At 34.4% G+C, this 72089-nt stretch overlaps 3 protein-coding genes across 3 annotated transcripts; 1 reads left to right on the top strand and 2 right to left on the bottom strand.

Moving 5' to 3' along the window:
* Positions 1-23614: 23614 nt before the first annotated feature.
* LOC139904346 (probable polyamine oxidase 5) lies at positions 23615-25623 on the bottom strand. Its single transcript, XM_071886285.1, has one exon. The coding sequence runs from the start codon at positions 25444-25446 to the stop codon at positions 23818-23820; it is 1629 nt and encodes a 542-aa protein (XP_071742386.1). The 5' UTR covers positions 25447-25623; the 3' UTR covers positions 23615-23817.
* A 15054-nt stretch (positions 25624-40677) lies between these two features.
* On the top strand, positions 40678-43716 carry LOC139843178 (uncharacterized). The gene is made up of 6 exons (XM_071833244.1): positions 40678-40869; positions 40960-41146; positions 41578-41767; positions 41846-42049; positions 42148-42432; positions 42834-43716. Exons 1-6 carry the CDS (start codon positions 40678-40680, stop codon positions 43714-43716), a joined length of 1941 nt encoding a protein of 646 aa, XP_071689345.1.
* A 226-nt stretch (positions 43717-43942) lies between these two features.
* LOC139839870 (beta-galactosidase-like) lies at positions 43943-62343 on the bottom strand. Its single transcript, XM_071830068.1, is given in 19 exon segments — positions 43943-44164; positions 44268-44443; positions 44445-44474; positions 44683-44793; positions 45200-45310; positions 45418-45527; positions 45813-45910; positions 46016-46194; positions 46315-46479; positions 46575-46693; positions 46791-46878; positions 46962-47067; positions 47162-47250; positions 60828-60971; positions 61065-61157; positions 61248-61314; positions 61582-61694; positions 61800-61895; positions 62176-62343. Coding segments are annotated over 19 exon segments (2172 nt in total). The 3' UTR covers positions 43943-44055.
* Between the last annotated feature and the right edge of the window lie 9746 nt (positions 62344-72089).

Raw genomic sequence — 72089 nt, 5'->3', positions numbered from 1 at the left:
TGCTAGGGAAAGACCATTCGGGTTCCATTTTCGAGAACTACATGAAAACAGACAATCTAACTCTAACAGAAATACATAAACCCCTTTGATTCTACCCACACTTAGTTGGCTGTGGTATCAAAATTGTGATTAACATTATTTTCAATTAAATCATCAACAACTTGTATATCTTTGACTTTTACTTCAATCCATTTGTTGATTTTCTCCGTAACTTTCACAAATTCAACTAACATTGCCTTTTCTTTTGACGATAAATTGGATATTAATCGGTTATATAACTTAAAGTTTCCTTTAATCTTAGCATCGTGAATCCGTTTATAAAGTTTCTTCGTTGAACTGTTAAAAATGGATTCATCTAATTTCGTATCATCAACGGCATTCTTTGTGATTGGATCATCATTAAGTGTTTCTTCATCTTCCCCACACTTATGCGTTTTTATTGGTCTAACAGTTTTGGTTTGTGGAGATCTAAACTTTCGGTTCACAAAGGTGATCGATGTATCACCATCCCTAAGTGTTATTCTACCTTCTCTTACATCAATGAATGCCTCGGTAGTTGCTAAAAATGGGCGACCTAGAATTAGAGGAATATCAAGGTTTTCCTCCATATTAATCACTATGAAGTTTGCAACAAAGGTCAAACTTCCCACGTTAACAAGTAAATTATTTTCTATTCCAACCGGGTGTTTAATGGTTTGGTCAAATGATTGAACACCTATTTTGGTTGGTTTTAATTTACCCATGCCTAATCTTTTGTATAAGGAAAGAGGCATAATATTTGCACTTGCTTCTAAATCTGCGAGTCCATTATATACAGCACCATCATTAAGTAAGCAAGAAATGATAAATTCACCCGGGTCTCCTGCTTTAGTAAGTCGAGTTGGTTTGTAAACCTTTTTCGGGTGTTCTTTCCTTGGTTCTTTCATTTCTATTTGAATTTCTTGTTCACATTTTTCTTCGTTTCTTGGAATGGGAGGTTTGTATAGGAATTCTTCTTCATCACTCAAATTTGAATCCTCCCTATATTCCAGTTTTGATTTTTCATATGTTGTTGATAACATATTTATGTTTTCATTTTGAAGGTTTTCTTGGGTGGTGAAATTATGATTAACTTCATTTTCAACTTCCATCGGACCATGTATGTAATGTTTAACTCTGTGACCATTAACTTTAAATTCAATCCCATTTGAATTTATCAATTCTATCGTTCCGTATGGGAAAACTCTTTTGACTATGAATGGTCCAGACCATCTTGATTTCAATTTTCCAGGAAATAGCTTGAATCGTGAATTGAAAAGAAGAACTCTGTCTCCTTCCTTAAATTCTTTTGAACTTCTGATTCTTTTATCATGCCATTTCTTCGTTCTTTCTTTATAGATTAACGAATTATCGTATGCTTCATGTCTTAATTCTTCTAATTCGTTTAGTTGACTTAATCGTAGACGTCCGGCTTAATGTAAATTAAGATTACATGTCTTTAAAGCCCAAAATGCTTTATGTTCAATTTCTACTGGAAGATGACATGCTTTTCCATAAACAAGTCTAAAAGGTGTGGTTCCAATTGGAGTTTTGTAGGCTGTTCTAAAAGCCCAGAGTGCATCCTCCAATTTAATGGACCATTCCTTCGGATTTGATCCTACGGTTTTCTCTAGAATACGTTTTAAAGCTCGGTTGGTATTTTCAACTTGTCCACTTGTTTGTGGATGATATGCGGTGGAGATTTTATGAGTTACTCCATATCTTTTAAGAACTTTCTCAAGTTGATTATTACAGAAATGAGTACCCCGATCACTTATTAAAGCTTTCGGTGTTCCAAACCTTGCAAAAAGACGTTTTAAAAAGTTGACTACAACTCGTGCATCGTTAGTTGGGAGAGCTTGTGCTTCCGCCCATTTAGATACATAATCAATGGCTACTAGTATATATAGATTATTATGAGATTTTGGAAATGGACCCATAAAGTCAATACCCCAAATGTCAAATACTTCACATACTTGTATGACATTTTGTGGCATTTCATCACGTTGACTTATTTTTCCGGCCCTTTGACAAGCATCACAGGATTTGCAAAGAAGGTCTGCGTCTTTGTAAATTGTAGGCCAATAGAATCCAGCATCATAAACTTTTCTTGCTGTTAGTTGAGGCCCATAATGCCCTCCTGTTGGTCCTGTGTGACAATGGTTTAATATTTTACTGGCTTCATCTCCAAATACACATCGACGTATTATTCCATCGGGACAACTTTTAAACAGATGTGGATCTTCCCAAAAATAGTGTTTTATATTACTGAAGAATTTCTTTCGTCTTTGGTACGATAATCCTTTTTCAAGGAATCCACAAACTAGGTAGTTTGCATAGTCTGCAAACCATGGGATTTCTTTATAATCAATCTTCAATAGATATTCATCAGGAAAGTTGTCTTGTATGGCCGATTCATTTAGAACTTCTAACTCAGGATTTTCAAGATGAGAAAGATGATCAGCGGCGAGATTTTCTGCTCCTCTTTTATCTCGGATTTCAATATCAAACTCTTGTAAGAGTAAGATCCAACGGATTAATCTTGGTTTAGCATCTTGTTTTGAAAATAGGTATCTAAGAGCAGAATGGTCGGTATAGACCACCGTTTTTGCTAGAACGAGATATGATCGAAATTTGTCAAAAGCAAAGACAATAGCAAGGAGTTCTTTTTCAGTAGTTGTATAGTTTGTTTGTGCTCCTTGTAACGTCTTACTAGCATAATATATAGGTTAAAATTGTTTTTCAATCCTTTGTCCTAAAACGGCTCTCATTGCAAAATCACTTGCATCGCACATTAGTTCAAATGGTAGATTCCAATTTGGTGTTATCATGATCGGCGCATTAGTTAGTTTTTCTTTAAGAATATTAAAAGATTTGATACACTCATCGGAAAAGATGAATGGAGCATCTTTTTCTAGGAGTTTATTCATAGGAGTGGCAATTTTAGAAAAATCTTTTATGAAACGTCGGTAAAAACCGGCATGCCCTAGAAAACTCCTAACTCCTCTAACATTAGTGGGATGTGGAAGTTTAGCAATTACATCTACTTTAGCTCTATCCACTTCAATTCCTTCTTTTGAAATTTTATGTCCAAGAACGATGCCTTCTTTAACCATGAAATGGCATTTCTCCCAATTAAGAACTAGATTTGATTGTTCGCATCTAATGAGCATTCGTTCAAGATTAACTAGACATGATTCAAATGTATTACCGAAGATGAAAAGTCATCCATGAAAACTTCCATGCATTCTTCTATCATGTCGTGAAAAATCGCCATCATACACCTTTGAAAGGTTGCAGGGGCGTTGCAAAGTCCAAATGGCATGCGTTTGTAAGCAAAAGTACCATAAGGGCACGTGAATGTGGTTTTCTCTTGATCTTCGGGTGCTATTGGAATTTGAAAATATCCGGAAAATCCATCTAGAAAACAATAGTAACTATTTCCGGCTAATCTTTCCAACATTTGATCAATGAAAGGTAAGGGAAAGTGATCTTTTCTGGTGGCGTCATTTAATTTTCTATAATCAATACACACACGCCATCCTGTTACAGTCCTAGTAGGAATAAGTTCATTTTTCTCATTTGTAATGACAGTCATGCCACCCTTCTTAGGAACGCATTGAACTGGGCTTACCCATAGACTATCAGAGATTGGATAAATTAAACCTGCATCTAGCAGTTTAATAATCTCTTTCTTAACTACATCTTGCATATTAGGATTTAGTCTTCGTTGGCGTTGCACATACGTTTTGTGACCTTCTTCCATAAGGATTTTATGTGTGCAATACGAAGGACTTATTCCTTTAATATCATGAATCTTCCATGCAATGGCTGGTTTATGAGCTTTCAACACAGAAATGAGTTGTGATTTCTCATTTTCAGTAAGAGAAGACGATATTATTACAGGTAATTCAGATTCACCATGTAAATAAGCGTATTCCAAATGGTTTGGAAGTGGCTTTAACTCTAATTTCGGAGGTTCTTCTATCGATGATTTGTATCGATATCTGTCTTCTTCTTTTAGCATTTGAATTTCTTCTGTTGTTGGTTCATATCCATTAGCTATTAGTGTAGCTAACATTTCAGCTTCATCAATTGGTTCATTACCTTCTCCTAAAGAACATTCTCCTGTTCCTTGTAATTCTGGAAATTCTTCTAATAATTCTGCATGTGCATCTATAGTTTGAATATAATAACATGTATCATCTGCAGATTGCGGTTGTTGCATTGCTCTATCAACTGAAAAGGTAACACTCTCCTCCTCTATACTTAGGGTCAATTTCTTACCGAACACGTCTATCATTGCTTTAGCCGTGTTTAAGAATGGTCTTCCTAATATGAAAGGAACTTGAGAATCTTCTTCCATGTCCAGAACAACAAAATCTACTGGAAATACTAAAGTACCAACTTTAACTAGCATGTTCTCCATTATCCCTCTAGGATATTTTATTGATCTATCGGCTAGTTGTATGCTTATTCTGGTTGGTTTCAATTCTCCAAGGTCTAGTTTAGCGTATAGTGAATACGGCATTAGATTTATACTAGCACCTAAGTCTGCCAATGCTTCTATTGAACTAAGACTACCCAGAAAACATGGAATTGTGAAACTTCCTGGATCAGATAGTTTTTCTGGTATCTTATTCAACAGCACTGCTGAACAATTAGCATTCATAGTAACAGCCGAGAGTTCTTCCATTTTCTTTCTATTTGAGATTAGATCTTTCAAGAATTTAGCATATCTAGGCATTCCTGAAATCACATCAATGAAAGAAAGATTTACATTTATCTGTTTAAACATATCCAAGAATTTGGATTGCTCGGCTTCAAGTTTCTCTTTCTTCATTTTACTCGGGTAAGGAAGTGGTGGTTGGTATGGTTTAACATAAGGTTTATCCTTAGCTGTGTTATCTTCATTAACCTTCTCAACTACCGATTCTTTTTCCTTATCTTGATTAGGTTGTGGTTCTTGTGGAGTAGGAATAGCTTCATCAGAAGTTACAGGTATTTCAGGTGGTTTAAGTGTTGTACCACTTCTTGTGGTAATGGCTTTAGCTGTTTCATTCTGGGGGTTAGCATTTGTATCACTAGGTAGACTTCCCGGTTTTCTTTTACCTATTAACCTTGCTAGGTTACTTACTTCTTGTTCCAGATTTTGAATAGAAGCTTGTTGATTTCTAAATGCTTGAGCATTTTGTTCATTGGTTTGTTTCTGAGATGTGAAAAACTGTGTTTGAGTTTCAACTAGCTTTGTCATCATATCTTCTAAATTCGGCTTTTTATCATCGGTTTGTTGTGGTGGTTTGTTTTGAAAATTAGGTCTTTGCTGATTGTAATTATTATTAGATACTTGTTAATTGGTAGGACCTTGTTGGTTGTTGTATGGAATATTTCTGTTATAATTCTGGTTTTGATTGTAAATCGGTCTTGGCGGTTGATAATTATTCTGATAATTATTTCCAGGCCTTTGGTTTATGTATGAAATATTCTCTCTTTGTTCCATTGTTAATTCAATACTGAGACAATCTTTTGTCAAATGTGGTCCTCCACACTGCTCACAACTAATTCGTATTGAGTGAATATCTTTAGTCATCTTTTCCATTCGTCTCTCCACAGCATCTATCTTTGCGGAAATGGAATCTAAGTCATGGCTAGAATCGGGTCTAGCTGCTTTAGATGATCTAACGATATCTTTTTCTTGGTGCCACTCATGTGAGTGGGAAGCAGTGTTATCAATAATTTTGTAAGCAACAGTTTCGGTTTTCTTCATAATAGAACCACCAGCTGCTATATCTATGTCTTTCCTTGTAGTGATGTCGCATCCTTGGTAGAATATTTGTACTATTTGACAGGTGTCTAAACCATGTTGCGGACATCCTCTTAATAACTTTCCATATCTTGTCCACGCCTCATATAGAGTTTCATTTGGCTTCTGTGTGAACGTAACAATTTCTGCTTGAAGTCTTACGGCTTTAGATGCAGGAAAGAATTGTTTAAGAAAATTTTCAACTAAAACATCCCATGTATCAATCGCCCCTTCAGGTAACGATTCCAACCAATCTTTGGCTTCTCCCTTTAAAGTCCAGGGAAATAACATGAGATATATCTGTTCATCCTCCACTTCTCGGATTTTAAATAGTGTGCAGATCCTATTAAAGGTACGTAGATGTTCATTTGGATCTTCCTTCGGCGCACCACTAAATTGGCATTGATTAGTCACCATGTGTAGAATTTGTCCTTTGATTTCATAATCTGGCGCATTAATGTCTGGATGAGTAATTGCGTAACCTTGGCCAGTGCGTTTAGCTCTCATTCGGTCTTCCATACTTAAAGGTTCCAGATTCTCCATAATTGAATTTATTGAATCGGAATCACTAGAGGATTCTGATTTAATGGTTCGTTCCTCAACAATCTCTGTTTGAATGATTGGTGGTTCCGGAGGAAAATTTAGTGGTTCAGGATCTACGAATCGTTCCTGAATATTCTCCGGATTCTCAATTGTGAGGTCGGGTTCAAAAAATGGATTATCGGAAATTTGAACTGAAGTACTTGGTCGACTGGATGACGATTCTAAAGAAAAATCAACGGCAGTAATATTTGCTAAATGTCTTGATCTAGTTACAGGTGGTGAACGTACAAAAGGTGGTGAACATCTTGCTCGGTGCATTCACTGAATATCCTATTAGTTTTTAAAAGGAAAGAAAAATTATAATAAGTTATCCAATCAATAGACTTTTCTGATTTTGCCCACGTTTCGAATAGCCAAAAGATGCAGCAGAGGGGCAGGATTCGTTTGGTCTCAATATAATTGAGGACTGTTTGGCTCCAATAACCCGGTCCACGTACAAATCCAACTATTACTACGAACCAGAAAATTTTTATGTCTATTAATTTAACCACTTAAAATAAATTTTCATAATTTTAAGAAATTTAGATAAGAAGTAGAATAAAAATCTATGTCCTAAAAACTAGAATAGCGAGAAATAAGAAAGAAAAAGAGTTCATCGGAAAAAGATCGAAAAAGAAAAATGGTTGAAAAATAAAAGGTGACGGAAAAATAAAAGAAACTTATAAAACTTAAAAATACTTGACTAACCTAACCTTATTACTACAACTAACTTAAAATTATAATCGCAAATTGAGATTACTAATTGGAATGATAATTGATACATAGGTAAAAGTCGTCTAAAAAATTTTAAAGCTTACAAGTAAAACTATATCCCAAATGGAAATAACTTAAAAAGAAACTAAAACTTAAAAAGGCGTCGCAAAATTCTAAAGTACCTAAATCTTAGTCTAAGAAAAAGCACTTAAGGAATTCTACGGCAAAGCCTAAAAATCTAGAAGTAAAAATAACTATGGCAAAATCTAAGTTTAAAACTAAATATGAGCTAAAAATACAAATATTACGCTAAAACAATTAAAAAGGGACAAAATATAAAAATATACAAAAAGTTGTAAAAATTACAATTTTTATAAAAATATTATTTTTATATTATTTATTTATTAAAACTATTAATTTTACAATTTAATAAAACTAATTAATACTAAATACATAAATTAAATAAAAAGTAAAAGTTAAAATAAAACTAATTATAATAATAATAATAATTAGGGTTAAATAATAATAATAATAATAATTAATTACCCCGTAATTAATTCAGTTTAGGGTTTCTGTCAGCGTGTCAGGATTACTCCGCGAGTTGCGGTATTTAATGCATCAAACCCCGCGAGTCGCGGAGTTCCAGTTTTCAACTGACAGGTTATTTAAATTCGACGCGTTTTTCTTTATTTTTTTTTTATTTTCTGTTTTTAATTTTTTCTGTTTATAAAAAAAATATGTGTATAATAAAAACTTATATTTAAAACTTAAATAAAAATAGAATTACTTTATAATTTTATAAATAAAAATCTTAAAACTAGATTTATATATATTTTTTTTATATGTTTTTAAATAAAAACAAAATACTTAAATAAAACTTATATAAAAATAAAGAAACTTATAAAACTTAAATATTTAACAAAATCTTAAAAATACTTATATTTTTGTTTTTCTTTTTATATTTTCGAATATTTAAAACGTATTTTTATAAAAACGAATTTTAATAAAAGTAAACTAAATTTTTTTTTTATATTAGCGTTGCGCTTCCGGCTTTTAAGAGTAGTTCCCCGGCAGCGGCGCCAAAAATACTTGATGTGCAGCGGGGTAGTATATAAAATAGCTTATATTCTTACAGAAAATACTATTAAATACGATACAATTTTACACAAGATATTTATTTATTTATAGAATGGATATACTTAAACCTTGCTACAACACTTATAGGCAGTGTACCTAATCGTACAGTAGTGTAGTTTTTAGTAAGTCCGGTTCGTTCCACAGGGAATCTTTTTAAACAAAGCTTAACGCTATATTAGTTTACTTTTATAAAAATACAAATATATATATATATATATATAAGTAATATTATTATTATAAAGGGGGGTTTTTACCGTTTAATGACCGATTTGTCGATTTTAAAACTTTAGTCGCAGTTAAAACCAAATGTAAAATATTAAAAATAAATACAAGACTTAAATTAAAGCATAAAGTAAATAACGATAATGAAATTGCGAATAATAAAAGTGCGATGAAATAAACTTGCGATAATTAAAAAGTACGATAATTGAAAGTGCAATTAAATACAATAACAATAAAAATGCGATAATTAGAAGTGCAATTAAAGATAAAATAAAGGAAATTAAATATGAAATAAAAGAATTATGCTTATTTAAACTTCCGTAATCATGATGCTTGACGTGTTGATTTTAGTTTTATGCCCATGGGTTAATTGTCCTTTGTCCTGGATTATTTAATATGTCCATACGGATTTGTCCATAATAGTCCATCAGTCATAAATATAAAGAGCGAAAGCCTTCGTCAAATTATTCTTATTCCCGAAGTCAAATATTCCAACTAATTGGGGATTCGAATTGTAACAAGGTTTTAATACTTTGTTTAACGAATACACCAGGTTATCGACTGCGTGTAAACCAAGGTTTTACTACTTTGTTAACAATTACACCAATTACCCTTGAATGTAATTCACCCCTGTTTCAACAAGTCTATTAACTATTAATCCAGTTCCGTATCCGGTAAAATGAATAATTATTGGTATTTATAGATATCCCGCCCACCGTACCCAGTCAAGCGTATGTGGTTATATATAAATATGTCGAATTATAAGTTTGTATATTAAATTAACAAGGTATTGTTTAGTTAATATAAAACCCATTAATAGCTCATAGTCTAATTTCCACAAGTGTCGTTCTTTTGTCCAAACCCCAATTATGGTACAAAGCCCAATTAACCAATTTTAGTAATTAGCCCAACATCATGATTACTTCGGATTAAATAAGCATAATAATAATTTAGCTACGAGACATTAATATAAAAAGGTTGAACATAACTTACAATGATTAAAAATAGCATAGCGTTACACGGACAGAATTTCGACTTACACCTTTACAACATTCGCTAACATACCCTTATTATTAGGATTAAAATTAAAATTAAAATTAAAATATAAATATAAATATATACGATATAGATAGAGAGATGGATGGATTTTTTGGTGATTTTTGCGATCAGAATTCGTTTGCTTTTATAGGGATTTTCGACTTTTGGGGCTCCGCGACTCGCGGCATTTTTGCCTTCAAACTCCGCGAGTCGCGGAGTTTGAAATTACAGCTCAGTCCCTTTTGGAGTCTTTCTTGCCGACGGTTTATAATATATATATAATATATATATAATTAATATAATTAATTATATATTATATTATATTTATATACATAGTTAACTTGTAATTTTTAGTCCGTTGCGTCGAGCGTTGAGAGTTGACTCTGGTCCCGGTTCCGGATTTTCGAACGTCCTTGCGTACAATTTTATATTTTGTACTTTGCGTTTTGAATCTTGTACTCTTGTAATTTCGAGACGTTTCTTATCAATAATTGGAACCTCTTTGATTGTCTTTTGTACTTTTGAGCTTTTTGGTCGTTTGCGTCTTCAATTCGTCGAATCTGTCTTTTGTCTTCACCTTTTATCATTTAAACGAATATCACTTTTAAATAGAACAATTGCAACTAAAAGCTTGTCTTTCTTGAGGAATAATGCTATGAAATATATGTTCGTTTTTAGCATTATCACGCTCCACTGATCATCAGATAGTCACGCTCTAACCTCCTAACCCGATCTACAAACGATTCGGAACATTCCGACTTACGGTGTCCCTTCTTTTGGCAAATAAAGCACTTGATCGTGCTTAAAGGTACACTCTTACAATCCGGTGCAAAATGACCTCGTCCTCTACACCGAAAGCACGTAGGCCCATAACATGTCTTACTCCTCTTCTTCACTTTTTCAACACCTCCGGGCGTACTTCTCGCCCTTTTACTAGGAGCACCTCTTGATTCTAACTTTCTCTTACCCAAAGAGTGATCAGCAAATTTTGAAGCATGAGATTCAATCCCCATAGTTGCTCCTTCGTCACCGTCACCTTGAGGTTTAGGAAACCTCTTTTCTAACTCTTCCTTCACGACCTTAGGCACTCGGTCTCGAACCATCTCGGTCACTATTCCCTCGAACGACTCTTGGAGAACTTGCTTAACCTTGCTGGCGAAAATCAAGATATAGCGTTCGAACTCCGCCTCAATCCTTAATGTTAACTCATCCTTCCCCTCATGAATAGGCGCGTCCGTTCCGGTTCCATCTTCCGTCTTCATTCTAAAGAATGCATATAGATTAAACAACGAAACGAAAAGGAACGACATACATATACCACACCGCCCCATCTTGGTTGATACTCGTCGTACATTGCTTGTTTGACACGTCTTGAACCCGTAACAATGGTAGCTAATCATTGTTACGCGAGCACGTCGCATTAACTTGCTAGTACAACGTCTATCTCGCTTGATGATTGCTAAAACAACACAAAACGATTAGTGCAAGGTTAGTTCACATAGACCTAAGCACTAACCAAATCCCCGGTCCGACCCGTCTCCTACAAGTCCCGCAAAAAGCGCATACACATTAAAGTCTAAGTCTAGGCACCTATCTCAAGTCGCCTAAATCCCTTAGACCATGCTCTGATACCACTTGTAACAACCCAAACCAAACCACGAAACAACCCGTGTAAAAATACAAAACAAAAAAAAAAATTTGCTCGTTCAGCAAATGGCGCGGCGCGCCATATGGCCGCGCGGCGCGCCATATGGCCGCGCGGCGCGCCAAACTGGTCTGTCCCAAAAAGTTTGGAATGCGAAAAAGATCGACTAGTTCCCGACATTTTTATACGAAACGCTTTTAACCACACATTCAAATATGTAAACCTACCACGATTCAAACATAAAAATGATGTTTTACAAGCGGGGCCCACACGACCCAAAATACAAGTTTAATACAATTTATGAGTTTCGACCACCAAAAAGTTTAAGTACCAAACTACACTATGAGCATGGCGTTTGGAATTAAACTACCCACGTCTCGGTCGAACTCCCAAAAGTCAACACATCCAAAAGCGTCCCCTACAATAAAGCGGGATCTCTAGTCCAAGGTAATGCCCTTACCCTTGTCCACAACCGAACCTATAAAAATAGTAAACAACGAGAGGGTAAGCAAAGCTTAGTGAATGCAATAATTATACGAATAAATATATAATTATACCTACTTGCAAACACTTACACAAACCGCAAACATGCTAGCAAACACAATTAGCTTATCGTCACAATAACAAGCTATAAATCTCCAATACCACAAGCTAGCATAACAACCGCATATAAATATAACTCGAATAATATAATATGCTTACAACACAAGTAACCATGGTTAACCAATAGTACAAGGGAACGGCGCTCGCGAAAACGCCATCGGTGTTCACAACATCCGTTAGGGCACTTAACACCTCGCACCACTAACCCTAACCCCTAGGGTGGCACCTTAACACCTCGGCACATCACCCCGAGTGGCATTTTAACACCTCGATGCATCACTCATAAAATTTACGGAGTGGCGTCTTAACACCTCGACACTACACTCCTAGGTGGCATCTTAACACCTCGATGCTACACCCGAGTGGCATCTTAACACCTCGATGCTACACTCTTCACGTGAAACATGGTGTCTTAGCACCTCGACACTACACATTTCACGCTACAACAAATAGATACATTATATACATACGCATATAATTATTCCACTCACCTCAAAGTCTTGTGAAAAGATACCCGAGCTTGCGAAACCTCAAAGTAATGTACCTATCACATTATACATATAATCAAACGCAAACTCAAGTCGGTCAACCAAACCCTTTCACCATTCTAAGCCATTTTGACTCAAGGTGCAATTTCAACCCATTTGCACCCTTAACCCTAAATTGGGTCAACACACACCAAAACCCTAATCATTCGTCAAGATGGGTTTAAAACACACTTAGGTCACGAGGCTAACTCGTTTTCATACTTGCTAGGCCGCTTAGGTCATTAAAGACTCATTTGACCCATTTCAAAGTCAACACACCCATTTGGGTCATCCATACCCAATAACACCCATTTACATATCATTAAAGTGTTCTAGTACTTTAACTAACCAATTAAGTTCATAATCATCAATCTAATACTTGAAAACCCTAGTTAGTCATCTTTGAGTCTTCATGACCCAAATTCATCCAAAACATCCCATTCACCCACAAATGGGTTTTAAGTTCATCATTAACCCTAACTCTAACCCTTTCACAAATTAAACAAGGAAATCAAGATTAGAGCATACCACTAAGATCAAAACGTAGCTAGAGGAAAGATGAACAACTTTAATACCCGCACTTTGATCCGAAATCGCCTCCTTCTTCCTTGATTCAAGCTTTCCCTCACTAAGAATCTCTCTCTCTCTAGAAACTAAATTGGAAGAAGTGAGGTAGATGAAAATGGAGTTATGAGGCTCCCCAAAACTGATCTAGGGCCTTAAGGTTGGCCCTCAAGTAAATTTACCCAATTGCCCTCAAAATATCTAATTAAAAACAAAGTGAGCTGTCAGCCCGTAATGGCGCGGCGCGCCATAAGGCCGTGCGGCGCGCCAAATGCCCAGTTCAGCTTCTTTTGCCTTTTAATTAAATACAACCTAAACCCCACAACTTGAATAACTTATACATACATAAGTACAATAAAATATTCGGGTCTTACACAAACCGTGTGTCGAGTCAAACATATCTTGCCGGTGGGTTAAGTGAGTGAAGTAGATATTAACAAGTTAGTTGGCGGAAACTAACAGGTTATCTACTAAGCTTTTGTGTGTGAGATATTGTGATAAGGCAGGTATGAAGATCGATTCCACCCTACTGGTGCCCCGTTGACCCTCGGTGCTGACAGAACTTCGGTGGATGCGCTTGATGCCGATTTGGATGAAGGATTCAACGAGTATCAGTTGATGTGGCTCCAATGATGAGGATTCAGTTGCAGAGTTGATGAGGGTTAAGGATGCGGGTGCGATCGAGGTGTTGATAGATACAGAAGATGTCTTCTTATTCATAAAGGTATATTTTTATTACATTACTGTAACTATTATTATTATTATTATTATTGAACCTGTAGATTGTGTTCATGCCTTTGTCAAAGTGTGTGGTCGTTATAATAATAATCTGTGATGATTAGAGATTCTAGTTGCGATTGAGTAATTATTCCTGTAAGATAGAACCAGATGATAGTTGATGGATCTAGTTATGACGATTGTGTCTGGAACTGCCCTTGCCACTATCGGGATTTTATTCCCTTTGGTTGACTGCTATGTTCTGTGAGACTTTATAGACAAGACCTTTGAAATTTTGTGTAATGCTGTTATGAATTGTTGTTATATGGTCTGTTATACTATACGTGAGACTACTGTTGGCCTAGACTGGAAGAATTGAGGTAAATAATTTGTAGTATTCCCCAAGACATATATGAAGTCTTATTTTTACCATTGACTGTTGAGACACGTGTAGTGACCCATAAAGATTGATTAGGGTAGTGACCCCATGATGATTGGTGAAGGTCCCGAAACCTATTGTGTATCTATGTGAAGTGTAGATTTCATGCTTGTCGATCGTGACTGAACTAGTAAATGACGGACCCTATGATATTGTTATGTGACGGGACTAGTTGTGTTGGACTAGGGTGAAATAAAAATTCCTTTCCATGGATCGACGGGACACATGTAGTGGCCCGTAAGTATTGGGATAGAGTAGTAGTTTTCTTGTCATCTAATAAGAGGACTCAGACCTTGTTTGCTACTGTCGTGTGTATGTGGTTTGCGTGTCATGTATGATGTAGACTTTTGGTTCAGATGTTTGTGATCGTAGTAAGACCTTGAGGAGTCGCTTTTCCTACCTTAGACTCATGTGAGTGGGTGGTGACTTTTAAGAAGTATGTTTGAAAGGAGTTTTTCCAAGTAGTCTTGACTGAAGATAGGAAATTTATGTTGTTATTATGTGAGTATTATTACTAGCTGGGTTGTACAGTTGCAGGATTTGACTAGCTATGTAGGACTCGTAGATTTGTCCTGAGAAGTTGACTTTTGTGAATTGAGGTGACTCATTAGATGTCAGTATAGGAGACGTTCGTTTAGTGACTTTCTTGGAAGTGGAGAAGACTTTAATCGGAATAGGAATTCAGTTCAAGCTGAATTGTGATGAATCTTGACTAGGTCAGGAGACGTGATTAGAACAGTGATCATATTACTATTAAGATTGAATCATTGATATGATAGTTCGATAGTGACTTTTGGGGATATTTTATCTTTTGAAGATTTGAATGTAAGGTTGAGGACGAACGATAATAGTATATGCAAATAAGAAGAAGTAAGTAGACATAGTTTATTGAATGTAGGATCGGCTTTTCAAATGTGGTTGCTAAAGAGGACTTAGTAGAATTAAGATCGAGCTAGAACTAAGCTAGGTATTTACTTACAAGACTTCTTGCGGTTTTAATGGTCTTAGATTGTAAAATCTATTTGATTGGGGTATAATGGAGATTTATAACTACCAGTGACTTGAGAAAATAGACCGTGATTGTGTTGATGAACTCGATTAAGATCTTGTTCCGAGATACTCGAAATGAAAGTGTGATTTAGAATGATGTATTACGTCTGGCCAACGAAAATACATTGTAGTAAATCATACAGTAGTTTCGAGAGTCGGAAGAGATGTAGCGAGTGTTAGATCGAGTGTTGTTTGACGATGAATGTGATTTTCGATGAACTGTTGACCGAGAGCAGACTTTTCCGACATAGAAATGTTAGTTGAACAATATTTGGACCTAGGTTATTGATGATCGAATAAGCTTTGGTTATGAGCTTTGATGAAGTTCGAAGCAGAATAAAGCTGATGCAGAGATAGTTTTAGTAGTGTCAAACGCGTGTATTGATATCATTTGACGGACTTAATCGATAGATGGATGCTTATTGTTTATGGTAGTGGATATTGTTGACTTGAAATCCATGTTCAAGTGATTAATGTTGGTTTTATATTGCAATTGTAAGTATTTCTTCTAATGATGATATGAATAAAGTCATGCTTTAAGTGATGAATTTTGGGTAAGCATCGACCTAGATAAGTGATTTATGACGAAACCCTTAAATATCGAATTTGAACTAGGTATTTAATTATGGGTTCTGGTAGCACTTTAGCCAATTGATGATCTTGTGGATGAAACTGTAGCAGTGTTGGGCATGTGTATTGATGTTATTTGAGGAAACTTAATACTTGAATAATTACTTTTAGAATGTGTGAACGATTATTCTTTACTCCAGATTGGTGATGTAATGATTGAATTGATTTAAAATTTGGTTGGTAATCTTTTCTACTATGATTGAGTTGACCGGAATCACAATTTTAGACGTTGAATAATTGGGAGAATATTGACCCAGATAAGCGAATTTGGACGAAATTCTTAAATATCAAAATTAAACGGGTATTAAATTACAGAGTTTGGGTAATTTAGTGTAATTCGAGTTGATTTGGCTATGTTGTAGTGATAAAATTTGCTAAGTTGTGTATTCAAAGGTAAATGATAGCCATTATTTAATGTTTTAGAGTAAGTTGATCTAGGAAATTCGATGAAGGTGACTCGGGGATAACCTCAAATCATGATTGACAGATTACGGGTAGTGGGTCATTAGTAGTGATTCGAGCGTTAGTGTGTAAATATAGACATGAGATGGAATTTTTGTGGCATTTTGTAAGATTAATGATAGATCAAGTTTGGAATTCAGACGAAATTAGACTTGTACAGTTATTAGATAGCGGTAGGTTGTCAGCATTGATTTTTCTTTAGCTCGTGGTAAAGACTGTCTTCTAGAACAGAATGTGAGGAACGATGCGGATAACGTGTAGTGTAAGTAAGTAAGTTTGATAGATTGGCATATAGCGGGTCTTAACTCTTGGATAGTAGACTAGCAGGTGGCGTGTTTGGCCTTAGATCGATAAGTTAGTTTTTGACCTACGAGAATGGACGGAGCTTTGTAAGGCATATGACCGTAGGACATGTTTTGACTTAGGTTACGTGGTAGCCCGTTGGGGTGGTTTGTAATACCCATGACCATTGTTGATTTGGTGATGTAGAGTTGAGGGCTTTACTAGGTTGTGTCTTCATGTGACACGTTGACAACAGACAGAGGACTTAGATTAAACTGAATAGGAGATTTGTTGAATTTACTTTATGGGTAATCTCGAAATTTGATGGATCAGTCCGATTCGATGAAGTTGATAGTGTATAACTGTTGGTATCTTCAGAAAGTGGGGCGTAGTGACAGTTTGACGTGAAACTTTTCGTGGAAAACCCAGAAAATCAGACAGTTTGATGTAAATTGGAGGACTAAATGATGGATAGTTATATATGATTCAAGAATATGACATGTAAGCGGAAAATCGTTGTGAACCATTTTGTGGAAATAATTTAAGTTGATGATGGGTATATATTATACTTTTGGGTAGTCTTATATTATCTGAATGTTGTGTTGCGTCATTAGAGTTGGTCGTAACAGAAAAGATTGGTATTGACTTAGTGACGGTGAGTTTTCAAATTGACAATTTTGCTTATAGGTTGACAGATGAGAAAATTAATGAATCTTACTAATATTTGTGATCCTTAGACGTGTTTTGGTGTAGTTATCGGCGACCAATTGTGTTAGTATCTGTTACCTGTAACCTGTGTTGGCTATGACTTATCAGATTCCGAGGACGGAATCTCTTTAAGGGGGGTAGATTTGTAACACCCTCGAAGCGGGCCTAGCTGTTAGATTACTATTTTGCCCTCTGGTTGTGTGGTGTTATTATATGCTTTTATTTTAATTTTATATTTATTATTATTTAATGATGTGGATAGGACCAGTTTGTGACAAGGGTCACAGAACAGGTTTGTTTATTTAATTTGGACTTCGTTTGGGTTGCCAAATGATGTACGAAAGATATCAGATAACTGATAAATACCCGTGCGTTGCACAGTGTGGGATTTTAACCCACTTTAGATGACTAGTGAGCTGTGTTCTTCTCACTTTCCAGATCCTTCCCAAATAATACCCCATACCTAATTCTTTCTCCTTTGAAACCCTAATCATCAAAATTTGTTCTTGAGCTCAAATTGATCTTGGAATCGTGTTTTTTGTTGTCTACTGATTCTAAAAAGGTAAGAAACATGTGTTTTTGTGTTCAATTCATGGTTAAATTCATGGTTTTGTGTAAGTTTTGTAAAAAGCTTGATTTTGTGTCAAAATCCATGGATTTTATGTTGTTATGGTCAAAACTTTGTGGGTTTATAGTCTATAACATGTAGTAATCGAATTGTGGTAAGTTTTGGTGTCGAAAACGAGCTCTAGCTCGAGTTTTGGTGAATTTAGCTTGAAGTCCGTAACCTGTGTTCAGTTTCTAAAGAAGATGAACACAGTCGGTCGACTGTCGTTCGACAGTCGACCGACTGAGTGTTGAACCGACCGATTGTCGAGTCAACCGACCGACTGAGATTTACCTTCGGCCGATTGATGTTATACCAGATGAGTCGATCGACTGAGAAGGTCAGTCGACCGATTGTGTAGACAGTCGACCGACTGTCAGTGTCAGTCGACCGACTGAGTATCCAGGGCAGTATATTTTTACCTAAGTGTTGAGTGTTAGCCGTTGTGCTGCCTGTTTGTATATTGATGGAATATGTGTGCATGAATATATGTATATATATATTGTGATTATAATATTGTTAGCATTTGGAATATGATTTGCTAACTTGTGAGTATTGTTTTCAGGTGATACAGAAGAGGAGAAGACTCGGTGACATTAAACTACCGAGTGATGCCGGTATCGGTGAGTGGGACTAACTGTGGAATATAGTATAGAGTAGCATGTTATATTATGACTGCCATGCTTGTTAGTTATACTTACTGATACAGTTAGTTAGTACCTTGTGATGACTGCATGTTGGTTGATGCTTGTCTGCTGGAGCCCAGTGCGTCCCTATTGTGTGGTGGCCTCGGTAGGAGAGATCAACATGCTGGTTGGGTTCCTCATGTGGTGGCCTAGACAGCCGTGGTGTATATATATGTGAATGACGCGTCCGTCGCGTGTGGATTATATATATACATACGGTGGTAGAGGAACTTTTGGTAAGCCCCAGCCCGATCAACTGGTGGTTAATGGTTTGGCCGAGCCGCCAGAGTCTCTGTAGACGGCACTTGGGTGATGGTTATGTGTTAGACTATGTGACATGAGTAGTATAACGGTTCCTGTATACTATTGTCTGTAGTTAGTTGCACTCACTTAGCTTCGTGCTAATCCCTCACATCTTCCCTGCAGGTTATGGATTTGTTGTATGCTAGTTATCAGGGTGAAGATGGGATGCTAGAAGATATGTTTGACAAAGCCGGAAACTCTGATGTCGTATCCTTTATATTAAAAGATGTTTTAATGATTAACATGACACCCGGACTTTTAAATGTTAACGTGTATATTATATTCAAATGGATTTTACATTAATTATTTGAGAAACAGGTCTTCCGCTGTAAATAAATAAAAAATCTGGGGTGTCATAAGTTAGCTAGGATATGATTTGTATAGATTTGTTAAACATTTCCCGTAGCTAAAAAGATCAAAAATATCCAATCTTGTTTTACCCATAACTTCTTCGTTTTAAATCCGTTTTGAGTGAATCTAATTGCTATGGTTTCATATTGAACTTAAGTTTATGAATCTATACAGAAAAAGTATAAGTTTATAGTCGGAATTACAGGTTACAAGTCATTTTTGTAAAGGTAGTCATTTTCAGTCGAAAGAACGACGTCTAGATGACCATTTTGAAAAACATACTTCCACTTTGAGTTTAACCATGATTTTTGGATATAGTTTCATGTTCATAAGAAAAATCATTTTTCCAGAAGAACAACTTTTAAATCAAAATTTATCATGGTTTTTAATTAACTAACCAAAAACAACCCGCGGTGTTACTACAACGACGTATATCCGGTTTTACGGTGTTTTTCGTGTTTTACGGTTTTAAATCATTAAGTTAGCATATCATATAGATATAGAACATGTGTTTAGTTGATTTTAAAAGTCAAGTTAGAAGGATTAACTTTTGTTTGCGAACAAGTTTAGAATTAACTAAACTATGTTCTAGTGATTTCAAGTTTAAACCTTCGAATAAGATAGCTTTATATGTATGAATCGAATGATGTTATGAACATCATTACTACCTCAAGTTTTCTGGATAAAACTACTGGAAATGAGAAAAATGGATCTAGCTTCAAAGGATCCTTGGATGGCTTGAAAGTTCTTGAAGCAGAATCATGATACGAAAACAAGTTCAAGTAAGATTTCCACTCGAAATAAGATTGTTATAGTTATAGAAATTGAATCAAAGTTTGAATATGAGTATTACCTTGTATTAGAAAGATATCTTACTGTAAATAAGAAAGATTTCTTGAAGTTGGATGATCACTTTACAAGACTGGAAGTAAGCTAGCAAACTTAGAAGTATTCTTGATTTTATGAAACTAGAACTTATAGAATTTATGAAGAACACTTAGAACTTGAAGATAGAACTTGAGAGAGATCACTTAGATGAAGAAAATTGAAGAATGAAAGTGTTTGTAGGTGTTTTTGGTCGTTGGTATATGGATTAGATATAAAGGATGTGTAATTTTGTTTTCATGTAAATAAGTCATGAATGATTACTCATATTTTTGTAATTTTATGAGATATTTCATGCTAGTTGCCAAATGATGGTTCCCACATGTGTTAGGTGACTCATATGGGCTGCTAAGAGCTGATCATTGGAGTGTATATACCAATAGTACATACATCTAAAAGCTGTGTATTGTACGAGTACGAATACAGGTGCATACGAGTAGAATTGTTGATGAAACTGAACGAGGATGTAATTGTAAGCATTTTTGTTAAGTAGAAGTATTTTGATAAGCGTCTTGAAGTCTTTCAAAAGTGTATGAATACATATTAAAACACTACATGTATATACATTTTAACTGAGTCGTTAAGTCATCGTTAGCCGTTACATGTAAATGTTGATTTGAAACCTTTAAGTTAACGATCTTGTTAAATGTTGTTAACCCAATGTTTATTATATCTAATGAGATGTTAAATTATTATATTATCATGATATTATGATATATTAATATATCTTAATATGATATATATATATATATATATATATATATATATATATATATATATATATATATATATATATATATACATTTAAATGTCGTTACAACGATAATCGTTACATATATGTCTCGTTTCGAAATCATTAAGTTAGTAGTCTTGTTTTTACATATGTAGTTCATTGTTAACACACTTAATGATATATTTAAATATCATTTTATCATGTTAAATAAAGTGTATCAATATCTTAATATGATACATATGTATTTAGTAGACGTTATCATAACGATAATCGTTATCTATATCATTTCGAGTTTCTTAACTTAGTAATCTCATTTCTTATGTATATCACACATTGTTAATATACTTAGTGAGATACTTACTCATCATAATCTCATGTCAACCATATATATATGTGTGTGTGTGTGTGTGTGTGTCTATATATACCACAACATGTAGTTTTTACAACTTTGTAACGTTCGTGAATCGCCGGTCAACTTGGGTGATCAATTGTCTATATGAAACTTATTTCATTTAATCAAGTCTTAACAAGTTTGATTGCTTAACACGTTGGAAACATTTAGTCATGTAAATATCAATTTCAATTAATATATATAAACATGGAAAAGTTCGGGTCACTACATGTGTCATCCAACGTCGGCCAAGTCGACCGAGTTTTGCAACACTGCTAAAAACACTAAACCGTAACACACAAAACCCACTAAGACGTATTGTATCGGCATTGTGCAACGACGTTTTTTGCCTAGTTGGCAACTAAGCAACGCCAGACAGCTCCCGTATTATGGCGTTGGGTTGAGGCGTTTCATGAGGTTGGTTGGAATCCAACACCAAAACCAACGGGTGTTGGTTTGATTATATTAATTTAAAAATATTATTTTTATCCCTTTTAATACTTACTCAATTAAATTTTTAACACATCATCACAATATTCCTAACCCACACTAAAAATCAACACCACCAATACTACACACCAAAAACCAACACATCCTACTCATCAAAAAATTGCAAAAAAACAACCAACGCACACCAATATAAATGGTCTAAACAAACACAAACTATTGAAACATCAAAACCCGCATCTTCAGCCAACTTGAACCAAAGAAAGTATTAGCCGACTTGCACGTGATGGCGAGAACATGTGACAAATCTGATGAAAACGAAAAAATTAACCTAAACAGGAAGATGCAAATTCCCCCATCATCAAACTCACCGACACCTTCTCACAAATAAAGGCGAACACCCAACATGGAGACACTTAAATTGGCAAAACGAAACCAAACCTCAAACATACCCTATAGAACCTATAAAAATATAAATCAACTCGGTTCGGAACCTCAATGAGTTGAAACCTTAAAGCCAAAACAGGTCATGAGATTTAGAGTCACCAAATAGAAAAGACAAACCTTCCTAGCAGGAGGACGTATGCTTCGAAACTGAATGCTGATGTGAACAAAGAACCGCGGCATCAACGCAATCCGGGCTGGGTGGTGATTTAGCGAGGTATGGGAAGAATAATCGGAGGACTCAACTTTTTATAATGAAAGTATGAAACCGATCAATGGGTCCTTTCTCTAGCACCTTTTCACTTCCTATAAATACAGGAATATGATTTTTGTTTTCATAACAAACATACAGAAACATTCACATTCTCGCTAATACTATAATTTGATCTCTTCTTGCCTAGAATCAAATTGCATTCTTGTCTTATCCCAATTAAGATTTCGTGTAACCCGAGGCAAGTAGGGTCGAAATACTTAATTAGGAAAGTGTTTCACGATTCAAGAATCAATCCGGGATTATCAATTTACAACCCTATATCTAACAAAGACGATGGTTGTACATGAGTTAAAAGGAAAAGTTAAGGTTCGTAGCCACTCCAAACCTCCGGTGTGAGGCCGGTTGCCGGCAGAGCCGGTCCTATGAATTTGGATGCCCAGTACGAACATCTAAAAAATATGCCCCCCCCTCAAAATATATTAATAGCACAACACAAATATTTAGGGGTTTGGAACCTAGTCAAGATAGACAACTCATCCCCACACCGATTTGGAGAAGATTTATGGTACTGTATAGAATAGATAAAAAGAAATTGATTATCTTGATTTAGGATTTGGGAATCGTCGAATTGATGAGGAGACAGAGGAGTAGAGGACGTTTGAATGCTCCAATGATACGACGAATCAATTTTACTCCGTATTTAATTTTTAACTTTCCGATTGATATAATGATATGGAATAGTGGGCTCTTTTTTTTAGTTTTTGTAAAACAATTTATTATTTATATGGGCTAAAATTTTGGGCTTAATGAACCTAGTATATATGAAACTAGACTAATACTATGATGGCCTTTTGATTGTGTTGCCCAGGTGCGATTGCACCTTCAGCCCCGCCCAAAGTCCGGCCCTGGTTGCCGGACGCTGCAACAGTAAATGGAAATCTACGGTTTTAAAAATGGAAGGGCCCAATTTAAACTTATAAAAGCACTAAAAGATCAAGGCAATTAAACGACCATAACCATTCTTACTTGTCTCATTACTTGGAACATTTTCGCAAAACAAAACAACCTCCTTCACTTATGCACGCCCACATGGGTGGTGGTAGATGCAATATTTTGTATCAAGTACGCATTTATCGTTATGATAAGATTTTCTGTTGGATGCATATTACAATAAGAAAACAAAATGCTCACTTTTAAATTTTTAATTGTAGAAGCAAGCATTTAGAATATGCACTTGTTTACCTTAATTTCTACTACTCCAATATTCATGCCTTTTAATGGGTGATTTGAATGTTGTTGATAAAGTCATGAAGAGGTTCACATAAATAAATGAATTTATTGGATCCAAAGCTTTATTTATAAGCAAATCAATATCAATATAACATATATTCAATGACAAAGACAATCTCAAACATTAAAAAGAAAAGGATAATATAACTAGGGAGCTTATCAAATAGCAATAGAAAATTTAAAAAAGCTTCTTGAAAATGTTCCCACCTCTCCCTTTCATTTTTCCAAATTTCGAGTATGACGAATCATTAGAGAAAAGGGTGGTTAAAAAAAATAGATAATCAAAAGACTAATGATCTAATAATCCAAACAAGCATACCTCTGATCATACATCAATACAATGATAATGTTGAAGAAGCCTATTTGCTTCTCTAAGACCACTGAAATAAGCACCATGAGTTGTAGAGTAATGAGTTCTATGTGTCGCTTCACCTGCGAAAAGAATCTGAAGCGGCGGTGAGCCACTTGTTGACTCGAAAACCATTGTGTTTGGTAACGGCTCAGCCAGTGAATCGATGTCTGCGATACTTGATCCGACTGCTATATAACTGTATGATCCCATAAACAGGGGATCACTACCCCATCTAGTTTTTAAAATCTTATCAAATTTCACTGAACTTTTGATCACTTCATTATGTTTCTCATTCTGCAAAAAACTAGAAATAGTCGTAGAAGCCTCATTGAGAATCACTTCATCCCGAAGTGTTTCCAACTCAAGTGCTTCTTCGCCTGCAAACCAGGACAATAACACCTTTGATGTTTCATAAATTGGTGACAAAGAATTTGTCTTTCTAATCCACCATGGTATCTTTGGGTTCGTCATTTGATGATCCGATTTATGGAACAACATCTGTAGGAACGGAAATCGTTCAAGATCAAAATCAGGACTTAATTTCAAGAAAAGCTTGTTAACCACACCGTACCCAAGTCTTGAAATTGCTTCAATCTTGTAATTAGGAAGTGGAGGATTGAATTTAAACATACCCAAATCGTTGTTGTTGTTAAAGATTCCTGCTTTAAGAACTCCTAATGAAACTGTAACAATAACATGATCTGCTGTCATGCTAGTACCATCAAGAAAGTGAATCTTTATTGGTCTTGAACTACCACCATGCTTTTTTCCCCTTAATCCCATCACACATTCAGGCTGCCACTCAATACTATTCACTTTCTTGCCTAATTGAATAACCCCATGTGGTAAAACAGATGCTAATGATTCTATAATGCTTGAATAACCTTTAGCAATGGTGATCTCTTCACCAGGAAACATAACATACTGACTCTCTGCTAAGTAATCAAGATTATGCAAATTATTTGCAGCTGTAAAAGTCCTTTGAGTGTTTTCATACATTGCAAAGATTGATTCTTCTAATAATTTCCTATTCCATTCCCCACACCCACTAATCTCCTCTCTTTTATTTCTGCTGGATTCCATCTTCCAATAAAATTCAAGACCTTTTCTAAGAAAAGACCCAACATTTTCATTTTCTTTCCAATTCCTATCATAACTATCAGCTTCAATCCCACCACCCAGTATTGATTTCCTTTTACCTTGAGCAAAATCCATTAAATTGTTAAAAAGATTTGAAATTGGGTCAACAAGAGATGGATTTATAACATATCCGTTTTCAGCAATGGTGATTGGGTTTAAAACATACCCATCACTAAACCCATCCATGCACTCCCATGGTTGTTCTGATTCCAAAGAATTGATTTCTTGAGCAATCTTGTGAATTGGGCTACCTTCAATTCCATGGATCCAAGTAGCTCCCATCTCAATTCTGTCACCTGCAAATTCTGAGGTAATAATCCTACCTCCAATTCTGTTTCCACCTTCAACAACACAAACCTCAAAAGCACCTTTTTTAACACCAGATTTGTACAGCTTATTTGCAGCTGTCAACCCTGCCATTCCAGCTCCAATTATTACTATTCTTGGTTTCTTTAAAACCATTTTTATTTGCTAAAAATACTTGTGGGTTCTTAAGAAAGACAGAATCTTTTTGCAGAAAATATTGTGGGTTTGAGCTTAGGATGCTTTCAACGTACAAAGAATCAAGTGAGTGAGAGGGAATGGTGGCTGACTGATAAGGTTGGAGTAGTTTTTAACTAAAGAAGAAAGCATATATAAAAAAAGGTTTCTGTTGGTGAAGCCCCATGGGACTAAAAAATGTTGTATGTACCTAATTACTTTCATTATTTTATAAATAAATAATCTATGACAACCATCAAGTTCATTGTCTGTTTATATAAAAAAATAAAGACACCACATTTAAGAAACATAAAAATATTACTAGGATAAAGATTACGGTTGCTATAAAAATATACACCACATTCAAAATTTTCCACCATGTGTAGCCGAATTAACACCCACAGTTCCAGTAAGATCCTGACATATGCATACAACAAAGGTAGGGAATGCATGACTGTATCAACTTTGGTTCGATGCATAGTTTTGTTTTTTTACTATGAATTTACTGTCATTAACTATATGGACATGCGTATTACGTGGTTAGTAAAGGATATATAATATAAGCATATAGTCATCTTAAACGAATAAAACCAGATATGAGTATGTTAGTGAGGTAATCCCAAATCTGACCGTCGATCTGATATTTATTTAAATCACATAAGTCGTTTTACATATGTTTTCATTTGATTCTTTTAACCGGATTATATGTAAATTAGTACATAATGATAATCTGTTAGTTGTCAATCATAATAATATCAATATTGTTTTGTTTTTATGTTTCAATCTAGAAAGTGTCATGAACATAATTTGAGACAGTTACTTTTTTTAATTTATTGTGGAGCATAAATATAAATAATCTTGTTAAATTATTGTTGTATATTCTTTAAGATTAAAAATTCATTATGTAATGTGGCGCTTAATGCATCTTTCACTATGGATTTACAAATGATATATTTCTAAGTACAACCTTGTACCCATATGATGATGTGCAAATCATGTTGGAATTATCATGTAAAATTTGTATATTGTGTCATTGTGTGTGTGTGTGCGCGCGCGCACGCGCGCGCGTGTGTGCGTGTAGGTCATGGACCAGATCGCGACTAGGTCACCCAGTCATGGTGTAGGCCTCGACAAGGAATACCCTGCACACCACATACGTATTCGACAAAATAGCTTAACAATATTTTTGTCAAAGTCACATATAACTATCTAAGACAAAGGCGTGAAGATCAATTGAGGTACAACACTTGAACTAACCAACACTACCACCAACATGAAATAACCATTACCCGAAACTCTAACAAACAAACAAACCTAACTCCGTGTAAAACAACTCAAAGAACAAACAAACAAACAAATACAACAAACTCATCAAGTGAAGGTTAATAATATTTACACCAAGACTGGTGCATTTATAGTTGGATTTACGGAATGAAAAGTACAAAAATATTTGAATGCAATAATCACTTACATTGGAACCCTTTGCATTAGACTATGTCTAGATTGAAGATGTGACTAACTGACTACAGCCTTTGCATCATTTTGATCCCCAAACAAGTTGTTAGCAAAGCATATGATCCCGTGCATAGACCATAACCGATGCTTAAAATCTACAGAGACAAAAAGGATACGATTTGTTAGTGTGTAGATGGACAAATTCATGTGATATAAAGCAGTAGGTTACAGAGTTCTCAATGAGAGCCATTATTATGTCATGTTGTATGTGTCAAGTAACCTAACCTCTAAATTACATAGCATATTTTATGATAATAAAAGGTTATTATTACGAATTTTCGAACATGAATAAGGCGTTAAAAAGTGGCTGATTATTAAACCTTAAAGAAAATGCAAGTCGTCTTTGTCATGAATTGTATCCAATGTTGGCGAAAATTCGTCTAGGCATTTTGTCAAACACATAGTGTGCACAGCAATCTATCAAAATCGTGACATAGTAACCTAGTTGCCATCCGGTACAAGACTGGGACATGACTGAGATAGCAAATCGTCACCCACAATGATCGGGCTTGCGTGTTATATGACTCGGTCATCCACTAAACACGTGTCCCGGTCATGACAAAAAGCGCGACTTGAATTTTTCGGTAATGACTGAACATTTTATCGATCGCAACTTGCATTTGTCGGTGATCGACGCAACATGCAAATCGACCATTGCTGATTACATGATACGGACATGTAGAGCATTTAAGTTTTTTCTAAAAAAAAACAAATAGCTACATATTTAAAAAAAAAAAAAGAAAAAAAAAAAGAAAAAAAAAAGAAAAGAAATATAGCAGATCTATTGATTTCCCCATCTTGTATCTTTTAACCACATAATAATAAGGGTCAATAACAGGATGATGATGTCTCTCGAGTCTCACCGAACGCCCACATGTAAATCCAATGAAACATGGTCCACCACTGCACTTATCATACGTATCATTCAGTGGTCCTACTTACAGTTTTATTTTTCATTTTATAACCGTGGTTACCATCCAAAAAACAACACATATTTCTATATATGGTAACTAATATTTAAAAACAATTTTTTTTAACCCTTCAAAATTAACAAGTGTTCCATATCAAGATTTTATGTAAAAGACATACAATACATTATGACAGTTTGTAGATACAAAAGACCTTCAAATGTATTTACTTATGGTGATTATGGTGATGATTCTAGCACCAATGAAATTATCCATATAGCACTAAACATGCATTATAAGATTATATTTTTTACAACCCTCTAAATAAGTTTTAGTAGTGTATAGGTTTATTGATAACTTCTAGTGATATACGGATCACTACACATTTATCTATGGTCCACTGAGGCAATGATTACTCTATAATTTTTTTTTAAAGTTAATATTTGGGATCGAATCTTCTCATTTGTCACAAACGCACCCGTTAGCAAGAAACTCCTCGCAATCATTGTGCAAAGCGTACCCGGAATGCTTTAGGTTAACTGCTTGGCCCGCACAGAGTGAAGGATATCAGAGGCACAACCTTGGAGAAAATTCTCCCCCTCAAGATTTGAACCTGCACCTATTTTCTTAAGAATACAGATTCACAACCAACTGAGGCTTTTTACAACTCAACTAATAGTTCGGTGATAACGACTACTCTATAATTGAGCATAATTGATGAACTTGACAACAAACATGTCCTTCATAAACAAACACATCAATATTTCACCCAAACATACACAAACACATCAATAATTATTGGTTACTGTCTGATCCAATTATGTTGACAACGGTGATTGAATTACTATACTAGTTCAAATTACTCATATGAGTCATAACCAATTAAATTTATAAATAAACAATTAAATATAAGTTATTAAGTTTCCCCAATCCTTTCAAAATATCCAAATATAAAGAGTTCCTTTGATGAGCACGCCTAAATATAATTCTGAATTTATTTTATTTTACAGTTTCTGTTATAATAATAATAATAATATAGATATGGATAGTCAATTTTGGTGTATACATATAGTCAATTTTGGTACACAAAGTATGTATTTTTATATTGAGATTTTAGGCTATAAATACTCATGAATGCAAGCATTAAACTTGCACCATTTCTCACACTTACAAAGTGTTTCTTTCTTTCTCTCCATTATCATCTTTGTTCTTACACTTCATTATTAGTATTCTAAATCAAGAATCAAATCACTAAAGGTAGTTATAAGCCTACTGAATTATAACATCAAGAATCAAACCACTAAAGGTAGTTATAAGCCTACTGAATTATAACATCAAGAATCAAACCACTAAAGGTAGTTATAAGCCTACTGAATTATAACACGTTATCAGCACGATAATCTTAATACTAAATATGGTTGGCTCTGCCACCAAAATGATATATGGTCGGTTATACCACCAAAATGATATATGGTCGGTTATACCACCAAAATGATATATGGTCGGTTATACCACCAGAATGATATAGGTCGGTTATACCACCTGAAAAAATATATGGTCGACACTGTCGCCAAATTTTCATTTATGTTTACTAATATTTATATTTTTGTTATATAACATTTATTTATGATTGCTTACACATGGTCGACACTGTCACCTACTTATCATTTATGTTATATTAAATTTATGTTTAATGTTTATATACTTATGAATATAAATTGACTCTAATTTATCATGATGTTTGTTTTAATTTTTGATAATAGAAAATGTCGAATCTGGAAAAGCTTAAATTTACTCCTTTAGAATCAACTGGAAACAACTACATGCCATGGGTTATAAAAGTAAAAATGCATCTTAAATCAATGGGCATTCTTGAAACCATAAATGAAAACAACACTTGTTCTGAAAAAGAACAAGCTACGGCATGTTGCTTTATTCATCAACATATTGATGAATGCTTACAAAATAATTATGTGACTGTAGAAGATCCCCATGTTTTATGGGAAGGTCTCAAAAGCAGATTCAATAATCAAAGAGAAATTTTACTTCCAGCTGCAATGGAACAATGGAGAACATTAAGGTTCCAAGACTTTAAGAAAGTAAATGAATACAGCTCAGCTATGTATAATACATGTTCACAACTTAAATTCTGTGGACATGAAATTAGTGATGCAGACATGATGGAGAAAACTTTCTCCACAATGAATGCTGCAAACATCACAGTGCAAAGAAATTTGAGAATGCTAAAGTTCAAAACATATCCTGAACTTAATTCATATCTCTTAGTTGCAGAGCAAAATGATGAGCTATTAATGAAAAATCAGCAATCCCGTCCTACTGGTACACTTGCAATCCCTGAAGCAAATACTGCAAATAATTATAAACAGGGACAAGGACGCGGGCAAGGTCGTGGTTATAATAACCATCACCATCATCATGCCAAAAGCCATAACTATGGTAGAAACCATCCTTATGGTAATGGTAATGGGCGTGGACGTGGTCGTGGTCGTGGCCGTGGTGGTCAAAGAAATAGTAATCTACGAAAATATAAATATCAACCACAAAACAAGCCCATTAAACAAGATGTTGAAGAAAATTCTTCTAAAAATTCTGAAGAATCTTGCTACAGATGTGGTAGAATGGGCCACTGGGCTAATACTTGCCGAACATCTAAACATCTTGTTAAGATGTATCAGGATTCGCTGAAAGGTAAAGAAAAGGAAGTAAATTTTGTGGATAATATTGATCCAACAGTCACTGAGAAACCATCTGATTTATATGAAGATTTCTTGAATGTTTAAGTTGTGTGTCTTTTGAAAAATAAACGATTTAATATCGTCTGTCTTTGTCATTATGTTTGCTAAATGTTTCAGTACTATCTATTTGCGTTTAAAATATTGTGTAATATTAATGTACTCACTATTTATTTCTTATATATGAAGTTCAATATGAATTTTGCTGGAATACAACATCAATCAAGTGGTGGAGATCTCTGTATAGCAGACAGTGGAACTACACACACTATACTTAAATCCGAGAAATATTTTATTGATCTAAAACCAACGGAAGGAACTATACATACAATATCAGGACCTGCTAACTTGATAAAAGGGATAGGAAAGGCAAATTTCATACTACCAAATGGTACAAAATTTTTAATAAATGATGCCTTATTTTCTCCCAAGTCAAGCAGAAATTTATTGAGTTTCTCCGACATATACCTTAACGGGTATGATTATCAGTCAGTGACAACAGAAAATGAGAAATATTTAAGTATCACTGACAAGAGTCATGTGGTTGAAAAACTGCCAAGACTTAGTTCTGGATTACATTATACACATATAAATGTACCAGAAATACATATGGTAGTTAACGAAAAATATATTGATCCTGGTGTATTCAGTTTATGGCATAACAGATTAGGCCATCCAGGATCAACAATGATGAAAAGGATTATTGAATGTACTCATGGACATCCACTAAAGGATAGAAAAATCCATCATGATACAATGGTTCCATGTACATCTTGCTCTCTTGGAAAATTGATAACTAGACCCTCACCACTTAAGGTTGAGAAAGAATCACCAATGTTTCTTGAAAGAATTCAAGGTGATATATGTGGACCAATTCATCCACCATGTGGACCATTTAGATATTTCATGGTTCTAATAGACGCATCTAGCAGATGGTCTCATGTTTGTCTGTTATCAAGCCGTAATGTGGCATTTGCAAAATTTCTTGCCCAAATTATTAAATTGAGAGCTCATTTTCCTGATTACACCATTAAAAGGGTGAGACTTGATAATGCTGGTGAATTTACATCTCAAGCATTTAATGACTATTGCATGTCTATAGGAATTGTTGTTGAACATTCTGTTGCTCATGTGCATACACAAAATGGTTTAGCCGAGTCATTGATTAAACGTTTACAGTTAATCGCTAGACCATTGATAATGAGAACAAAACTCCCTGTATCTATATGGGGTCATGCAATTTTACATGCTGCTGCATTGATTCGCATCAGACCAAGTGCAAGTCATAAATATTCCCCCCTACAACTTGCTTTTGGTCAAGAGCCAAATATTTCCCATCTTAGAACATTTGGTTGTGCAGTGTATGTTCCAATTGCGACACCACAACGTACAAAAATGGGTCCTCAAAGGAGGTTGGGAATATATGTTGGATATGAAACATCTTCAATATTAAGGTATATTGAACCTATGACAGGTGACGTTTTTACAGCACGTTTTGCTGATTGTCATTTTAATGAAACATTGTTCCCTAGATTAGGGGGAGAAATGAAAAATAAAGAAAATGATGTTTCATGGTGTGAACCTCAATTAAAGTATCTTGATCCTCGCACAAAAGAATGCGAGACAGAAGTTCAAAAGATAATGCATATACAAGAACTTGCAAATCAATTGCCTGATGCATTTACAGATACAAAAACGGTGACAAAATCATATATACCAGCAGTAAATACTCCAGCTCGAATTGAAATTCCAAAAGCTGGCAATAACGTCACTCATGAATCTTTGCCACGTCAGAAACGTGGAAGACCAATCGGTTCAAAGGATAAAAATCCTCGAAAAAGAAAATCAGCTGATAATGAAGTAAAAGAAAGTGTTCAAGAAGAACCACAAATCAGTACTCCTACTGCAGAGGAGATTGATGATGTCAATACAGAAATTGCAATCAATTATGCATATTCAAAAATATTATGGAACCGAAATGAAATGAAAAATCTTGATGAGAAATTTTCATTTAATGTTGCATATGACATCATGAATAATGATGATGATCCAGAACCAACATCTATGGTTGAATGTCAAAATAGACATGATTGGGCTCAATGGAAAGAAGCAATACGAGCTGAATTAGAATCACTCAATAAAAGAAAAGTTTTCGGATCCATCATTCTCACTCCTAAAGATGTGAAACCTGTAGGATACAGATGGATTTTTGTCCGAAAAAGAAATGAGAAAAATGAAGTTACAAGGTATAAAGCTAGACTTGTAGCTCAAGGTTTTTCTCAAAGACCGGGAATTGATTATGAAGAAACTTATTCTCCTGTTATGGATGCAATTACTTTTAGGTACTTAATCAGTCTGGCAGTTTCTAAAAATTTAGAAATGCATCTCATGGATGTTGTGACTGCTTATCTATATGGATCACTTGATAGTGATATATATATGAAGATACCTGAAGGATTTAAGGTACCAGAAGCATCAAATGCAAAACCCAAAGAAATGTATTCGATTAAATTACAAAGATCTTTATATGGGTTAAAACAATCGGGACGTATGTGGTATAACCGATTAAGTGATTACTTGATAAGCAAAGGGTATACAAATAATCTTACTTGCCCTTGTGTTTTCATTAAGAAAACAACATCCGGATATGTGATCATAGCTGTTTATGTTGATGATCTTAACATCATAGGTACAAATAAAGAGATCCATGAAGCCATTCAACTTCTAAAGAAAGAATTTGAAATGAAAGATCTCGGAAAAACCAAGTATTGCCTTGGTTTACAAATTGAGCATATGCCTAATGGTTTACTTGTACATCAAACAACATATACTGAAAAGATTTTGAAACGTTTCAATATGGACAAGGCAAAACCATTAAGTACTCCTATGGTTGTTAGATCACTCAATGTTGAAGCTGATCCATTTCGTCCATGTGAAGATCAAGAAGACATTCTTGGACCAGAAGTACCATATCTTAGTGCAATTGGAGCTCTTATGTATCTTACAAATTGTACAAGACCTGACATTTCTTTTGCAGTTAATTTGTTGGCAAGGTTCAGCTCTGCTCCTACCAAAAGACACTGGAATGGGATCAAACACATATTTCGATACCTTCGAGGAACTACTGATTTAGGATTATTTTATTCTAACGAATCAAAACAAGATTTGGTTGGTTATGCAGATGCAGGTTATTTATCTGATCCACATAAAGCTAAATCTCAAACTGGATATGTATTCCTAAATGGAGGTACTGCAATATCATGGCGTTCTCAAAAACAAACACTTGTTGCTACATCGTCAAATCATGCCGAAGTGATTGCATTACATGAAGCTACTCGAGAATGTTTTTGGTTGAGATCAATGACACAACTCATTACTGATTCTTGTGGACTAGAACGCGATAAAAGTCCAACAACTATCTATGAAGATAATGCAGCTTGCATAGCACAGATGAAAGAAGGGTATATCAAAAGTGACCGAACAAAACACATACCACCTAGATTCTTCTCATACACTCAAAATCTCATTAAGGACAACCAGATTGAAATGAGATATGTGCAATCTAGCAAAAACTCTGCTGATCTTTTCACGAAAGCACTTCCAACTGCTATTTTCAGAACACACGTTCATAACATTGGCATGAGACATGTTCAAAAGATGTAACAGCTGAAGCGATGTCTACTTGAGGGGGAGTCAACTCCATGCTGCACTCTTTTTCCCTTAGCTAAAGTTTTTTCCCACTGGGTTTTCTTTAGCAAGGTTTTTAACGAGGCAGTAATTTATAGTTGATCTTCAACAAAATAAAATTGCTATCCAAGGGGGAGTGTTATAATAATAATAATAATATAGATATGGATAGTCAATTTTGGTGTATACATATAGTCAATTTTGGTACACAAAGTATGTATTTTTATATTGAGATTTTAGGCTATAAATACTCATGAATGCAAGCATTAAACTTGCACCATTTCTCACACTTACAAAGTGTTTCTTTCTTTCTCTCCATTATCATCTTTGTTCTTACACTTCATTATTAGTATTCTAAATCAAGAATCAAATCACTAAAGGTAGTTATAAGCCTACTGAATTATAACATCAAGAATCAAACCACTAAAGGTAGTTATAAGCCTACTGAATTATAATATCAAGAATCAAACCACTAAAGGTAGTTATAAGCCTACTGAATTATAACAGTTTCCAATTTGATCTAATGCTTAAAAATGTGATGTTTATGAAGTTAAGTAAGATAATAATAATAATAATAATAATAATAATAATAATAATAATAATAATAATAATAATAATAATTATTATTATTATTATTATTATTATTATTATTATTATTATTATTCAAGCATTTAAAATGGAAGGTGATCTTCACACATCACTTTTTGATTCATGTACACCTAAAAACTTATTATATCCTTAATTATATTTAGAATAATAATATAAGTTCAACTCCTTAAATTAGTTTAGGAATATAATTGTGAGTACATGAGACAACTCACAAATGTGTATGCCTGGCAAACGGGTCGAGATGGGTCGGGTTGGGTCGAAGATCAAATGGGTTTGGGTCGAAATGGGTCAGAAATAAAATGGGTCGAATGGGTTGGGTCGAGACCCGGGTCGGGTGGGTCGGACTAGTAATTTTTTTTTTATGCAAATTACTATTATCGCTCTAGAATAACTTATTTTTATGCGTAAACTCTTATGTATTTAGCCTTACGTTTTATTATATTCTCAGTGGATTACTTTATTCACCTAGAAGAACTTAAATGTTTTCTTACAAGTTTTAATATATATTTTTATTTAGGCTCTTACGTATGCAAAAGAAGCCCATCGTTTGCGCATTAAACTTCTGAAAGAACATTTCGCCTACTCAATAGAGCAACGTGAAAGGACCCGTTCATATAGATTATAAACGATTCACAATAGTTGATTACATCGCGAGGTGTTTGACCTCTATATGATACGTTTTACAAACATTGCATTCGTTTTTAAAAGACAAACTTTCTTTACATCAAAAATTGACGGCATGCATACCATTTCATATTACATCCAACTATAATTGACTTAATATTAATCTTGATGAACTCAACGACTCGAATGCAACGTCTTTCAAAGTATGTCTTGAATGACTCCAAGTAATATCCTTAAAATGAGCTAATGCACAGCGGAAGATTTTTTTAATACCTGAGAATAAACATGCTTTAAAGTGTCAACCAAAAGGTTGGTGAGTTCATTAGTTTATCATAATCCATCATTTCCGTAATAGTAATAAACCACAAGATTTCAGTTTCTATAAATATCCGTACACTCGCAAGTGTATAAAAGTATTCTATAAGTTGTAGGCACCCGGTAACAAGCCTTAACGTTCATGTTTTACCCTCTGAAGTACACCAGATCAGGTGTGTTTAATATAACCTCGAAGTACTAAAGCATCCCATAGTCAGGATGGGGTTTGTCAGGCCCAATAGATCTATCTTTAGGATTCGCGCCTACCGTACATAGACAAGTAGTTTAATGTTACCAAGCTAAGGGTATATTTCTGGTTTAAACTCACGTAGAATTAGTTTTAGTACTTGTGCCTATTTCGTAAAATATTTATAAAACAACGCATGTATTCTCAGCCCAAAATATATATTGCAAAAGCAATTAAAAAGGGAGCAAATGAAACTCACAATACTGTATTTCGTAGCAATTATGTATATGACGGCACTGAACAAGTGCAGGGTTTGTCTCGGATTCACGAACCTATATTAAGTATATATATTTATATGTTGGTCAATATCTGTGTAACAATTTAGGTCAAGTCGTAGTGTATCACAATCCTAATGCTCGAGACCGACATGCAAAAGTCAACAAAAGTCAACTTGACCCAAAATGACTTCCAAAATCTATACATGTTTATTATATAACTTATATATAGTAGTTTTATATATTTAAATATATTTATCAGATCTTATTATACTAAATAATACAAGTCATTTATTAATAAATAAAAATTTATATTAAAATTCATATATGATAAAAATATACTTTTATACATCTCAAGTAATAAAATTTATAAAATTCACTTAATATCATAAAAATATAGTGGTATGTATTATTAATGTAATTACATTACGTGTGGTAAAAATATCTTTGTACGCATATTTATTTGATAAAATAATATTGATAATAATGATAATGATAAAAATAATAAAATGATAGTTTCAATAAAAATATTAATTTTTAGTAATAAAGATAATTTTAGCAATAACATCAACTGATAACAGTTATAATAATCGTTTTAATAATAATATTAAAATTAATGATAATTCAGTTGACCATATCTTTTAATCCGTTCATCGAAATCACACGATTTCTAAATGAAAAGTTATTAATTTTTTTTCTTCAACTTTTCAACGACATGCATATCATATAACTTATCTCAGTAGCATATGTATCAAATTCGTGATTTATCATAAACTATTTAACGACGAAACTAAGCATACAAACATGCATAATCATATATACTCGAGCACTAGTTAGGGATACACTATTAATATATAAAATATAAGATATGAATGCTCACGTATCAATATTGTGATTCAATATTGCAGGAAAGTACGTAGACGCAACGAAAATGATAAACGTTAGGTTGACCTCACGAGCAATACACTCGATCAATACCCATAACCTTCATAGCTATAACCCATAATTTCCTTAGCTCTATCCCATTTGAAAACTTATTTTGAAATCGTCTGAATATAATTCCGTCGTAGTATTTTATGTATACTAATAATATCTTGAAATAATACTAAGTAAATATATATATATATGTAATTCGATTGAGAGAGTTTAGAGAAATATATTTTCAAGTTTCTATGAAATAATGAAACCTATTGAATTCTATTTATAATAGATTTTTGAATTATTAAAGTGAATTATTAAAGTATGAATTATTAAAGTGAATTATTAAAGTATGAATTATTAAAGTGAATTATTAAAGTATGAATTATTAAAGTGAATTATTAAAGTATGAATTATTAAAGTGAATTATTAAAGTATGAATTATTAAAGTGAATTATTAAAGTATGAATTATTAAAGTTAAAGTAAAGTAAAAGTAAAGTAAAGGTAAAGTTAAAGTATAGTAAAAGTATAAAACTATGTACGTATAATATGCGTATAAAAAAATATATATAATATTAATTTAAATCGTTTTATATATTTAATAAAATAAAATATAAATATCGTTATCTTTATCATACTGGTTAAGTATTGAGCTGTCAAAAAGAATAGATTTCTTAAATCACAGTGGACCTCATAACATAGGCCCGTAATCATATCATAATGTATCTGATAATTCAATTATTTGATATTATCTCTTAATTCTGTCGATAAATATATCGAAACAAATATGTTCATGTAAAGTATCATATATCTAATACTTTGTTAATGTTTTCAGTTAATATTATATATTATATATACATATCTATATACACATAATTGTTCGTGAATCGTCGAACACGGTCAAAGGGTAATTGATTACATGAATGTAGTTCCAAACTTTTTGAGATTCAACATTACAAATTCTGCTTATCGTGTCGGAAACATATAAAGGTTAAGTTTAAATTTGGTCGAAAATTTCCGGGTCGTCACACAACGCAATGATGATATCATGAATGCTAATGGGGAAATCATACAGAAACGTGGATATGAACTTACAAGTTTTCACATGCATTCTTCGGTGGCTACAACAGCTTGATTAATTAGATATAATTTCCAATGATATAAACATGTACCAACACAAACAAAATCATTGACAACAATAGTTCTTTCCACAACCATAATAAAGATTCACAAAGTTTCCATAAACAAAATAAACTTCTACTTGACTTGAAACAAAGTTTCCATAAACAAAATAAACTTCTACTTGACTTGAAACAAAGTTTCCATAAACAAAATAAAAGTGAACTTTAATTCGTTTTACAAAATATATATGAATCTCTTCTCAAGATCCGGCAGACGTTGACACCGAGTCCACGAAACAAGTAGTCATCCTTGATTTACTAAAAACAAAAATATAAGGAAATTATAAAGTGGTCATCTGCCTTTGCCGTGTTTCTTGTGATGGCCTGTGTACTCGGATGTAAAAACTTATGTACCCTTCGTGTTATCTTATGCTCAACATATTTAAATGGATAACCGTGTACGATAATTGAAGTTGCCACTAACTCTCGATAAACCGATTGGTCTAAACGAATACGTTTTTGTGGTGGATCAGACTCAACAACCTTAAAACACTTGAGTCTTAATCAATGTACCACAATTAGTACATCTCGCCTTTTCAATTCCTTCGTGTTCAAATTTATCAAAGTAATCCCACACACGAGAACGTTGTCTGCTGGTAGATGAAGTGGCATCTTCTTCAATCTCTTCATTCTCTGCATTATCCACGGGTTCTTCCCGTTGAACACTCTCGGACATATTCACCAACTTTTTTCCTACATTCACATGTTACAGCAAAAAAAATAAAAAATAAAAAAAAAAAAAAAATTTCAACGACTTAAAAACCAACAAAGAACATGATCTACATACATATATAAACATAGTTTATTATAGTTCATCACAAACATAATGTGCAATACACATAAGTACATAACACATTGGCAATCACATACCACAATAAGTCACCATCTATAAAAGAAAAATCACAGTTGATAGGAGTTGTGCATGAAGGGGATACACAATCACATAGCTATCTTAGCTTATTAATGATACAGTCCATCCCTTTTAAGCTAGCATATGCCCACATACTAATTATAGTATATGTAACTTTTTCTTGCAAATACAGCAACCAATTAGGAATTTAGACTAATAAAAGTATAACCATAAATTACTACAATAGAAAGACAAACTGTTAATCTGGCTTGACCCACTCCATTTTGACTCGCATAAAAAAATGACCATATAGGACCCAAACCCTTATTGACCGGTTACCATGCCTGCCTATCCGTGCCTTAATTTTATCATGAATAAACACCAAGTTACTAACGTTATCAGCCTTAATCAGCTGCAAAAACAGCCATCCAATTGATAACCCAAATCAGTCATTCAAAAACAACATCTACTATCACCATTATAACACAAAGAAGAAATTAAAGCAAACAAATAGCTTAAATAGAGAAAAAAAAGTCAACAAATAAAGCAGTAATTTACCTTTCACTTGTTAAAAAATCAATCTGATTAATAACTTTGCCTTCAACTTGAACACTCCTGATAGCGAAATCAAACGATCAATTGTTTGTCTCTAAGCTCTTATTTATGTTATTGTTAAACACCAATTGTGGATTAGGGTTTTATGAACGATTGTGAAACTTCAACTTGAATTCATTACTCGTTAGTCGTGAAACTGGAACGATCAATTAGGGTTTTATGCGCGATTGTGAATCAAACGATTGTGAGATTGTGTGATTGTGAATCAAACGATGTGAATCAAACGATTGTTAGAGATCAAACGATGAGATTACGTGATTTGTGAGATACGTATTGTACAGATCTGATTCAGATTGAGATTGTAGATCGTACACGTACAGATGACAGATCTATTTTAGTAAGACCCGTTTGGGTCAGGCTTTAAACCCAATAATCTTTTAAAATCAACTGGGCTTTGTTGGGCTCTTAAGTTTGGACCCCATCGTTTCTATTTCTGTTATTTGGTTGGACCCGATTGGGTCTTCATAGCAGACCCAGTGGACCCTTTTTTTAGTAATTGGGTCTTGTTTGCCAGGCCTACAAATGTGTAAAAGGATCAAAAAATTGTATGTGTGAAGATCACTTCTCATTTAAAATGTGTATTTCAAACATATATATTCATTTATAATTGCAAATATAATTGGGCTGTAGTTTTCTAATTCTATGGGCCTACTTTTGGTTGGCCCTGTGGCCAAAACTAACCATCCATCATCATCACTATTAAAAACTAGTCTATATGATTTGGCGCGAAAACTCATTTCTCGTTACCGTCTTCATCGGTCTTCTGTTTCCGCCGATGTCAAGTTTGCCGGAAGTTACTGTTCTATTCGCGAGACTCGCATCTCAAATTCAAAACGAAGCTATAAACAGTGATCAATCCGACGATGTTTTGGTCACTGTTTTAAATCAATCACTTAATTTGAACGAAGTGCCTAGGGTTAGGGTTTTGGACTCTGCGTTATCTATAATGTGCTTCACAGCGCCTCAGGTAAACGTCAATTGAGATAAATTTTTAGCAATTTCGATATGTATAATAATTAATCCTATATTATATGTTAAAGTGTTTTGTGGTTTTTAGGTGTTTGATTCAGTAATAGATTATTCAGTGAACACACTTGTATCCGTCTTATCGTCTTTGATCGATTGTAAAGTAACAAGAATGGATAAAAAAGAAATTTTTCGGATTGGTAGCTCACTTTCGTGTAGGGACTGTGAGGGAGTGATGGAAGCTTGTGCTGATGTTTTGGGAAAATTAAGTGAACAGGGTAAGTTTATAAAGCTGATTTTGGGTAATATTAAGTTGCAAAAGTGAGCTTACATGATACTTTATATACTAATTAGTTTTGAAATAATGATTGTTTTTGGACTAGTTTGTTATATATATACGACGATGATGATGATTTTCAACTACAATGTCTGTATAGAGTATTGTTACTAATTTATTATCAATTGTGTTTCATGTTTGTAGTACTTGTAAAAGATCTATCATATGTTTTCGATGCTTATCATATATAGTTATATCTATATCTATTGTAACTTACTGTTATCATCATATTTTTGTAGTACTGTTATTATCTAGGTTTATTTAATCATGCTAGTACCTAGAAAGCCAGGAATTAGAAATTAGTCAAGAGATTAATTGTAATTTAGCTAATTGGTGATGTCGATACTGACTAGTATTTCTGAACTTTTGAAGGGATGTATTATCGTCCAATACTGTATTCTGTTGTAAGATTAGCTGCAATGACTACTCAATTCCGATACATAATGCGTGTCACTCCAGTTGTTGATGTTCAATCAACTGAAGGAAGCCATCATGCAATGACAAAGTTAATGCATTATATCCCAAAAAGTATCTCTCTTGAGAAACAAGAATTAGAATTAAGGTACTATTACCAACATTGCCAAATGTTATTAAATTATCTTCTTTACGTGATTTACTTTGCTATTTAATCCGTTTGCAGGTTGCTATCATGGTCTCTTGACCCTCAGAATCTTGTAAAAGATGTGTTACAAGTATTGCAGGATGCTATTGGGAGACCCTTTATGTGTCTGAGTTTAGAACTGTATGAAAAGCTGGAATGGCGATCGATAATAATTTGCTTGGCACTTTCTCCATTAATGTTTATTGAAACTCGTGCATTACTGCATCAGTGGTTTCTGCTAACGTAACTAGCTACTCTTAATTCTAGTTTTCATTATTACTACACTTATCCTTAGTTAAGCTTGTGGGTCACATATTGTTAGATTTGACTACTAATAACAGGGGACTTGCTTCTACTTTGGAGCTTCAAGTTGAACTGGTTTCAATGGTACTAGATCTACTTTCAAGTCCAATGAAGTGGGGTTTATCCCTAGAAGTAGGATCAAAGCTGCCGTTTTCTTATGCATATTTTCTCTACAAACACCAACTATTCAGAGCTTTTGCTGGACCCTTGTCATTAGATGGATTTCTCAACTTGGTTCATAAAATAAAAAAGTCCATTTCACAGACGAAGAAAAAGCTCAAACATTCTGCAACAACTTCCATGGTGGATCACAAAGCTGCATGGTATTGCACCCGACACTGAAAGGTAGAGGGGGCTAAATGGGCTAGTCAAAACTTGTGCTGTGGATTTACCTGAAAACACCTTTACTCATTTTCCACAATTGAATCAGTTTGCTAAGTAATGATTGCGAAATATGTTATCAAAATATGAAATTGATGGTATAGTTATCTAGCAGGTTGTATGCATTAAAAATTTACTTTCGATAACATATTAGACACGGTTCCTTTTTACCTAATTTTTCAATCATTAACTATTTGAACCATTATATGTAAGACATAAACCAAATTGACTCATTTGGGTGTAAATGGGTTGATAGTGCCACCTCTACCGAAAGGATTATACTTTTTTCAACTTTTATCACTTAACTATTTTAGGCTTACATACTTGCTCTTTAAATGAACAGGGCCATGGCAATGAATTTCCCGAGTTGGTTTTATTTTGCTGCATTACTACTTAATGGAAAGAATTCTAGTGACAACTTTTTTTGTCGGTTACATGAGGACAATCAACTGCAGAAATCATTGTGTTCAGTTGCTGCAGCTTGGTACATTGCATGGGTTCTAGATCCAGTTGATGAATCTGCTTCTGGTCTATTGGCTAAAAAGTTAGAAAAGTTGTCAACAACATTGATCAATAAGCATACAAGCGCATATGAATACAGAGAAAGAACAAGTTCTGATGAGATAAAACTTAAGAAACCTAAACCTAATGACAAGACAAATGATGCATTTCATAAGTTTCAACCTTTTCGACTTTGGCTTGAAGAGTTTGAAACGGTTGATATAAAAAACAACGTGATGTTTAGAAGGATTACATTGGGCATCTTGATTGGATGTTCTGGTTCCATAAACGATGATGAATGTGAATCGATTCTTCATTATGTTTCAACTGGTACAATTCTACACACAAAAGAAAGTCGGTGTGCTGGATTAAAGCATAAAAGAAGGAATTTCGAATTCATTGATGGAAGCAGTCTAAAGGAGGCAGTTGCAGGTGCTTGTACTGTTTTTTATCTAACCGATATTGCAGAAAGGATGTCAGATACAATATTCGAGACTCGAGAAGTTGCAGTTGATTTTATTTGCTCAATTAAATTAAGGACCGTTAAATACCTGCTTAAGTGTGTCAAGAGACTGCTGGAGTTTGAATTTCATCAAAACAATGATATTTTGATTAAGGATCTAAAAAGAAGAATGTTGCAGTGGAGATATCAAGGAAATGATATATTTCACGGTTACAAAGACTTTGATGATGCTATCAATGAGATTGCTAGTAAGTTATCTTAAAATGTTTGCTTGTTGTATATCATTCTTTTTTGTGCTTATCTTTAGTACATGCATTTAGATATTTATCAATTCTTAAAGTCTGTTACGGTTCAAGCTATGCATGAGTACAGGACAACATTTTGATCCAGTCTATTATTAATAAAAGTAGGCTGTTGGATCATATTATATACAAACAAATACAAATGTACTGCTCTTAAATTGGCCAATATGGCAATTGATATGCCTTTACATGTCCACTGCCCATAGTAACCAATAGCATTATTTTCATCCTTTTTATATATCTTCTTTACGTGTATTTACTACTATGATATCCATTGAGAGGTGTAACTGATACTGATTTTAAGTTGTTCTTTTGACTAAAGTAATCCAATCTGGGTTGCCTCCCCATTCCTCGAAGATAACCAAGAAGTTACCGGTTGGCCTTAACCATGAGCGGGGAACATGATACCTGAAACAATTAGAATCCTTTATTAAATCTGGAAGACATTCTGATACATGCATTAATCAGTACTAACAAAAATAACATGATGAAAGAAAGGAAAAAGTGTTACCATCTTTGAGAAGGATCTCCACAATATTGGTTGCATTTATTTTCATTGTAGATCCCTGTGTAACTGCATTTATTACAGTTACCATGAGCTTTGTTTCCGGGCCAGTGTCTCCCGAGCCCTTCTCCGTTGAGAAATATCTGACCTTTTCCCATGCTGTTCATATCTAAAGCTAGTGGGTTCATTTCCTTCAGGAGCATTGAACGTAGTCTTGAAGTAAAGACGTTTACAGAAAGTGTTGATGTTAGATGTAGAAATGGATGGGGTGGTCGGGTTGGGTAACAAGTCAAGATGGGTTTGGGTAACAGGTCAAAATGGGTTTGTGTCAAAACAAATTATTTATCAGTAGGTCGGGTCAGATGGAATTGACCCACAAAGTAGTGGTGCATTTCACTATAAAAATGAGCAACAAAATTACCTTGTACCAAGTAAGAGGTTGCTTTTGAGCCACCAAGGATCCTTGTAGCCACTCAACAGAGGAACTTCCATCGAGTGTATGGAGACTCAAACTTTCACCTCTTAACCCAACCTGCCATGAGCAATGTTTTTCAAGTTATTGGACAACCAAACCTTATAACTATAAGCTCCAACTTCTAGCATTGTGTAGTAGACAAACTTCTAAGAGCTTTTTGAAAAACTAAGCTCTAAAAAAGCTAGTTGAAGTAGCTTTTATAAATAAATTATAAGCTTATGGAATGTAAATTACATAACTACCCCTTATATAATTATGCATGATGTGTTTGTTTGTACTATTTACGTTAATTCATATTTTTAAGCTCCAACTCTAGCTATTTTGAGTCAAACACAAAAAAACAAAAACAAAAAAGCTTTGGTTGCTTTTAATATAAGCTCCAGCTATATAAGCTTTCACCTCCGACTGCAAGCTAGTTTTACGAAAATACACTCTATGTAAACATCAACGTCACTGAACTAACCTTATAAGACCATTTATGCTTCATCAAGTCTTGTGTACCCTCATTTAGACCTTTCAAGGTAATTGGCCCTAGTACCCCCACGTTGTACGTCTCATAGTGTGTGCCGACATTCTGAAGTGATTTGATACAAAAAAATTATACCTTGGTAAAATAAACTGTGTATGTTGACAGGTGGAAAAAATGGATTTAAATAAATCACACTGAGTGTAAGAACGAACCGAAAGTCCCACAGAAACACTTAGCAAAGAGATCTTGTTAACACCTGCTCTCAACTTTACTTTTTGACTGAAAGTCAACTTTGGATTTTTGAGTGATCCCCAGACTGTTCCTGTAATAGGACAACACAATTGAGAGTCAAGTGTGCTTCATTTGTGAAGGTGGAAACTTCACCCAGTCTACTTAAGAATGGCACGTGCTTTATTTTAATCGGTCAAATGGGTTGAAACTCTGGTTTTGTTTTATGATAACCTTCTAAACATTTATTTTTTATTTTTGTATAGTTATGATAAAAGAAAGTGTTTGCGACTCAAGTCAACGTGAACTGATCCATATTAACCGGAACTAAAATTTACATGTTTCTTGATTCATGCATCTTGTTAAATGTGAGATTTACCTGACAGTTGATTGTTGATAAAAACATGCAAAGCATGCCCTGCTGACATAACTGTGAGTGTAGGGAACTGCCCATTCTTCAAAAAATGTTCATTTATGCTGGAAAGTCAAAAATAATACAGTAAGTTGTTCAATATTTTTATAATCGTGTCTTGTATATATAGGATTATAGCTATATATAAAAGAAGTCAGTCTTTTACTCACTCTGCAAGGTACCACAAGTAGTCAGATGCATCTCTTGTAACATTTAACTGCTCATATAACCCTTCCATGGAAAGAGTATCACCATCACCACTATCAGAAGTTGGAGCTTCTTCATTGTATGATTCCCACTTGAAGGTCTCAACAACTGTCATCTTTTTTTGTGTGCTTGAAGCTTTAACCTGTATCAACTTAGTTGGCCTGAGTTTTTTTCACTTGTTTTTAACCCAGTTGGCAGCTACGTTTGGAATTTGTAAGTATATAGATAGTAATAAGAAAAGTGTAAAATAGTAATTTCTTGCCTTTGCGGTGTTGAATACTTCGTTTTTACAGTCATGAAGAATGCTAATTGACCAAGGAGGGAGGTTATATTGTACATTTCTAAACATCAATTTTGCTGAAAAATGTGGATCATAGTTCGAGAGAAATGCAGCACAACTCCCAGTTTTCGGTTGAAATACATGTATCTGTAGTTGGGTAACATTAACATACATGGATATAATAAGATCACGATAATTAAGTTATTTAAACACAATAATTTTGAGCATTTCACTAGTCTAACCTCTTGATTCTTTCCAGGATATATAACAGTAGGATAAGCTGAAACTAAAGCAGGCTCAACTAGTTTAATGGTTGTGTGTAAATCCCTTAAATGGCCCCATTTGGGCTCATTCAGTAATCCTGAAATTTTACATGGATAAACCATCATTAGCTAAGTCATAATCTTTAGATATATCACATATATAAAGAAGATTAGAAATATGATCTTATTGCATACCATATTCATCTATGGGAGCATCATAATCATAACTCGTAGTAATGAAGAGACCTCCTGCTGTGCGCCCAAAATTTGTTCCTCCGTGATACTAGAGCCAAAACATGTATAAAAATATAACTGAAGAAAAAGTAAAAAAATATGACCATTTACCCCATTTTGATAGCGACTTACCATGTAGTAATTAACAAAAGAGCCGTTATTCTGTATGAACCTTGCAACTGAATATGCTATATCTTCTACAGGTCTGGTAGGAATTGGGCCACCAAATTCCGTGAACCTTCAATACCAAAATAATTTGAAAAACTTTCAAATGTTGGAAAGTGGTTTCGAATCATTTACGAAATAAGGGTTATAACATTTACAGGACTCACCAGCCAGTCCAAAGTTCTGTAAACATTTTAGGTTTGTATGGCCTGTTAGGAGTGAATTTCTCACAGTAGAAACCATTACATGTATCAATCTGTCATGTAATTAACATGTTAGAGAGATACAGAGCTAGGACTTCAGGCTAAGTTGTATGTACAACCAAGTAAACGTGTTGTGAGCTTCATTGATTGTAGTATTCGCAAAATTAGTGTTAGTGCATATTTTGTAATCCCTAGTTCCATGAACTTTAACGTTTTATTCGATCATGTTGTAACCTGTAATATTGTTAAACGTTGATTGTCGATGTGTTATTTTATATTTGTAAACGTTTAAATATAATTCGTAATATTACTCGACAGTCGGCCGACTGACATGGTCAGTCGACCGACTGTCATTCACTGTCGACCGACATAGGAACTGAGGTATTTAAGCCTAATTAATCTTCATTAATTGGGTTAACGACTTAGCACATTACACACACACGAAAAACTCTTCTGGGTCGAGTCTCTCTCAATCTTCATGTCCAAATACCACAGAATGTCAGTCTAGGCTTCGTGTTTATCAAGATCTAGTCTTGGTTTGACTTGTACGAACCCGAAAACCCATAGATATTCGTTTAAGCTCTTTCTATTGTTATTCCGCCTCTAGATCGTGTTAGGTTGATTCTAAGATCCTCTCTTTCAGCGTCTACAAAGTGGTATCAGAGCAATGGCTTGCTGAATCAATTGTTTTAAACGAGTTCTTGGTATATTTTTGGGTCAAAAAATTGGTTTTGGATTGAATGTTGTATACTTTTACGTTAAACCTTCGGTTTTGATTCTGGCTCTGAAAGAAAGTACAGTCGACCGACTTAGTAGACAATCGACCGATTTTCGTGTATTTCGACCGATTATCATTAGTTCGACCGATTGTCTTTAAACCGACCGACATATGATAAACCGACCGACTTACGTTGTAAACCGACCGACTTAAGTTCTAAACCGACCGATTGAAGTAACATCGACCGATTGAAAAAGTACTACCATTTGCCTAAATGTAAACAGAACTTCGACCAAGTAATCATTGACAGTCGACCGATTCGCCTTAGAATGTAGATGTTATGCTCAATTGACCCAGGGTTTAGACGGTGATATTTATCATCAATATCAAATGCACTTAACTTCATATTCTCTTTGGAATGCTATTAAGATAGGTGTCGAAGGAAATAAGGCGTATCGTGAAAAGAAAGCTAAAGTAATCAAAAGTGAATGGAAAAGGTTTGCTGCTCTAAGTCATGAAACGTTAGAAGAGACAATCATTCGCTATCGTCATCTTGTCTCTGAATTGGGTAACTTAGGTGTAGAAGTTACAGAACAGAAAGCTATCAAACAATTAACAGATGGTTTACCACACAAGTGGGATGCGTTTATTGAACAGATAGAGGACAGAGCTTCGTCTGCTGGTGAATCACTGACCCTAGATAAATTCACATCAAAATTGATGGTAAAGGACTTGGATATGGAAACCAAGAAGAAACGTCTTGAGGGTCAACAGAGTCCTATAATTTACAAAGCTGGTACTTCTGGATTGAGAAATGTTCATGCTCCCCTACAAACAGCGTTTGTTTCTAATGAGAGTGCTGTAAATAGATCACAACCTGCTCAAAATGTGATGTTTCCAACCCAAGTAAATAAGCCTAGTAATACAAATCAGTCCACCATTAGACAGGAGCCAAAAACTGTAGTTCTCAACACTGAGAATTTAAGAACTAGGCCCCTTTCAGTTGTAGAGGAAGATATGGCTTTAGTTGCTTTGGTAGTTAATTCTTATAATGAAATGGTTGGTGGTCAAATTGGTAATGCTCATTTAGAAGCAGAAGATTATGAGCAGATTGATGAGGATGAACTTGAAAAGATGGATATCCTCTGGGCTATGGGTAGTGTGATTAGACGAGCGAAGAAATTTCTAAAAAGGACAGGTCAACAGAGCTTAGGTGTTACTAGAGATACTAAGTTAGGTTTTGATATGTCAAAAGTGAGATGTTTTAATTGCAATGAGTTAGGACACTTCAAAAGAACATGTACCAGGCCACAGAAAACTGGTTTTCACAACCCATTTCACAATCAGTATAATAAGACAAAGGTTAATGTGCCAGTTGAAACAACGAGCGGTGATACTATCAGAAATGATAAAGAAAAAGGCTTAATTGCAACATATTCAGACGAAGGTTGTGATTGGACAGTATTTGCTGATGATGAAAATCATGCTAACGTTGTTAGAATGCCTAAGACCGAAGAAGAAACTGAAAGTGAGAAACAAGAAAGAGAGAAAGCTGGTTGTGTTGGTACTGCGAAAGAATGCATGTGTTACATCTGCAAGATGGAAGCAAGAATTGAGCGAACTTATGCAATGATCAGATATGTTAGAAGAGGTGTTCTTAACAAGAGAGTGTATGAGAAGTTCAAATACGAAATGCACAATGATGGCGATGTATGGACGGATTACAGTAGTTCGTCTTCATCAGATGGAGAAACTATTGTAATAGATGATGTCAAGATTTCAGTTGAGTTGAATAATTCTGACTGTTCCAGTTCTAGTTCAGAATCTGAACCTGAATCAGAGACTGAAGAAAAGCAGTATTCGTTCATGGCAAACACATCAAGTGACTCTAAGGTACAAACTGAATTTCCTTTGGTATGTAACGATTGTGCTGATCATAAGTTAGAAATTGCTAAACTTGAATCCATAGTTTCTAAACTGAATGATATTCCCTTAGGATGTATATACTGTCCCGAAGTAAAACAGGAACTTAGGATTGTTAAAGCAGCTTATCTTGAGGTAAAAGGCCTATACGAGACTAATTTAACTCAGTTTAACAATAAAAAGGAATTCAGGGAGACAATCAAAACTCTAGAAAATCAAGTTCATGATTTAAGAGCTACAATTTCAGGTGACCAAAAGGCCATAATGATGTACTTAAATCAACTTGAATGTACTAAGAGAGAAAAGGAAGAGTTTAAGATTAAGTATGAGTCAGAAAAGGCTAGAAATGACACTTGGCAGCGAATGTCATATGTCATTGACTATACTGTCTATAACAAGAATGATGGTAAAAAGGGTTTAGGTTATAAAGAGTGTCCTCCTCCTCTTAGGAATGAGTACATTAATAAACCTTCTGATTCTTGCCTTAGTGAAATCCTAAGTGTTAAGCCTGTAGAGAATGAAAAATCAGACAGCACTAAGCCGATTGTTGACTACTTAGCTGAGGACAGTAAATCTGATTCAGTGTATGAAAAAGTTTCAGAGTTTGTGACACCAAAATCCAAACCAATTACTATCCTGAAAAATCCATTGAATGCTAGTAAGGCTAGTGAAAGCGGACAACCCACACCTAGAAAACAAGTAAACTCTAGGAACGCTAATGGAAAGAAAATATTTCAGACACCTGTCAAGTATCAGCAGGGACTCAACCTAGATAAAGAATATGTTCTTACACAAGCACCTGAAGAACTATTTAATAAAAGGAGCCCTAATACTAACAATGTGCCTAAATATGTGCATCCTAACCGTCGACCAGGCTTGAAACATCATGTTGAGAAGCCTATGCCACCCATGAAACAGTCTTTTCCCAATAAGCATCTGAGTTCAAAAACACGTACAAAAGAAACTCAAAACTGTAATAAATGTGGGAAAAAGGGTCACTGTGCTGTTAACTGTCAACAGCGTTGGAAAACACCAAAAAGAAAATCTGACACTGAAAAGAAAACTACACACTATGCTTCTAGTTCCAGTTCCATAGGTACTTCAAGTAATAGTTCAAAAGGTTTTTATAAACCAAAGTCAAATTCTATTGCTAATTCATCCACAAGGGTACAGTCAGGTGTGAATAAAATTTTTCAAACGAATGACTATTATGAGAAATCTGTTGGTAAACGTACCGTTTGGAAGCCTAAAACCGAGACAAAGGTTGTTGACAAGTCCAATGATCCATCGGGATCAAAGGGTCAATGGATGGATGTGCAAGTTATTGGTGTCGATGGGAAACCCACTGCCATTTGGGCATGGGTGTCCATCTCAAACTAACTTCTTTTCTTGTTGTGCAGGTCACCTACGATCCGAGTAGAAATACATGGATTGTTGATAGTGGGGCGTCCCGGCACATGACAGGAAATATGTCCTTACTTTCTAATGTCAAATCAGTAAATGGAGGATCTGTTTCTTTTGCAGGAGATGAAGGAGGTTTTATTACAGCTCAGGGTGTGATTGCTAATGCTAATGTTAGTTTTGATAAAGTGAATTTTGTGAAGCAGATGTCAAATAATCTGCTGTCTGTTTCGCAAGTAGCAGATAAAAGGCATAAGGTTGCCTTTGATGATCAAAGATGCTACATTTTGAAGAAAGAGTATGTAATACCGGAAGAGATGATTCTTATGACAGCTCCCAGAAATAAAGATTTGTATATTTTGGATATGTCAACAGCCCATGTTAAAGCTGCAACAGGTCATCAAGCTTTCATATCCAAAGCTACAGAACAAGAATCAATTTCATGGCACAAGCATATGGGTCATTTGAGCTTGAGAAAGATGAACAATCTTGTTCATAATAATATGATTGAGGGAGTAAATGTTAAGAGTTTTCAAATTCCTGAAGGATGTCTTCCGTGTAAGAAAGGGAAACAGACTAAAAAGTCACATGCAACAAAGAAACATCATTCAATTGTTGTTCCTCTAGAGTTGTTACATATGGATCTCTTTGGTCCGATTAATCGAACAAGCATCTCTGGAGATTCATATTGTTTGGTAGTGACTGATGAATACTCACGATACTCTTGGGTAGTGATGTTAAAAAGGAAGTCTGACACGTTTGACAATATAAAGTTGTTGTTTTTGAAGCTGGAATCTTTGTACAAGTTAAAGGTTAGGAAGACTCGAACAGATAATGGTACTGAATTCAAGAATCAGCAGATGGAGAGTTTCTGCAATGAGAAAGGCATTCAACAACAGTTCAGTCCAGCTTATACTCCGCAATCAAATGGTGTTGCTGAAAGACGTAATAGAACGTTAATTGAAACTGCTAGAACTATGTTAGCCGACTCAAGTTTACCGGTTAACTTCTGGAGTGAAGCTGTGGCTACAGCATGTTATACAATGAACCGATTGTTAGTAGTCAAGAGACATGGAAAGACTTGCTATGAATTGCTACATAAAAGGAAGCCTAACATTAAACATTTCGAACCCTTTGGTGCACCGTGTTCAATCATGATACGAGATACTGGAGGAAAATTTAATCCTAAGGCTGTTCCTGGTATATTTCTTGGTTATGGGAATCCAAACAAAAGAGTTTTCAACACTGTATCTAAACGTGTTGAAGAACATTTTGAAGTAGATGTTCAAAGAAATGCTGCTATTCCTGCTGGGAAAGGTTTTTCATGGCAGTTTGATTATGAAAATTTGTTTGATTCTTTTGGTCTTCCGTCTGTTGCTACTGATGATGAAGTTATTGCAAGATTACTGAATGAAATGCAGACGTCTCCATCACAAATGGTTCCGAAATCTCAAACGGCACCACAACATCACCCAGTGCCGCAACAACAACTTGTTCAAGATGATGAAGAATCCGGTGATTATCAAGATGATCCATCTTATGATGGATCTGATTCTGAAGAGGACTCACAACCTATAGACAGTGGCGAAAGTGTTCATAATCTGCCACAAAATGTAGAAGTTCAGGAAGAACAACCAGGACCTGAAGGTGTTCGTAGATCATCACGAACAGTTGTCCTACCTCGACACTTAGATGATTTTATTGTTGATTCGAAAGGAGTTTCTGGAGCACCATCAAATGATGCCTCAACGTCTGAAAATCAGAAAGCTTCAACTGAGAATGTTATGCAAGCTTTCTATTCTTCACTAAATAGGTCAGGCAAACTCTTCTTACATGCATATTCATGCTTTGTGTGTCAAATTGAACCAAATTCTGTTGAGGAAGCTCTTCTTTATGATGATTGGGTAAATGCCATGCAAGAAGAGCTTTTGCAATTCAAGCATTTAGGAGTATGGAAACTAGTGACTCCGCCGCATGGTTGCAAACCTTATGGGCTTAGATGGGTATGGAAGAATAAAAAGGACGAGCAAGGTATTGTAATTCGAAATAAAGCTAGATTGGTTGTGAAGGGATATCAGCAGATCCCTGATATAGATTATGATGAAGTATTTGCACCAGTGGCTAGACTTGAGGCAATTCGAATATTTTTGGCATTCGCATCTTTTAAAGGCTTCAAGGTCTATCAAATGGATGTCAAAAGCGCCTTTTTGTACGGGACTCTCAATGAGACCGTGTTTGTTAAACAACCACCGGGTTTTACAGATCCACACTCTCCAGAAAAGGTATATCGTCTAGAAAAAGCACTGTATGGGCTTCATCAAGCTCCAAGAGCGTGGTATGGTACGTTGTCCAACTATATGATTGATAATGGTTTCAGAAGAGGTGTCATCGATCAGACACTTTTCATCAAAGAAAAGGGCAAGCATATAATGCTAGTACAGGTGTACGTGGATGATATTATCTTTGGATCTACAGATAAGACGATGGTGGATGATTTTGAGGAGGTAATGCAGAAACGGTTCAAGATGAGTTCAATGGGAACTATCAAATTCTTCCTTGGTATTCAGGTTGTACAAACAAATCAGGGTATCTTTTTACATCAGACAAAATATGTATCAGATATTCTGAAAAGATTCAAAATGGAAGATGAGCGTCCTGCAAGGACGCCGCTATCGGTGAATCACGGGATTACACAGGATAAGGAAGGTGATAAGGTTGATCAAACCTTATATAGAGCCATCATTGGTTCGTTGATGTATCTAACAGCGTCTCGCCCTGATATCATGTTCGCAGTTTGTTTATGTGCTCGCTATCAAGCAAATCCGAATGTACATCATTTGCTTGTGGTGAAAAAGATTATGCGTTATTTAAAGCAAACTCCGAATTTGGGCCTATGGTATCCCTGTGATAATGATTTTGTACTGACGGCTTATAGTGATTCCGACTATGGTGGATGCAAGAAAGATTTTAAGTCAACATCAGGAGGTTGTCAATTCCTTGGAATCAGACTAGTTACATGGCAGTGCAAGAAGCAGACAGCAGTGGCTTTGTCCACTTGTGAAGCTGAATACATTGCTGCAGCAAGCTGTGCATCTCAGGTTGTGTGGATACAACAGCAGCTTCGTGACTACGGTTTGCATATTTCTAATACTCCTATTTTTGTTGATAATACTGCTGCCATAGCTGTTACGAAAAATCCTGTGAATCACTCTAAGACCAAACACATAGGGATTAAATATCATTTTATTCGAGACTGTTATGAGAAAAGGCTAATTGATGTTATACAAATTGGCACAACTACGCAAAGGGCTGATCTTTTCACAAAAGCTTTTGATAAACCGCGTTTTGATTTCTTGTTAACTGAGTTAAGTGTCAAAATATTGTCAGATGTCATTTCTGACGAAGAGACCAACGAGTAACTTCAATTTATGTGTTCTGCTTGCATACCTGTATATACTGTGTGGTTATATTTCTTTTCTTTCTGATTGTTTCTGTGTGTTTAAAATCCAAAAAAAAAACCAAAAAGATTTTAGATTTTTAGTATTTTAGGGGGAGTAATGAATGCAACATGCAACATCAGATTTTCAGAAAATAAAAAAAAAACGAGTTTGATCTATATAAAAATGGGATACGGACTTAATCATAGAATGAGATGATCATAATCACAATCATGTAAATATCTTGATAAGGAACTCATGGAAAGGTTTACAGCGGTTGAGGGTAGTCACTTAATTACCACAGGTGCATACTTTAAAGAAAATTGTTGAGGAAATCAACAAAAGGTGAGGGTATCCCCTATCATGACGTATAATCTAGAAACACATGATGTAGAATATCCCCAAGCAAATTCCAAATTGCTGCACCATTGAGTCTCACGACTAATTGGGATATTCAAGCGATCAATAAGCGTTGAAAATGTTCTATTTGACTATTCATACCGACTTCTATCAAACTTTAATTCTTGAATCGTAACTAAACTCCAAAATAGTAAGTTTATCTCAATAAGAGTGTCTTTCCTGTGAACGGGTTGAAAAGTGTGGTTCTATATTACAGACAGTCCATGAATGAATGATTTAAGTTAATAGATACCATGAAGAAAAGAGATCTTCATCGCAAGGAAGTCAATTCGAGAACTAAATCAAAGTCAAGACTGCAATGTGTTGTTTTATAAAAAAAAAAAATAATAAAAAAAATGGCACATTGCATATCAAGTTATTATATCATGAAAACAGAAGTGAAATCATGGAAGACGAAAATATCAAGGTCAAGATAATGATGAAATCGAGAAGAGAAGTCTTTGCAAGAATACAAATGAGTGTGAAGATTACCAAGAAGAACTTAAATCATTCATACTTCAACAAAACCATTCTATTGGACTTATTATCATTGTCTGTGATATGGGACTGTACCCATTAAGGCCTAGATAGCGAAAGATGTCTTCAGAGAGATATTCTGAATACTCACTTATTAAGAAAGATACGTCTTTCATTCCGTTTCCTCCAATAACTTTAATAATAAAGAAGGAATGAGATTGATAGCAGTTGGTTGATTGCACGATTGATAGAATATTGAATATACTATGAGATCCATCAGAATCATATGAATTGAAAAGTATACGTTACGATAGAAGCTAATGGCTGACAGGGATATTCCAAAATTACTATGAGAATCTTCCTGTTCAATTAGACCTATCGGATGTGCTTGTGGTAACGGAAAGCGTCAATAGACTTGTGCTCAATTGACTACCTAATAAATCGTGCGATCTCAAATGATGTCTAAGTCAATGATTGAATCTAACATAGCAATATGTTAATGTAATTAATTAACTTGATCATCAAAATGTCTAAGAGGAAAGTCTGTAAAAGGTTAATGAAGATAGATACCATGTTAAGATCAATTTCTCTGGTTTTATTTGCTTTTACTTGTGAGATTCATGTATACTTTTTGATAATTTAGCTTCCTTAGGTTTATGACTTACAGAAACTGCTTCCTGTAAATAACATGTTTTATGCCATACAATCTTGGATCTTTCTTAACCTTGATCATTGACTTTCTTACATGAATTGTACTTCATTTGCATTGTTATTGTGAAATGTTTTAAAATCCTAAAAACTACAAAAAGATTTTTCAGTGTGTTGATATTTATTTTGAAAAATACAAAAACATTTTATTTGTTTGCTTATGTGAATATGTATATATTTCCTTGAAGTTAAAAATAGTGTCTCAACGTCAAAAAGAAACGAACTACACATCTCAAATCATAAACTTGTTAAAGTCTTCAAAACGAAAATATTTTGCGTGTAAAATCAGCCAGTGGATGTGAATAGAGGGAATTATCGGGGGTTATGTATCGAAAAATAATTTTTTAATTAGGAGACAGTCGACCGATTTGTACTATAAGTCGGTCGACATTGAACAAAAATCGACCGACTTACTTGCTTGTTACATATGTCGATCGTTTGTCACGTGTATCGACCGATTGTCACATATGTCGGTCGACATAACACCAAAGTCGACCGATTGTCGAGCTGAGTATAAAAAGGCCTCAAACGGCCGATTTTCTTTATCTCGTGCGATTGTGTTGATTTACCAAAAATTCGAATTTTACGACAAAGAGTTTTTGATCGTGTTTTTCGTATACATCTTTGAATTGTGATTCCAGCGCCGTTAACCAATCTAGGTAATTCTTTTTCAATCGAAAGTTATTGAAGTTTTCTTATTTATTTTTCATTTTCGATTAAATTGGTACGAATTAGGATCTGTTAGAGTTAGTTGAATACTAGATCATGTATATCGGCTTTCTCTGGATCTTTATTAGTCTTTGATTGAAACAAAACACCATAAAATCGGTGGATTTGAGTTTGGATCTGCGTTTTTGCTTCGTTAGATAAATCGACCGATTGACTTCCTAAATCGACCGATTGACTTCCTAAGTCGACCGATTTACCCTATGTCGGGTGACTTTATAAGTCGATCGATTTGTACGAAATGTCGGTCGACTGTCCTTGAAAATCGACCGAATTACATAGTATGTCGACCGACTGTTGTTTCCTGTATTTTTTTAAATTTTTCGATTTAACGCTTTTCGATTATTGTATATATGTTTGTATAGCAGAATAAATGGCTCAACTAGGTAGTCCAGTGAACGAAGATGTACATGAGGAAGAGGTGATTCTGTCCAAGAATCTTCCAGGCCTGACGGCAAGCGAAAATGCCAATCTAAAGGCATGTCTAAACGAGGAAGGACCTGAAGCAAAGGAAGGCTTCGTTGATATTATCAAATTCTTGAAAAGGTCCAGGATTCATACTGCAATAACTCTAGAATGCAAAGCATACTACTCACACCAACGAGAATTCTGGAACAATGCTTCTATCGTCACTGAACAAGGAAGAAAGGTAATACGAAGCAGCGTTGGTGGTACAATTGTAAAGATCTCGGCACAGACAGTTCGTGAAGACTTAGGTTTTCCAGATAATGATTCTATGCCAGTCACACTGAATAGAACTAAGGTCCGAAGGTGTCTAGTAAGATGTGGATACTCTGGTGATCCAATGAAAGGAGCTGTTAAGAGAACTCGATTCTGTCATCAATACAAATACCTAACTTTGGTGTTGTTGAGATGCATGAGTCCAATGGTAGGCGGTTTTGATGAGCTGAATGAGACTTATAGCTCAATGTTTGCAGCACTAGTTCTTCATGCGGACTTCAACTTCTCCGAAGTAATTTTCAGAAGCATGTTGGTGAACGTGAAAAAGAAGAGCCACTTAATGTTTCCTAGGTTCTTGCAGGTGATGATTGAAAAGCAAGTGCAAGGTTTGAATAAGGTTTGGGAGGATGAGATTAAGCTGAATCATCTGAACGATTTGACTTTCAATCGAGTCAAGCAAAAGAGAGGTCCGGATGAACCATTCAAGAGATTGGTTGGCCACCTCGCAAATGAAAACTATGTATGTCCACCAGGTGCTGCTTGTCATCATGAGAACAGTACGTCTGGTAATGAAGATGATATCGTCGCAGTTGGTGAAGACGATCAAGAGGTTAATCAGCCACCGCCAGTTGTTCCAATTGAACAGATACTGGTTGATGAAGACGATGAAGGAGATGACCTTGACCCTGATCAATTCGAGCTGAGAAAGCGAAAACAATCTGAGGGTCCTTCGGTTACAACAAAGCCGAAGCAGAGGCGCATAAGATTCATTAAGAAGGCAAAAAGGACTGAGTCGTCCTCCGCCACTGAACAGCAACAATCACAGCAATCACAACCACAACGACAACCTTCAGCTGCTGCTACTCAAGAAACACGTGCTGAAACTGATACAGGAGTTCATGCTGCTGCATCCACGACTGCTATTACACAAGATGCTGCGGTTTCTATATTAAGTGAGAAGGTTGTCAATATGGCTTCTGAATTTGAAAAGTTTAAAGAAAAAGCTGATGAAAGAGAGAGAAGAAAGGATGCTGAGATTGCCAAACTGACCAAGCAGGTTGAAGATCAACAGGTTGAATTGAAGAAGTTACAAACTAAGTTTGATGCTCAGAATTTGCTGATTGTAAAGGCTGAGACTACAGCGAACAAGGCACTTTCGAAGGTGCTTGAGTGGGAAAATAATTTCGATATTGAGGCTGTTGATCTCGAGGAGGATATAGACTTTGGTAATTTTAACGATCAAGGCGAGGATGAGCTAGGTTTGGATATTGCTAAAGGCACAAGCGAGAACCCACTGTCAGTAATTCCTCTAAATATTGATTATTCTTTACGTGATTTTTTGGCAAAGCAGGATCGTCTGAATCACTCAGTTGTATTTGATGATTTAGAAGAAGGGGAGATCCCGCCGGATCTAAGCACTGAGGAGCAGGCCGAGCTAGTGCGTCAAGGGCAACAAGCAAGTACTTCAGCTGACGCAACTGCTAGCTCATCTTTTGAGAATCGTTACTATTCTAGTGATGATTTTGAGGAAATTGTCGTAAGTAATGAAAACGACAAAGATTTTGATGAAGTAATTATTGAAGATGAACCAATAGGTGATTTTCCAGAGTACGAATGTAATAACGATAAAGATCTACCTACATTTCAAGACTACTTCAAAATGAATGAAGAGCTTCTAAACCGTAAATGCGAAGAAAAAGAAAAGACCGAAGATTTGCCTCCAGGGTTTTTACCGGTCAAGATAAATAAAGAAAAGATAGAAGTTCTAGAAGCTGAGTGGAAGATCCTGTTGAGGATCAGAAAATATTGTGAGAAGCCAGCGCCGGAACCTGAATGGATGAATTATATTAATAGACCGGCGAATCTTTTGGCTAAAGGAAAAATAATTACGTGGGCCTACATTAAAGAGTTGAATATATACGCAATAAAGAAGGAGTACGGAGTGGATTACATCAAACATGGATACGAGTTCACGTCTCTACCGTACTTTGAATTTATGCAGGTGGCTAGGCTCAAAATGTTATATAGGGATTATGACGGAATTCCTAATATTGTCTGCAAGAAGATAAGACACTCGTACTTGTCAAAGAACTTTGAGGGATTCGGCCCTCAATTTCCCACGATCACTTATCGAACAAACAAGAAAACGGGCGAACGAAGAAAGATTGTCAAATACAAGCCAGTAAATTATATGAGAAAGGTTCCTGTGATGAAAATGCCGCAGAACTTTAGCCCACGTTTTCGCTGGTGGTACTACAATGAACGCTCAGAGGAGGCAGTCATCGTTTTGGACAAATTGAAGGAAGATGAGACAGACTCGATACGGGTTTTAGATCCCGTTTGGTTGAGAAATTGCTGTGAAGCTGACATCTTCACATTGTACTACAATCGGATGCTGTACAGGCCAGAAAATAGAGTTCAAGCACAACAGTACATTCGTGTTGCAAAGGTTTGCTATTTGAATAATATGGTTACAGATCCGTACAGAGATTGAAGCAGATCGAAGACTTATGAGGAACTAGGTCTTAGGGGGAGTTTGTTAGTGCATATTTTGTAATCCCTAGTTCCATGAACTTTAACGTTTTATTCGATCATGTTGTAACCTGTAATATTGTTAAACGTTGATTGTCGATGTGTTATTTTATATTTGTAAACGTTTAAATATAATTCGTAATATTACTCGACAGTCGGCCGACTGACATGGTCAGTCGACCGACTGTCATTCACTGTCGACCGACATAGGAACTGAGGTATTTAAGCCTAATTAATCTTCATTAATTGGGTTAACGACTTAGCACATTACACACACACGAAAAACTCTTCTGGGTCGAGTCTCTCTCAATCTTCATGTCCAAATACCACAGAATGTCAGTCTAGGCTTCGTGTTTATCAAGATCTAGTCTTGGTTTGACTTGTACGAACCCGAAAACCCATAGATATTCGTTTAAGCTCTTTCTATTGTTATTCCGCCTCTAGATCGTGTTAGGTTGATTCTAAGATCCTCTCTTTCAGCGTCTACAATTAGTGGTACCCAAATTGCGTGGCTTCTGCATGATTTCGATAATTGCACCAGATATATCTTTTTAATTTTTTATTTACCTCATCTACATCATATTGCGTTATATAATTTCAAGGTATGCATCTTTTAGAAATTTCTTACCATTGGATCAGGGGCATCTTCTTGTTTGCACATGATCCATGGGACGCCGGTTTTTAGACCATCAGCCATTTTTGCAGCCCATTTAGAGTAAGCTTTTCCTGGCGCACCGATATCCCATTCAACTGGACCGTACTCGTTTTCTATCTAAAAACACAACCACCACCATTTAGAATAGATTCTAAGAAGTAGGATTAAGTAGTTAGTTAACTACTTGTGTCAATTAGGTAAAGTCAAAACCTGAGACATGATAATTGGACCTCCTTGAGGTTCAAATAATTCCGCTGATTTCATCATGTTGACTATTTTTGTCGTAAATCCTTGCATCGCAATCTTTATCATGATAAAAACAGAAAGAACTAGAAAAATTATATTACTTCACTAAGTTTAGTCAAAACAACTATTAAAATCTAAATTACTAACCTTGAAAGGTCCGTTGTCTGTTCGAAAAGATATCCCGGGTACATATTTAAGCCAAACAGGGAATCCCCTGAATCCAAAACAGAGCGTACTTAAGTTGATGCATCCTAAATTGATAAAATCACATGTGTTTTTTTTTTTTCTTTCTCTCTTTTAGATGTCTACACAAGGATATCATGCATAGCTATACAATTGGTTTTAGCCACATTTACATGGACCACAGGTTCCACAATATTTGTCTTTTTTTTTTTTTCTTATTTGGACTATGCATACAACACAAAAGTCGCCACTACAAAAGTGTAAATTTTGATCAAACATGAAAATATTTAGTGGTTACCCAAAATTCCATTCAGCACAAACATAAGGGCCGATGCGCAGATGAACATAAAGGCCTGCTTCTTGTATATATTTTATGAACTTGACCAAATCATACCTCCCCTCAAAATTGTACTGGAAATATGAGAATCCATCAGATGTAATGTTTAAGCACAAAAATTTACATCATACGACATAAATATTGAGTAATAATTTATTTTTGATTTAACTAATTTATACCTTCCCAGGAGATGGTTCATGTCCATTCCAAAATACATAAGTTTGTATGACATCCAAGCCACCATCTTTGGCCTTTTTTATAAGGTCTGGCCACATCTGTCCAAATTACAGGAAAATATAAGAAACTTTTGAAAATTGGGACAAAAACATCCTAAAATGATTCAACACATTAAAAGGCAATAACTTTTTGAGACATTGAAGATATAAACACCACAATCACCCAAAATGGTGAAACCGAGAAAGACCATATTAAAAATCAAACTTCTAACTTACAAAGACTATAACCAAGAACCAAGATCAAGATTCAGACAAATGATGTAAAAAACATAAACTCACGTTAAAATAATAGAATCTCTAACAGGATGGAGTGAAATACCTCAGGGGTGCTTCTTGGGTAATGAATTGAACCAGACATGAGGATTCTTCTTCTGCCATTGATGATGATGGCTTTATCATCATAAGATACAGTTGCATTTATAGATGAACAAATACAAGAAAATATAACAAGTAACAATAGTATTTTGATTCTGGGCATTCTCCACATTCTTGAAAACCACTTTAAGTTCAGAGAAAGGAACTTGTTTATATGAGCTTTTTTCCTGCTTTTGAATTATAAAACATACACATATAAAGGTTGTTTTCTATTTTTTTTTCCCTAGAGAGGGGGCTGGGGGTAGAGAGTTATGTTGCTATGCTTGAATTCAAGAAGTTGAGCAACTTCTTTATACAGATTGAAGTGGGTCCTATTATCTCTCTTTTTGTTTAAGTTTGTAGAACTGGCTCCACCATAGAATTTGGTATACTCCAATAATCTTGCTTACTTTTAAACTTGATAAACACCATTTCTAACGGTTGGGTGGTGTGAGTTTTTTATTTTATTTTATTTTTTTATGTTATATTAATGTGTTTTATATTATTTATGTAAAAAACCTTAAAATAAAAATGTCAAATTTAATGTTAAAGGTAATATAATTATAATTTGGGCAAATGATCCGAAAAGGTAATCAAAGTTACTCAATTTGACAATCAAGGTAACCCCCAATTTGCACAAGCCAGAAAAAGATTTCAATTTTATTTTTGCGCAAAAAAAAGATTACGTGTTCAAAAAATTTAAAATTGAGGTAATCTTCGTCAAATTCATTAACAATCGTTAGTCAAAAATACACGTTTGGTCCCCAAAGTTTCTTAAAAATTTCACCTATAATCCTCTTCATCACCATCTTCATTAATATCTTCATTCCCACCACCACCACCACCACCACCACCACCATATCTCTTATCAAAGCCAGCCAATCAAACATACTAATCTTACTCCACTATGATGATCGTATCTGTGATGATCTGTCCAAATCCCTTTGGACGAATACATCATTCATCGATTTCACAGTGAGGTACTGACATCTACATGATACGTTTTGTAAACATTGCATTCTTTTGAAAAGGCACACCATAATTGTATATCAAATTCCAAGGTTTTTGACATTTGATGATTTCTACATATGAAAAATCACCGTAATTAATAGTTTACAATACTACATCTGTTGATAATGCAGTCAAAATAAGATACATGGTGATGATTTTGTGAATGCAACGTTTTCTCGAATAAAGCATGTATGACTCTATGCACATAGCTTGTATCACATATAAGCAAACAGCGGAAAACTTCTAGGAACCTGAGAATAAACATGCTTAAAAGTGTTAACACAAAGGTTGGTGAGTTCATAGTTTTAATGTTGCGCATAATCTGTATATAAAGGTGGATCACAAGATTTCAGTTGTTTCATCCAGAAATGTTTATCAAAATATTCTACGAAATTGAGCACCCTGGTAACTAAACTTTAACGTCTATATAATAAGTACCCCTGTTTTAACATACATGCAACCAACATGTACAATACACGCAAACCAACGTGTACCAACCTCAAATAGCATACGTCTGTTTTATAGTTCAGGCTAGGGTTTCTATACCTGGAACAGACGGGGATGTCAAGCTCTATGGATCCATATACAACTATTCGCGCTCACCAGTTCTTATAACAGGCAGCTACTAGTTACCAAAGCTAAGGGATTTTCGGTTCAAACTCAGTGTGGAATTTAGTATGTACTTGTATCCATTGCGTTTAAAATAAAGTGCATATATTCTCAGCCCAAAAATATAGATTGCAAAAGCAATTAAAAAGGGAGCAAATGAAACTCACCTTAGCAGCACATAAGGTCATTCACCGAAATGTGACCGAAACTCGGAATGCAAAATAACCGTAGATCTCAACCTAGAGAACATATTGTAACATCCCGCGTTTTTCCGTTAAATTTATTTTAACACCGTCTTTTTTTTTTTTTTAAATAATATCTTTCGTATTTAAATTCGTCGACTCCGTTGACGAACGTTCATAATATTCTCGTTATTTAATTATAACATCTCTCGTTAACTTGCGTTTTAAAAATATTCGATCGGTTAAATCCCGCACCCGCTTCTAAACTCGAGGGACTAAAATTGACACGGGGCAAACTAGTTGACTAGGTCAACTAGTCCACCCCAATCACCACCATTCAATCACCTCCATCTCTCTCTCTTTCTCTCTAGCAAGAACACACACACAAACACCCAATTCAATCATTCATCATCTAAATTCGATCTAGGAGGCTTACAACAAAATAAATTACATATTTGGAATCCTCTCTTCATCCTCTTCAATTTGATACCAACTTCATCTCATTTGGGTAATTTTCTAAAATCACTAATTTTAGGTGTTCTTGAGATTTTTGAGTTATAAAGTTGTTAATTAGTGTCTATGGCTCATTGTGATGTCGTGTATGTAATTTGTATGCTCGATTCGTTATTTTTGGTGTAACTAGTTCAATATGAAATTACTTGCTAAATCCTTGATTTTGGATGAACAAATGTTGTTAGATTGTTAAAGTGCATGTTTTAAAAGTGTTACTAGTATCATTAGCTTCATTTTGATGTATAGGTTGATTAAGGAAACTCCAAAAACATGATTATTGATTTTGAGATGTTTGACTAGGGTTTGATAGTTCTTGACATGAATTTTTAGATGCTTGAATGCCATGGAATGTTAATTATTAGTGTTTAGTTGTAATGTATGTTTCATTACCTTCAAAACGGCATATTATATGTGTGAATTGGTTTCCCGAAACTCAAATTGCATTTGAAGAACTTGAAACCTTAAAAATAAACGTTTAATGATCACTTGATGAGTTTTCGGCTATTATAAATGATGTTTTTGTTTGGTGAAACATGTTTAGTTGTGTTCCTTGTCAAAAGAGCTTTCCAACGGTATAAGATACGTCTTCTAGTTGTTTACGGTTTGAGTTTTGCGTTTGTTTGAAAATTGACCAAGTCTTGAACAAGTGAAACAGGCCTGGGACCAGGCCACGGCCATTGTCGCGGCGCGACAGGCCTGGCCGCGGCGCGGCATAAGCCGTGCCCAGCTTCTGTCTCCAATGTCCGTTTCACGTGAAATGTTTGCCATGTTTTAGACTTCCAATTCGCATGCAACTTGTTCTAACATGCTTATATATGAATAACTAGCATAGAAAATTTGTCCGAGACCCGACCCGAACATGTTGACTTTTTCGTTGACTTTGACCAAGTTTGACTTTTTGTCAAACTTAACCAATTAATTATGCAATCTTTCTAACATGATTCTATACTTGTATCTTGCATGAAACTTGACAATTTGACTCACATGCTTCATAATCGAGTCGTAACGAGCCATAGGACTAATTGAACATCTTTGACCGTTTGTGTTTACCGTTATTGATATAACCTATATGTTTAGGTCAAGACTAGCCTTGTCCTTGCACATGGTTACTTGTTGAAGTACTTTATTAACTCTTGTACTCAAGGTGAGATCATAGTCCCACTTTTTAATCACTTTTATTCTTTACATCGTGGGCTGAGAAATACATACATTTCATACTTAATTACTTTTCATGCTTTTACATTGTGAACAAATACGAATACAAAGATGCATACGAGTTTGAACAAAAGTCCTCAATCCAATTATCATTAGTTCCACTTGCAGGGTGTAAGTGTAAGCGTGTAATTATGTTGTGTGGCCATACGGGTTTAACAAACCCTCATTCAGACGGTTCGCTACCGTTAGTGAATGAAATATAATTTCAACAATGTATAGTGTAAGTTCTAACACTAAATTCAAAATTCAGAGGGAAGATTCGGTTAAGCCTTGATAATTGGGTGCTCGTGATACAAATACTATTTTGGAATGTGAATGATTCTGGTTGAGCAATTCTTAAAGAACCTTGTGGTTCAATACAATTTACTTACTAAACCTATGATTTCACCAACGTTTTTCGTTGACAGATTTCTATGTTTTTCTCAGGTCTTGCACGATATGTGATACATGCTTCCGCTCATTATTTGATACTTGCATTGGATGTCGAGTATACATGCATTTCATGGAGCGTCTTTTGACTTTACTTTAAACCGTGTCGCCTAGATTTCAATCGTATCTATAACGTTGTAACTTAACTTTTGGTTGAACAATTCTTGTAAACTTTGAAACAACCTTTATTTTGAAATGAAGGCGACATATTTTGGTCAAACGTTATCTTAAAGACTTATAATCAGGTAATGGGACCCACGTAGCCGACGCCATCACTTGACGATTTGACGGGGTCGCTACACATATGTTGGTCAATACATGTCTAACAAGCTAGGTCGGGTCATAGTGTATCACAATCCTAATGCTCGAGACCGACATGCAAAAGTTAGCGAAAGTCATCTCAAAAGTCAACCTGACCCAATATGATCTTTAAATCTATACATGTTTATAATATTAGCATAGTATAAGTCTTGATAATTTGTCTTGATAATTTGAACGAATTTATAGTTTATCAAACTCAAAATATTATTTATTTCAGGAGCTATATTGTATTTGAATTATCATGGCAATCAAACATATTTTATTATTTCACATAGTTTTCCAATACTTGTAAAATCAGATTATAGTGTTTATAAAGCTTTAAAACATGATAAGACAGTCAACTTTGACAATTGATCAACAAAACAAAACGTGCGTTATATAGAAATTTATTTACTCGATTAGTAATATCTAAAAATCCAATTTATCAATCTTACAAACAAGTTGTTTAAATATTAATTGAAGATTCAAAAGCAATTTCAATTAAATAAAATTATAATTCAGTTGATCATATCTTTTAATTCGTTCATCGAAATCACGCAATTTCTAAATGAAAAGTTATTAATTTTTTGCCATCTTTCCAATAACATGCATATCATATACCTTATATCAGTAGCATATGTATTAAATTCGTGATTCATCATAAAACTATCTAACGACGAAATTTAGCGTACTAGCATGCATAAACATATATACTCGAGCACTTGACATGGTTACACTATTAATATATAAAAGATAAGATATGAATGCTCACATATCAATATTGTGATTCAATATTGTAGGAAAGTACGTAGACGCAACGGAGATGATAAACACTAGATTGACCTCACGAGCATACCCCCGAATAATACCCATAATCTCCATTGTTATAACCCATAATTTCCTTAGCTCTATCTCGCTCAAAAAACCATTTTGAAATCACTTGCTCATGACCTCGTCGTAGTATTTTATGTATAATACTAATAATTATACTCCTAACTATAAGATTAATAATAATATTAATCTAAATAATAATAATAATAATAATAATAATAATAATAATAATAATAATAATAATAATAATAATAATAATAATAATAATAATAATAAGAATAATAAAAATAATAATAATAATAATAATAATATAAATAATAATACTACGTGAAGAATGAATGAGAAATGAATGAAAACTTAACGAATTCAAGTTGGATTTATAGACCTCTCAGCCAACCACTCCCCATGCGATCGCATGGGGCTCAAGTTATATAGCCATGCGATCGCATGGCTTAAAATTACAGCTCATGATCTTCTGCCGACACTCTTTGGTACATATAAGATATATATATATATATATATATATATATATATATATATATATATATATATATATCTTATTTAATATATAATATATTTAATCTTTAGAATTAATTAAATATTATATTATATTCTCGTGCATAGTTGATTTGTAATTTTAGCACCGATGAATTGTACGTTGACACTCGACTTACGTACCGGTTCTGGTTTTTCGAACGCCCTTTCGTACGCTTAGAAAACTTGTACTTTACGTTTCGCGACACGTACCTTTATCAATATTTAGACTTATATCGCCAATAATTATACTAATTGAAATGTAACTTATTCATTTGAGTGTTTTGGTCATTTGCTTCTTTAAATCAACGCCTCGTTATTTATCAAAGCATATTTAATAATATTAGTTTAAATCAAAACGTTTTATGACTAAGTTAATATATATATATATATATATATATATATATATATATATATATATATATATATATATATATATATATATATATATATATATATATATATATATATATATTCATTTAGAATTATAAATTTATACATAATATATATGTTTGAAATATTTATCTAATAATATAATATTTAGCTTTTCAAAACTAATTATATTTCAAAGATTATTATATATAATCGTTTAAATAATAGAATTTACTATGTCGTATCACGTTTACGTTTTTGAAACATTATATATATATATATATATATATATATATATATATATATATATATATAATATAATATAATATAATATAAAGCTTTAATTAAATTCTTCTAATTCTATATAATCAATTTACCTTTATAAATAACAGATTATAATAATTCAGTTTTTGAAATCGTTTTCATACGTTTGCAAATAGATCAGTCGAATATTATGAATCCAGTTCTCTACTAACTTTTGTCTAACCTTCGTCAATTGACACATTTGTTCTTACTTGTAAATTACTTTACCATTTATTCCGAATACCGTTAAAAATGAAATGATCTCTTAAATCACAGTGGACCTTACAACAGAGACCCGTAATCATAACACAATGTAACAGATAACTCAATCATTTGATATTATCTTTTAATTCCGTCGATAAATATATTAAACGTATATTGAAACAATTACGTTTATGTAAAGTATTACACATCTAATACTTTGTTTAATGTTTTCAATTGATATAATTATATATTATATATACATATCTATATACACATAAATGTTCGTGAATCATCGAAACAGTCAAAGGGTAATTGATTACATGAACACAGTTCATAGTTTTTTTTTAGATTTCAACATTACAGACTTTGCTTATCGTGTCGAAAACATATAAAGATTAAAGTTTAATTTTGGTCGGAAATTTCCGGATTGTCACAGTACCAACCCGTTAAAGAAATTTCGTCCCCGAAATTTAATCAAGGTCGTCATGGATAACAATAAGAATGTTTTCATGACGAATATGAGTTGATAAATAGAATTTTATCATCATTGAGTAATATGGATAAAACAATCCGTTTATGTGAAGAGTATGAGTGAAGTTATCACAAAAGAGTGAAATGAGTAAATGTAGGTTAGTTTTAACCGGTGACGTAGTCATGGTTTATTTTCGGAATTCAAGGGATTTAGAAAAAATCTTCGTAATAAGATTTGGTTTTTCGACAATTAAGGAAATTAGGATCCGCTTTGATTAAATGCGATAATCTGTTTTGATTGCCCTGTCGGATATTTTTACTATATATTCTCCCTCTTCGTTTCCTTATTCCCACAGCTCACACCTTTTATTCTTTCTCTCTCAACTCATACTTTAAAGCATTCATCAATATGCTCCATCCAGTTCTGCTTCTTGATATACTCCTAACTTTCATATCTGTCATTCTTCTTTTTCATCTACCGCCGGAAGAATCTATTTACTTCTACTATACTCTTGGTTTTATAGTGTTCTTAGTTCTCTCGTGTCTTTATATTACTATATGCATCGATATATACGGTTTGTAATTTTGTTGTTAGGTTTTGTATCTTCCCTTATATTTCGATGTCTCTGCTTCTGTTTTTCTATAATCATTGACATCCACAGTTAATGCTCTCTCCTATTTGCTGCGATTTATACCCCCATTTCTATTTCGGAGCTTCATGCTCTGTTTTCTCTTCTATCTATTAAGCACGGCATGTAATGGTCCAGAATTCGCAGATATGAATTTCGGAATGAACATAGTTAATGTTCTAAGAAGGAAATTATAATGGTACGATCTTGATTTGTCAAATTACCAGAATATTCAGAAAAGACCAAATCATCAAGAAAATAATTTCTTGATATTTTTAGAGGTTAAATAGAATACAAGAGTCGTGTAACATGGCACATGATGACGGTATGGTCTGTGAATCGTCATGTTCCATTAGAAACTCAGCATGACTTACTGTAATATAATCACGTTGATCAAGTGTCATTATATTATATTAACTCATGCTTCAGTTCCCAACACTACTTCAAAAACATTCATAATTTAAACTCGAAGGTTTATAGAATATTGAAACTAAACAGTTTCCTTTATGATGTACTACAGATAACGCCAAGAGATAAATGATTTTAGATAAGAGTAGTTATGCAAATATCTTCAGAAATATCGAGGATATTTATAATGAAAGATATGATGATATCCTAGAATTTTTTAATATCAGAGGATGATGAAGGATATTGTCCGCAAGGGTTTAGAGTCAGGAGCAAGGTATTCGTTAATGACTTCAGCAGATACTGAATCATTTGGATTCTTTGAAGGCAGGTTTAGTCTTTGTGATTTATCCACAACTTCCTTCATAGTTTGTTCAATCCGTTTTCCAGTTCCAAACCTTCTCTTTTTCTGAGCTTTGCCAACACACTATTCTTTATCATCAAACTTTTAACTGTTAAAGTCATTTACAGTTTTTGCTGCTTCATCAGTATTTTTCAAAATTTCGAGAACTAGTTCGCAGTTTAGGGTGTTTTTCAGAAACTTTACATTCCAAGTATGTAAGTCTTGGAGATAGATGTTATATGTATATATAACTGTTGGCGTAGAATTGCTGCGAAATTCGAGAGTAATGATTCAAGCTTTTTGGTATGGCAACTACCATTACAAGATGCAGATGAGTACATAATAGGGTTTCAATGAATAAGTATAGTGATTTTTCAGAGAGGCTTTAAGATCAATGAAGTTGTTGGTAAGTTTAATGCTAATGTGGCGGGATATAAAAAGTTCCTTGATAACAATGATAAAAGGGTAATAATTATAATAAGACTTATTCGAATGAATAATTGAAGTTGGTTTGCTGGAGCTGTGACAAAACTGTCTATTTTTAGAAGGGATTGAAAAGTTATTTTAGCTAATAAATGCCAAAGGGTCTGACACGGATACGTGTTAAACTATGACTTTGGTTTCAAGAGTTTTTCAGGTACATAACTGTAATGACCCGGACTTTTTCGATCAATTTATACTTATAAGATTAATATTTACATAAATTAAACCTTACCAACATGATAAGCAATCCAAATTGTTGAGATTTATGTTTTTGAAAAGAGTTTTACACAACGTTTGACCGTCTAGTTTGACCGATGATATCACGAACTATATAACATATGATAATTATACGTTTGTGTATATATATGTATATATATATATTTAACATGACCTAAGAATGTTTTAATATCTCATTTTGTATTAATAACAATAAGTTATAAGTATATTTTGAAACTACTAACTTAAGTTTTCAAAACGATAACCATACATAACGTTAATTGACATAAATACTTATAATCTATAATGTTTATACATATATCGTATAAGTAATGTATTTAATCACTTTTTAAAGACTTAAATACATAAAACAATATAAGTGTATTCACAAAAGATAGCTATATTTGAATCCTCATTCCATTTTTCACAAAATTTCTATACGTATTTCTAGAGTATATGTACTCGTATCATACCTAGCTCCTATACGTATTTACTATTGGTATATACACATCAAATCACCACCTAACCAACTCTTGTTACTACCCTAGGTATAAAGTAATTGCTTTTGTATGATTGTTTGACAAATACACAAGATTACAAGCTTGAAAATTTTGTCCTTGCCCCCCCCCATATCACGTTTTTAAGGAGACTCATGGATCATCATTTTGATTCATTTTAACTTCCAATTTCTAGCTAAAAACACACACTCTTTCAAGAACCTTAAACTCCATAACAATCCAGCAAGTTACCAAGAAGATCTAGCCATAAAAACCTTACTTAATCACCATAAGAAAACCCTTACAAAAACACTTCAAGAATCCTTTCCAAG

The sequence above is a fragment of the Rutidosis leptorrhynchoides genome, chromosome 4, assembly GCF_046630445.1.
Source record: "Rutidosis leptorrhynchoides isolate AG116_Rl617_1_P2 chromosome 4, CSIRO_AGI_Rlap_v1, whole genome shotgun sequence".
NCBI lineage: Eukaryota > Viridiplantae > Streptophyta > Magnoliopsida > Asterales > Asteraceae > Rutidosis > Rutidosis leptorrhynchoides.
The sequence above is the reverse complement of the archived record's forward strand: the minus strand, read 5'-3'. Positions and strand labels throughout refer to the sequence as shown.

Coding starts and splice junctions, on each gene's coding strand:
- LOC139843178 (XM_071833244.1), top strand. CDS start 40,678: ATGTCAAGTTTGCCGGAAGTTACTGTTCTATTCGCGAGACTCGCATCT. Junction 41,147..41,577: donor GGGAAAATTAAGTGAACAGG/GTAAGTTTATAA, acceptor GAACTTTTGAAG/GGATGTATTATCGTCCAATA. Junction 42,050..42,147: donor CATCAGTGGTTTCTGCTAAC/GTAACTAGCTAC, acceptor TACTAATAACAG/GGGACTTGCTTCTACTTTGG.
- LOC139904346 (XM_071886285.1), bottom strand. CDS start 25,446: ATGGTTTTAAAGAAACCAAGAATAGTAATAATTGGAGCTGGAATGGCA.